This window comes from Elephas maximus, chromosome 18 (genome assembly GCF_024166365.1).
Source record: "Elephas maximus indicus isolate mEleMax1 chromosome 18, mEleMax1 primary haplotype, whole genome shotgun sequence".
Lineage (NCBI taxonomy): Eukaryota > Metazoa > Chordata > Mammalia > Proboscidea > Elephantidae > Elephas > Elephas maximus.
This window is the reverse complement of record NC_064836.1, coordinates 15,689,896-15,761,984: the sequence shown is the minus strand read 5'-3', so window position 1 is coordinate 15,761,984 and position 72,089 is coordinate 15,689,896. Positions and strand designations below refer to the sequence as shown.

The window sequence follows — 72,089 nt, the reverse complement described above, 5'->3', positions numbered from 1 at the left end:
TGGTTTTTTTGGTTTAAAGGGGTAGGAGGTGACCCTTCTGATTCCAAGTCCTCATGGGCTGGCTTTCCCTTGCACAGATATAAATACTCCCCCAAACAACAGACTTTGAAGCACCTGAGGGCTGTATAATGTATTCAGTTCCTTATCAGCCAAAGATGAGTTATTAAGGGTAATTGACACTGTCTTGGGCACTGATTCCATTTAATTGACCAATATTAAAAAAAAAAAGGTGCTGTCAAGTTTGTTTTTTTTTTAATTAGTTTTTATTGTGCTTTAAGTGAAAGTTTACAAATCAGGTCAGTCTCTCATAGAAAAAATATACAAAAAGGTATACAAAAAAAGTGTATACCTTGCTATACACACCTAATTGCTTGCCCTCTGATGAGCTAGCACAGTACTCTCCTCCACTCTCTCTCCTCTTGTCCATTCAGGTAGCTTCTGGCCCCTCTGCCCTCTCATCACCCCTCCAGACAGGAGATGCCAACATAGTCTTATGTGACCACTTGATCCAAGAAGCTTGTTCTTCACCAGTATCATTTTCTATCCCCTTTTCCAGCCCAATCCCTGTCTGAAGAGTTGGCTTTGGGAATGGTTCCTGCCCTGGGGTAACAGAAAGTCTGGGGTCCGTAGCCTCCAGGGTCCCTCCAGTCCCAGTCTGACCATTAAGTCTAGTCTTTTTATGAGAATTTGCTCTCTTGCTCCCTCAGGGTTTCTCTTTTGAGTTCCCTGTCAGGGCAGTCATCGGTTGTGGCCGGGTACCATTTAGCTCTTCTGGTCTCAGGCTGATGTACTCTCTGGTTTATGTGGGCCTTTTTGTCTCTTAGGCTCATAATTATTTTGTGTCTTTTGTGTTCTACATTCTTCCTTGTTCAAGGTGGGTCGAGACCAATTGATGCATCTTAGGTGGCCACTTGCTAGCACTTAAGACCCCAGATGTCACTCTCCAAAGTGGGATGCAGAATGTTTTCTTAATAGACTTTATTATGCCAATTGACTTAGATGTCCCCTGAAACCATGGTCCTCAAACCCTGCCCCTGCTACACTGGCCTTTGAAGTGTTCAGTTTATTAAGGAAACTTTGTTTTTGGTTTAGTCCATTTGTTTTGACCTCTCCTGTATTGTGTATTGTCTTTCTCTTCACCTAAAATGAAACTTATCTACTATCTAATTAGTGAATACTCCTCTCCCTCTCTCCGCCCTCCCCCCTCTCATAACCCTCAAAGAGTATTTTCTTCTCTGCTTGAACTGTTTCTCCAGTTGTTACAATAGTGGTCTTATACAATATTTGTCCTTTTGCAATTGACTGATTTCACTCTGCATAATGACTTCCAGATTTCTCCACGTTATGAAATGTTTCATGGATTCAACATTTCTTTATCTATGCGTAGTATTCCATTGCGTGAATATACCATAATTTATTTAACCATTCATCTGTTGATGGGCACCTTGGTTACTTCCAACTTTTTGCTATTGTAAACAGTGCTGCAATGAACATGGGTGTGCATATATCTGTTCGTGTAAAGGCTCTTATTTCTCTAGGATATATTCCAAGGAGTGGGATTGCTGGATCATATGGTAGTTCTATTTCTAGCTTTTTAAGAGAGCCTCAAATTGATTTCCAAAGTGGTTGTACCATTTTACATTCCCGCCAGCAGTGTATAAGTGTTCTAGTCTCTCCACAACCTCTCCAACATTGATTATTTTGTGTTTTTTGGATTAATGCCAGCCTTGTTGGAGTGAGATGGAATCTCATTGTAGTTTTGATTTGCATTTCTCTAATGGCTAATGATCGAGAGCATTTCCTCATGTATCTGTTAGCTGCCTGAATGTCTTCTTTAGTGAAGTGCCTGTTCATATCCTTTGCCCATTTTTTAATTGGGTTATTTGTCTTTTTGTGGTTGAGTTTTAGCAGAATCATGTAGATTTTAGAGATCAGGTGCTGGTCAGAAATGTCATAGCTGAAAACTTTTTCTCAGTCTATAAGTAATCTTTTTCCTCTTTTGGTGAAGTCTTTGGATGTGCATAGGTGTTTGATTTTTAGGAGCTCCCAGTTATCTGGTTTCTCTTTGGCATTTTTAGTAATGTTTTGTATACTGTTTATGCCATGTATTAGGGCTCCTAACATTGTCCCTATTTTTTCTTCCATAATCTTTATCATTTTAGACTTTATGTTTAGGTCTTTGATCCATTTTGAGTTCGTTTTTGTGCATGGTGTGAGGTATGGGTCCTGTTTCATTCTTTTGCAGATGGAAATCCAGTTATGCCAGCACCATTTGTTAAAAAGACTATCTTTTCCCCAATTGACTGACACTGGGCCTTTGTCAAATATCAGCTGCTCATATGTGGATGGATTTATGTCTGGATTCTCAATTCCGTTCCATTGGTCTGTGTCTGTTGTTGTACCAGTGCCAGGCTGTTTTGATGTCAAGTCTGTTTTGACTCATGGCAACCCCATGTATGTCAGAGTAAAATTGTGCTCCATATGACTTTTGAGGCTGTGACCTTCTGGAAGCAAATTGTCAGGACTTTTTTCTGAGGCACCTCTGGGTGGGTTCAAACTGCTAGACTTTTGGTTAGTATTGAGCACTTAACCATTTGTACCACCTAGGGACTCTTTGATCAATATTGTGTATCTCAAAGTAATAGTTAAAAAAAGAAAAGCTCTCTGGCTCAGCCCCCACCAGCAAAATTGTAATAATCCCAAGTTTGAAATCTCTGCTCGTCTTGGGGTGTCCTCATCTGCTTTGGAACTGCAGTCCGTCTGGCCAACTGGTAATATTCCCTGTTTGTAGGTCCCCACACCCACCAAGTAGTTCCTAGGCCCTGCCTTGGCACCCCCACCTCCTGGAAGGATCTTCTGCCATGAGACCAGAGTGTTTTGCCTGTGACAGGGATGCTGCTCCTGGCTCTGGGAAGTAAATTAGGAGACTGGGCTTAAAGAGGTGGGCCAGAGGGACTTTATCCTGATCATTAACTTCTTGATTTCTACAAGGAGAATATTTCAATGCATTACTTAAGTAGTTAAAAAATAATTGTAATAAAAGCAAAGTATTAAACAAACAACCAAAAAAAAAAAAAAAAAATGTCTTCACACAGGCAGCTGTGGGGGTGAGCTGGCTTTTGTACATCAAAGGGCCAATAGAGCAGATAGCTCAAACTAGACTTCCCTGTTCTTGAAAAGCCCTTGCTGACTCAGCACCAGGCTTCACTGCAGTGCTTGCCCTCTCTGCCTGCTCCTCCTCCTCTAACTCTTCCTCACTTTTGAAACTCTGTTATTTTTTATGCTGGTGGTTTAACCATCTCTTCCTTATTTCCCTCCGAACCATACCCTCAGGGTCTCACCTTCTATCTTCCTGCCGTTGATCAAGGTCTTTTCCTAAGCAAAGGTAATTCCTTCCTAAGACAGACTCCGGTGCCCGTTTTTCCAATAACAATATTTTTGGAAGGAGCTGTAGTGGCGCAGAGGTTCAGGGTTCAGATACTAATAGAAAGGTCAGTGGCTTGAGCCCACCAGTGACTGCGTAGGGGAAAGACCTGGCCATCTGCTCCTGTAAGGATTACAGCCTAGAAACCCTATGGGGCAATTCTACTTGGAATCCACTTGATGGCACACGACAACAGTATTTTTGGAGATCCACCTTGGCCTTCTCCGTGAGGCAACCCTGGAGCACTTTAAGGGAATCCAGAACGATGGGGATTAGGAAAGCATATATCACTAGTTACCAGGGGTTCTGTCTCCTGCTAGAAACTTTGTAAAGTTACTTTCCTGTATTCCCTGTCCCCTGATCACCGATCTGGGCAGGGCGAGTCCAAGTGGCATGGGTGCTGCACTTGCCGGCTGGCTGAGCCACTGCTACCAGCCAGGAAGCGCAGAGGTAGAGCAACAGGGGCAGAAGATAGGGGATGGGGAAGCACGTATCGCTGGTTCCTGGGTGCTCTGTCTCCTGCTGGGCCTTCTGCGAAGCTGCTTTCCCGTGCTCCCTGTCCGCCGATCTCCTACAGGAGTCCAAGATGGCAAATCCTTTCTACATTAGCTAATAGGGGACCTCTGCACATATCTCTCCTCACTCTGTTCTCAGCCAGTTTCTTATTCCATTCAATGTTTGACTGAGCTCTTTATCTCCTCATTTGACACTTTGGGTTTCAGGAGTGACATTTGTCTCTATTTTACTTAGTTTTTTGGGTCTTTGCTGTGGAGGGATGTTGTTGTGTGTCTGTCTATGGCGCCATGTTGGCCAGAAGTCCCAGCATAATCCCCTGTTTGGAGTATCTTTTTTCTTTTCACCAAAACTTCACCGTAGAATTCTGGCTGACAATTCCATTTTAGACTGGTCCTTAAAAAATGTTGGTGGTTGTACAATGGCATCCCAGAATAGATGCAGTTAGAGCACCTACATTTTGAAAATAGAAGTATGCTAAAGACTGGACTCAGATTTAGACCCTAACTGGAAAGGGGACAAAAGGAGCCCTGGTGGCCCAGTGGTTAAGCACTCAGTTGCTAACTATAAAGTCAGTGATTTGAACCCACCAGTTGCTCCGAGGGAGAAAGATATGGCAGTCTGCTTCCATAAAGATCACAGCTTAAAAACCCTATGAGGCAGTTCTACTCTGCTCTGTAGGGTCTCTATAAGTTGGAACTGACTCAAGGGCAACAGGTTTGATTTTTGTTTCGTGGGAGGGGCACATGGACGTGGGCCAGTGAGGGAGGCATCTCAGAGAGTGGCCTCTCAGAAGGAGACTGCTACCTTATGCTTCTACAACACCTTGCAGCCTCATCCCTCTGCATGACAGAGACATCTTGTGTGGGACATTCGCCAAACCTGGATGCCTTTGGGGATTCTGGCTCGGAATCTGTGCCCACAAAAAAAATCTGGCCCCGCACTTTTTTCTTTAGCTCTAAATTTTCAGAATTTGAATCCCTTATTTGGGTTATTCCATTGCCGTTGAGTCGATTGCGACTTATAGCCACCCTATAGGACAGAGGAGAACTGCCCCATAGAGTTTCCAAGGAGCGCCTGGTGGATTTGAACTGCTGACCTTCTGGTTGGCAGCTGTAACACTTAACCACTACACCACCAGGCCTGGACAATGAATGAGGAAGACCAAAGAAGAATTGATGCCTTCGAATTGTGGTGTTGGCGAAGAATATTGAATATACCATGGGCTTGGCCAAAAGAATGAATAAATCTGTTTTGGAAGAAGTGCAGCCAGAATGCTCCTTAGAGGCAAGGATGGCAAGACTGCATCTTACATACTTTGGACATGTTGTCAGGAGGGATCTGTCCCTGGAGAAGGACATCATGCTTGGCACGGTACAGGGTCAGCGGAAAAGAGGAAGACCCTCAATGAGGTGGATTGACACAGTGGCTGCAACAATGAGCTCAAGCATAACAACGATTGTAAGGATGGCTCAGGACCGGGCAGTGTTTCATTCTGTTGTGCATTGGGTTGCTATGACTCAGAACCGACTCGACAGCACCTAACAACAACAACAACAACATTTGGGTTATATTATGGAATAAATTGTGTCTCTTCCCCTTCCCCCAAATATGTGTTGAAACTCTAACCCCTATACCTGTGGATGTTGGGAACCCTGGTGACATAGTGGTTAAGTGCTACGGCTGCTAACCAAAAGGTCGGCAGTTTGGACTCACCAGACACTCCCTGGAAACTCTATGGTGCAGTTCTACTCTGTCCAATAGGGTTGCTATGAGTCAGAATCGACTCAACAGCAAAGGGTTTTGGTTTATACCTGTGAATGTGACCCTGTTTGGAAATAAGGTTTTTTGTTATGTGAATGAGGTCATACCTGAGAATAAACCAAAAAAACCAAAACAGTTGCCCTTGAGTCGAGTCTGACAGTTCTACTCTGTCCAACTCATAGTGACCCTATAGGATGGAGTAGAGCTTCCCCACAGGGTTTCCAAGGAGCGGCTAGTACAGTGGGCTCTAAATCTAATCACTTCTGAGTTACAGAAAGAGCAGATTACACGGACCCTCCCATCCTCCACACCCACTCCTTTTACCCATTTGCTCTCCACCCATCTCAGAGTTAAACCAACTTAACAGAAAACAGTGATACCAAGGTCTGCTCCCAGCAGTAAAAGATGCATTAGCCTCTGTAATGATCCACCTCCCCCAGCTCTCCTTCCTCCATCTGGACATTTACGAGACCATGAATCCGGTTACCCAGGCAGGCAGAAAGGCCAGTGCCTACTTGATGTTTGGCATGTCAAAAAAGGACCAAGCCTTTCTGTGAAATACCAGCTCTGACAAGCAACTCAACAAGTTGAGGGGGCTCCGAGTCTCCACTGAGATGAGACCTCTGCAGACCAGGGTGCCAGAGGCTGCAGGAGGAAAATCCCCTTGTTCACTTTCTCTGCCCAGACCATGGTGTGCTACAGAGTGTCACAAATCCTCACTCTTCACTGGCCAATAATAACACAAGGAGGGTTTTGAGATCACCCTTTTGGCCAAAATGGAAGCTTATTAGGGGAAGAGACACTGATAAACATTTATTCCGAAAAACAAATTTTATTTTTCTTAATAGGCATATTCCTGAAAACATTGTATTCAAGTTGAATATATGAAAATAAAATCCTTCTTTCTTCTTCAACTGAAGTGACATCCAACAATTTGGATTTAGATTTCTCTGCCTGGGAAGATGTTAAAAACAACAGTCAAATCCATGGCAGCAAACACTTTAGCATTTTGTGAAAGATTAGGTTAAATTATTTGAGGACTGATTCTCTCTCTCCCTCCCTCTCTTTTTTAGCTTTACAAAATCTTTATTAGTCCCTTAAGTCTCAGCTGGGTTTGGTTTTGGTTAGATGTAGTAAGTGGAAGGACTAGAGTGAAATGTGCTTAGCTATCATTTTCTCTGGAACTGGAAGTCAAGGTGATACATTTTTCCTCCTGTACCATCTTTTGCTCCAAGTGTGACTGCAGTGAAGCAGGTGCTCTACAAACGCCTGCTTAACCAGCCCACATGAAAGGAAGGGCCTTTTCCCTGTGAATGAGTTCTGCCCCTTCTTCCATGAAGCCTATCCATGTTTGCTGCTCTCCTCAAATCTCCTGACGCTCTGAGCCATACTGCCTCACCCTGCAACTGGAGTGAAGGGCCTTTTTTTGTGTGTGTGCTTTAAGTGAAAGTTTACAAATCAAGTCAGTCTCTCATACAAAAATTTATACACACCTTGCTATATATTCCTGATTGCTCTCCCCGTAATGAGACAGCACACTCCTTCTCTCGACTCTCTATTTTCATGTCCATTCGGCCACCTTCTGAACCCCTCTGCTCTCTCTTCTCTCCTCCAGACAGGAGATGCCAACATAGCCTCATGTGTCTACTTGATCCAGGATGCTCATTCTTCACCAGTATCATTTTCTATCCCATAGTCCAGTCCAATCCCTGTCTGAAGAGTTGGCTTTGGGAATCGTTCCTGTCTTGGGCTAACAGAAGTTCTGGGGACCATAACTTCTGGGGTCCTTCTAGTCTCGGTCAGACCATTAAGTCTGGTCTCTTTACGAGAATTTGGGGTCTGCATCCCACTGCTTTCCTGCTCTCTCAGAGGCTCTGCATTTTGCTCCCTGTCAGGGCAGTCATCGGTTGTAGCCGGACACCATCTAGCTCTTCTGGTCTCGGGCCAATGCACTGTCTGGTTTATGTGTTCCTTTCTGTCTCTTGGACTCATAATTACCTTGTGTCTTTGGTGTTCTTCATTCTCCTTTGCTCCAGGTGAGTTGAGACCCATTGATGTATCTTAGATGGCCACTTGCTAGCGTCTAAGACCCCAGAAGCCATTCTCTAAAGTGGGATGCAGAATGTTTTTTTAATAGATCGTATTATGCAAATTGACTTAGATGTCCCCTGAAACCATGGTCCCTAAACCCCCACCCCTGGTACACTGGCCTTCAAAGTATTCAGATTATTCAGGAAACTTCTTTGCTTTTAGTTTAGTCCAGTTGTGCTGACCTCACCTGTATTGTGTGTTGTCTTTCCCTTCACCTAAAGTAGTTCTTCTCTACTATCTAATTAGTGAATACACCTCTCCCACCCTCCTTCCCTCCCGCCTCTCATAACTATCAAAGGATATTTTCTTCTCTGTTTAAACTATTTCTCCAGTTATTATAATAGTGGTCTTATACAATATTTGTCCTTTTGCAACTGACTAATGTCACTCAGCACAATGCCTTCCATGTTCCTCCATGTTATGAAAGGTTTCACAGATTCATCACTGTTCTTTATCACTGTGTAGTATTCCATTGCGTGAATATGCCATAATTTATTTATCCATTCATCCCTTGATGGGCACCTTTATTGTTTCCACCTTTTTGCTATTGTCAACAGTGCGGCAATGAACATGGATGTGCGTATATCTGTTCGTGTAAAGGCTCTTATTTCTCTAGGATATATTCCAAGGAGTGGGATTGCTGGATCATATGGTAGTTCTATTTCTAGCTTTTTAAGGAAGCGCCAAATTGATTTCCAAAGTTGTTGTACCATTTGACATTCCCACAAGTAGTGTATAAGTGTTCCAATCTCTCCACAGCCTCTCCAACATTTATTATTTTGTGGTTTTTTTTGATTAATGCCAGCCTTGTTGGAGTGAGATGGAATCTCATTGTAGTTTTGATTTGCATTTAATAGCTAATGATCATGAGCATTTCCTCATGTATCTGTTAGCCACCCGAATGTCTTCTTTAGTGAAGTGCCTGTTCATATCCTTTGCCCATTTTTTAATTAGGTTATTTGTCTTTTTGTGGTTGAGTTTTTGCAGTATCATGTAGATTTTAGAGATCAGGAGCTGATCAGAAATGTCATAGCTAAAAGTTTTTCCCAGTCTATAGGTAATCTTTTTCCTCTTTTGGTGAAGTCTTTGGATGAGCGTAGGTGTTTGACTTTTAGGAGCTCCCAGTTATCTAGTTTTTCTTCTGCATTGTTAGTAATATTTTATATACTGTTTATGTCATGTATTAGGGCTCCCAACGTTGTCCCTATTTTTTCTTCCATGATTTTTATTGTTTTAGATTTTATATTTAGGTCTTTGATCCATTTTGAGCTGGTTTTTGTGCATGGTGTGAGGTATGGGTCTTGTTTCATTTTTTTGCAGATGGGTATCCAGTTATGCCAGCACCATTTGTTAAAAAGACTGTCTTTTCCCCTATTTAACTGATTTGGGGCCTTTGTCAAATATCAACTGCTCATATGCTGATGGATTTATGTCTAGATTCTCGATTCTGTTCCATTGGTCTATGTATCTGTTATTGTATCAGTACCAGGCTGTTTTGACTACTGTGGTGGTATAATAGGTTCTAAAATCAGGTAGAGTGAGGCCTCCCACTTTGTTCTTCTTTTGCAGTAATGCTTTACTTATCTGGGGCCTCTTTCCCTTCCATATGAAGTTGGTGATTTGTTTCTCCATCTCATTAAAGAATGTTGTTGGAATTTGGATCGGAATTGCATTAAATATATAGATTGCTTTTGGTAGAATAGACATTTTTATAATGTTAAGTCTTCCTATCTGTGAGCAAGGTACATATTTCCACTTATGTAAGTCTCTTTTGGTTTCTTGCAATAGTGTTTTGTAGTTTCCTTTGTATAGGTCTTTTACATCTCTCGTAAGATTTATTCCTAAGTATTTTATCTTCTTTAGGGCTACTGTAAATGGTATTGATTTGGTGGTTTCCTCTACGATGTTCGTTTTGTTGATGTAGAGAAATCCAACTGATTTTTTTTTCTTTGTAATGAATAGTCACTTTATTGAAGTGATAAATTAAAAACCATAGTTCTTCCTTAAGCTTCTCATTCAGCTTACAAATTTTATTCTGTTTATAAATCTAGCAAATATTTGCAGCTGCCTTTAAGGGGGCTTTGATTAATGTTTGGCCCCATTTACAAATTTGGCTATTAACTCCTTTTAAACATTTTAAATTGCATTTATAAATTTAATGTATCCGTTTTCACTTTTAAGTTTGTTAGTTGTCTGATTAACAAATCCTTTACCAGCTCTTAAGTAATTCTTGTAAATCAAATCAATTAAATTTGGTTTAAGAAATTTGGCATAAGAAATAAATATGGCAAATCTTAATTTCCCTTCAGTGTCCTAGTATTAGAATACAATTTTAATTTAAAATCACAAGTCTAAATCAACTACATATTTTAAATTAGAATCACAAATCCAATCTGTTAGACACTCTGATACATCAAATCTTCTTAAGCATTACATATTCTTAAAAAAAGAACAAATTCTGAATCGCAAATATATTAATAGTATAGGTCTGACTGACTTCATCTTTTCTATATGTAATTCTAAATACCCCCAGATAAGACACATTTTCTCATGAAGGCTACCATTGTGTCATTCTCGACAATTTAGGGATTGCCTTCCTAAGTGTATTTTGGGGCCATCTCTCAGTTGGATAAATTTTCTTAAGTGACAGAGAGGCCACTGACTGGGACACAGACTTGGTACCAGCTGATGGCCAACTGATTTTTATATGTTTATCTTGTATCCCAATACTCTGCTGAACTCTTCTATTAGTTTCAGTAGTTTTCTTGAGGATTCCTTAGGGTTTTCTATGTATAAGATCATGTTATCTGCAAATAGAGATACTTTTACTTCTTCCTTGCCAATCTGGATGCCCTTTATTTCTTTATCTAGCTTAATTGCTCTGGCTAGGACCTCCAGCACAATGTTGAATAAGGGTGGTGATAAAGGGCATCCTTGTCTGGTTCCCAGTCTCAAGGGGAATGCTTTCAGGCTCTCTCCATTTAGGATGATGTTGTCTGTTGCCCTTTATTATGGTGAGGAGTTTTCCTTCTATTCCTGTTTTGCTGAGAGTTTTTATCATGAATATGTGTTGAACTTTGTCAAATGCCTTTTCTGCATCAATTGATAAAATCATGTGGTTCCTGTCTTTAGTTTTATTTATATAATGGATTACATTAATTGTTTTTCTAATGTTGAACCATCCCTGCATACCTGGTATGAATCCAACTTGGTCAGGGTAAATTATTTTTTTGATATGTTGTTGAATTCTAATGGCTAGAATTTTGTTGAGGATTTTTGCATCCAAGTTCATGAGGGATGTATGTCTGTAATTTTCTTTTTCTGTGGAGTCTTTACCTAGTTTTGGTATCAGGGGTATGCTGGCTTCATAGAATGGTTTGGGAGTATCCCGTCCTTTTCTATGCTCTGAAATACTATTAGTAGTAGTGGTGTTAACTCTTCTCTGGAAGTTTGGTAGAACTCTGCAATGAAGCCGTCCGGGCCAGGGCTTTTTTTTGTTGGGAGTTTTTTGATTACCTTTTCAATCTTTTCTTTTGTTAGGGGTTCTATTTAGTTGTTCTACCTCTGTTTGTGTTCATTTAGGTAGGCAGTGTGTTTCTTGGGATTCATCCATTTCTTCTAGGTTTTCAAATTTGTTAGAGTACAATTTTTCATAGAAGTCTGATATGATTCTTTTAATTTCAGTTGGGTGTCCTGTACTATCGACCATCTCATTTCTTATTCTGGTTATTTGCTTCCTCGCCTGTTTTTCTTTTGTCACTTTGGCCAATGGTTTATCAGTTTTGTTAATTTTTTTCAAAGAACCAACTTTTGGTCTTGTTGACTCTTTCAATTGTTTTTCTGCTTTCTATTTCATTCAGTTCTATAATTTTTATTATTTGCTTTCTCTGGGTCCTGAGGGTTTCTTTTGTTGCTCTCTTTCCATTTGTTCAAGTTGTAGAGATAATTCTTTTAATTTGGCCCTTTCTTCTTTTTGTATGTGTGCATTTATTGATGTAAAATTGACCTCTGAGCACTGCTTTCGCTGTGTCCCAAAGGTTCTAATAGGAAGTGTTTTCATTCTCTTTGGATTCTATGGATTTCTTTATTCCATCCTTAATGTCTTCTATAACCCAGTCATTTTTGAGCAGGGTATTGTTCGGTTTCCATGTGTTCGATTTCTTTTCCCTACTTTTTCTGTTATTGATTTCCACTTTTTTGGCCTTATGGTCATGCTTTGTAATATTTTGATGTTTTGGATGCTGCTAAGGCTTGCTTTATGACCTAATACGTGGTGTATTCTAGAGAATGTTCCATGTGCACTAGAAAAGAAAGTATACTTTGCTGCTGCTGGGTGGAGTGTTCTATACACGTCTATGAGGTCAAGTTGGTTGATTGTAGCATTTAGATCTTCTGTGTCTTTATTGAGCTTCTTTCTGGATGTCCCGTCCTTCACCGAAAGTGGTGTGTTGAAGTCTCCTACTATTATTGTGGAGCTGTCTCTCTCACTTTTCAATGCTGATAGAGTTTGTTTTATGTATCTTGCAGCCCTGTCATTGGGTGCATAAATATTTATGGAGTGAAGGTTCTTTGAGGGCTGGGATTATATTTCTAACTCTTCTGTTTCGACGCCTTTATCTTCTCAGCAAATTTTGATTTTGGTCATGGATTTGTATTAAGCAAGTTCTCCAAGCAAGGCAAACTAATGCTCTTTCCTCTTTGAAAGGGTTCGCCTTACCTTACCAAAAACCCACTGCTGTAGATTTGATTCCGACTTACATCGATCCTATTGGACAGAGTAGAACTGTCCCCATAGGATTTCCAAGGCTGTAATCTTTACAGAAGCAGACTGCCACATCCTTCACCTGCAGAGCAGCAGGTGGGTTTGAACTGCCTACCTTCCAGTTAGCAGAGTAGCCAGGTGCTTAGCCAGTGTACCACCAGGACTCCTTCCCCTAGGTATGTAGCCAAAATAATTGACAAAATATACATATACATACACAAATGTCCTTAGCCACATTATTTATAAGAGCAAAAAGGTAGAAACAACCCAAATGTCCACCAAACTGAGGAATATATAAAGAAAATGTAGTATATCTATAAAATGGGATATTATTCAGCCACAAAAAGTAATGAAGTACTGATATGTGGTATAACTTTGATGAACCTGGAAAACATTATGGTAAATGAAAAAAGCCAGATACAAAATACCACACATTGTCTGATTCCATTTATATGAAATGTTCAGAATAGGCAAATCTGTAGAGACAGAAAGAAGGTAAATGGTTGCCAGAGGCTGGGGGAGGAGAAGGGGGTAGCGACTGCTAATAGGTATGAGGTTTCTTTTGGAGGTGATGAAAATATTCTGGAATTAGATAGTAGTGTTGGTTGTGCAACTTCTAAACTATACTAAAAAAACCACGAAATGCATACTTGAAAAGGTATGTGAATTATGTCTCAACAAAAATACATGTACATTTTAAAATTCTTTAATATTCATTGCCAAACAAAAAGGAATCAGTCATCCAGCTTAAATAAGCTTCCATTGGCCAGAGATGGGACGACATGAGCATCAATAATAACTACAAGTGACTGAAACACATCTGATGTGAAACACATCAGATGAGCTGGAGGGCACCGGGATCCAACTCATTCTTTTGAAAACTATTAGTAATGGAAAAACATCAGTCATTAACCTGTCTTTCCTGCACTAACTGTACCTAAGCAGAGGATTTATTTTATAGTATTATTTAAACTAATAAACAATAATGATCAAATTAGAATATAATCATTTTGCAGCCCTGATGAATTGATGCATCTAAAAAATAATTGTCAGTGGCTGCTAACGTTACAGAAAGAGAAGCAATCAGACATTATGTATCCCTGATGGAAGCACCCAATAATATCTATGAAGCATTCTTGCCGAAAAAAGTCTAACTAGAATCTGATCAGTGCTCAGTAAACAGAAGAACTTGTTGAACGATTTCACAGGGATGCAATTCTAAAAATCTGGCTTTGAGCAACTCTACAGGATAAACAATTTGGTTTCTTTGACAACAACAAAATCGCAAGGAACAAAAGGATAGAAGTGGAATTTATAAATAGCAAAGACTTAAGAGACATATTAACCAGTGTCAATGTATGAACCTTATTTGAATCTTGATTCAAACTAACTGTTAAAAGAAATTTAAGACATTAAAGTATTTTTACTAGACAATTGAAGAATTATCAATGCTAATCAGATATTTAATAATATCTATAAATCATTAATAATTTGGGGGTTATAAGGTTATATTTAGGAGTCCTTATCCTTTAGAAATACATCTGAAATACTGCAGATAAAATGACATGATGTTTGGTATTTGCTTCAAAATAATCTTGGGACAGAGGAGAAGCAGATGAAGATTTAGACAAAAAAAGATTGGCTATCTATTGACAAGTGTTAAAGCTGGGTAATGAAACTTGGGGTTTTCTTATGCTATTCTCTCTACTTTTTGTATATTATTGATATTTTCTTTGATAAAAATGTTAAAAAGAAAATGATTACCTCCAGGGAGTGGAAAAAATGGGGGTAATGTAGGAAGATTGCTTTTTTTGTTTTGTTTTTTCTGTAGCAACCACTGTAGACTCATTTGACTCTTTATACTACATGCATGTATAACTTTGATTTAAACAAGTCTATTTTAAAAATTAAAAAGTGAAGAGGGCCTATTGCAAATATAATAATTACTGTTGAAATTTCAGAAGAATTCTCATTAAAGTCAGAAACATATCAATGATGCTTTGCCCTTCATCATTGTACAAGAGTCCAGCCATTACAACAGGACAAGAAAAAGGAACAAGAGCTAAATATACTGAAGAAAAAAAGATACAAAATTATTGTTACTTACAGACGATATTGTATGCATAGATAATCCAAGATTATTTACAAATCATAAAAGTGTGCAGCAAAATCGCTATTTTTAAGAGCAAGATACCAATACCCAATTCGCTGCTAGAAAGTGTGGTAGAGCAAAAGTCTATGTGTAATAAATAGCAAAGTGTAAGGTACATAGGAACAAGTCTACCAAAAGATGGGAAGACATTAATGGAGAAAATTTATTGGAGGATGTAAAAATAGACCTGAATAAAATCATAAATACCTAGTTCTCCCCAAATGAATCTATAAATTCAATGCTATTCCAATCGAAAGTTCAGTATAATTTTTTTGTGGAACTAGACTAACTGGTACCAAAATTTATATGAAAGGTCCATTAATCGTAAAAATCATTTTGAAAATAAGAACAAGGTGGAGGGGTTTACTTTACAAAATATCAAGATTTGTTATAAAGCTATAGTATATAACATAGCAAAATAGAAAAATAAATCAAGGGAACAGAAAAGAGATCCCAGAAACAATTTTATACGTATTTTGGAACTTGGTATATGATATAGATGGCAACTGGGAAATAGTAGACTATTCAATAAATAGAGTAATTGGTTTGCCATTTGGAAAATAATGAAGTTATAGTCTCACCTCACATATACACAAAAATAAATTCTAGATGGATTAAAGACTTGTATGTTAAAAACAAAAGTTAAACCTATTAGAAGAAAACAGGGGGATACCTCTGTGAACAAAGACACAAAAAATAGGAATAATAAAAGAAAACATTGATTACATCAAAATTTAAATTTTTTATGTAACCATGACCCCATAAATAAAGCTAACAGGTAATTGCCAGACTAAGAAGATAATTGGAATATATCCATATACATAAAGAAGTCCTATAAGTAAATAAGAAAAACCACCTAACAAAAATTGCGCATAAGGGAGGGCGGAGCCAAGATGGCGGACTAGGCAGACGCTACCTCGGATCCCTCTTATAACAAAGACACGGAAAAACAAGTGAATCGATCACATACATAACAATCTATGAACCCTGAACAACAAACACAGATTTAGAGACGGAGAACTAACTAATACGGGGAAGCAGCGATTGTTTCCAGAGCCTGGAGCCAGCATACCAGTCAGGTATGGCACCAGCACAGAGAGCTGCTGCACCCCCCTGAACTAACCCCGGGAAGGGGACCAGCCGGTTCCGTGTGCGGCGTGGGACGCAGCCGGTAGGAGAAGTCTCCGGGAGGCAGTGACTGGTCTTGGAGCAGGAAGAGCAGCGTCCCAGCCGGAGAACCGTCCTGCCGGGATTTGGACTGGACGCAGGCGGCTTCATTAACATCCGAATAGCCTGAGCCAGAGGGAGAACTCTGATAGGGATCTGACTGCATTTTTTTTAGCGGATTTTCTGGAAAAACTAGTTTCCCAGTGATGGCTCGGAGACAACAATCCATATCAAACCACTTAAAGAAGCAGACCATGACAGCTTCTCCAACCCCCCAAACAAAAGAATCAAAATCTTTCCCAAATGAAGATACAATCCTGGAATTATCAGATACAGAATATAAAAAACTAATTTACAGAATGCTTAAAGATATCACAAATGAAATTAGGATAACTGCAGAAAAAGCCAAGGAACACACTGATAAAACTGTTGAAGAACTCAAAAAAATTATTCAAGAACATAGTGGAAAAATTAATAAGTTGCAAGAATCCATAGAGAGACAGCATGTAGAAATCCAAAAGATTAACAATAAAATTACAGAATTAGACAACGCACTAGGAAGTCAGAGGAGCAGACTCGAGCAATTAGAATGCAGACTGGGACATCCGGAGGACCAGGGAATCAACACCAACATAGCTGAAAAAAAATCAGATAAAAGAATTTAAAAAAATGAAGAAACCCTAAGAATCATGTGGGACTCTATCAAGAAGGATAACCTGCGGGTGAATGGAGTCCCAGAACAGGGAGGGGAGACAGAAAACACAGAGAAAATAGTTGAAGAACTCCTGACAGAAAACTTCCCTGACATCATGAAAAACGAAAGGATATCTATCCAAGATGCTCATCGAACCCCATTTAAGATTGATCCAAAAAGTAAAACACCAAGACATATTGTCATCAAACTCACCAAAACCAAAGATAAACAGAAAATTTTAAAAGCAGCCAGGGAGAAAAGAAAGGTTTCCTTCAAGGGAGAATCAATAAGAATAAGTTCAGACTACTCAGCAGAAACCATGCAGGCAAGAAGGGAATGGGACGACATATACAGAACACTGAAGGAGAAAAACTGCCAGCCAAGGATCATATATCCAGCAAAACTCTCTCTGAAATATGAAGGCGAAATTAAGATATTTACAGACAAACACAAGTTTAGAGAATTTACAAAAACCAAACCAAAGCTACAAGAAATACTAAAGGATATTGTTTGGTCAGAGAACCAATAATATCAGATATCAGCACAACACAAGGTCACAAAACAGAACGTCCTGATATCAACTCAAATAGGGAAATCACAAAAACAAACAAATTAAGATTAATTAAAAAAAAATATACACATAACAGGGAATCATGGAATACGTAAAAGATCACAATAATCAAAAAGAGGGACTAAATACAGGAGGCATTGAACTGCCATATGGAGACTGATACAAGGCGATATAGAACAATACAAGTTAGGTTTTTACTTAGAAAAATAGGGGTAAATAATAAGGTAACCACAAAAAGGTATAACAACTCTATAACTCAAGATAAAAGCCAAGAAAAACGTAACGACTCAACTAACATAAAGTCAAGCACTATGAAAATGAGGATCTCACAATTGACTAAGACAAACATCTCAGCACAAAAAAGTATGTGGAAAAATGAAATTGTCAACAACACACATAAAAAGGCATCAAAATGACAGCACTAAAAACTTATTTATCTATAATTACCCTGAATGTAAATGGACTAAATGCACCAATAAAGAGACAGAGAGTCACAGACTGGATAAAGAAACACGATCCTTCTATATGCTGCCTACAAGAGACACACCTTAGACTTAGAGACACAAACAAACTAAAACCCAAAGGATGGAAAAAAGTATATCAAGCAAACAATAAGCAAAAAAGAAGAGGAGTAGCAATATTAATTTCTGACAAAATAGACTTTAGACTTAAATCCACCACAAAGGATAAAGAAGGACACTATATAATGATAAAAGGGACAATTGATCAGGAAGACATAACCATATTAAATATATATGCACCCAATGACAGGGCTGCAAGATACATAAATCAAATTTTAACAGAACTGAAAAGTGAGATAGACTCCTCCACAATTATAGTAGGAGACTTCAACACACCACTTTCGGAGAAGGACAGGACATCCAGTAAGAAGCTCAATAGAGACACAGAAGATCTAATTACAACAATCAACCAACTTGACCTCATTGACTTATACAGAACTCTCCACCCAACTGCTGCAAAACATACTTTTTTTTCTAGCGCACATGGAACATTCTCTAGAATAGACCACATATTAGGTCATAAAACAAACCTTTGCAGAGTCCAAAACATCGAAATATTACAAAGCATCTTCTCAGACCACAAGGCAATAAAACTAGAGATCAATAACAGAAAAACTAGGGAAAAGAAATCAAATACTTGGAAAATGAACAATACCCTCCTGAAAAAAGACTGGGTTATAGAAGACATCAAGGAGGGAATAAGGAAATTCTTAGAAAGCAACGAGAATGAAAATACTTCCTATCAAAACCTCTGGGACACAGCAAAAGCAGTGCTCAGAGGCCAATTTATATCAATAAATGCACACATACAAAAAGAAGAAAGAGCCAAAATCAGAGAACTGTCCCTACAACTTGAACCAATAGAAACTGAGCAACAAAAGAATCCATCAGGCACCAGAAGAAAACAAATAATAAAAATTGGAGCTGAACTAAATGAATTAGGGAACAGAAAAACAATTGAAAGAATTAACAAAGCCAAAAGCTGGTTCTTTGAAAAAATTAACAAAATTGATAAATCATTGGCTAGACTGACTAAAGAAATACAGGAAAGGAAACAAATAACCCGAATAAGAAACGAGAAGGACCACATCACAACAGAACCAAATGAAATTAAAAGAATCATTTCAGATTATTACGAAAAATTGTACTCTAACAAATTTGAAAACCTAGAAGAAATGGATGAATTCCTGGAAAAACACTACCTACCTAAACTAACACATTCAGAAGTAGAACAACTAAACAGACCCATAACAAAAAAAGAGATTGAAACGGTAATCAAAAAACTCCCAACAAAAAAAAGCCCTGGCCCGGACGGCTTCACTGCAGAGTTCTACCAAACTTTCAGAGAAGAGTTAACACCACTACTTCTGAAGGTATTCCAAAGCATAGAAAATGACGGAATACTACCCAACTCATTCTATGAAGCCACCATCTCCCTGATACCAAAACAACCAGGTAAAGACATTACAAAAAAAGAAAATTATAGACCTATATCCCTCATGAACATTGATGCAAAAATCCTCAACAAAATTCTAGCCAATAGAATCCAACAACACATCAAAAAAATAATTCACCCTGATCAAGTGGGATTTATACCAGGTATGCAAGGCTGGTTTAATATCAGAAAAACCATTAATGTAATCCATCACATAAATAAAACAAAAGACAAAAACCACATGATCTTATCAATTGATGCAGAAAAGGCATTTGACAAAGTCCAACACCCATTCATGATAAAAACTCTTACCAAAATAGGAAATGAAGGAAAATTCCTCAACATAATAAAGGGCATCTATGCAAAGCCAACAGCCAATATCACTCTAAATGGAGAGAACCTGAAAGCATTTCCCTTGAGAACGGGAACCAGACAAGGATGCCATTTATCACCGCTCTTATTCAACATCGTGCTGGAAGTCCTAGCCAGGGCAATTAGGCTAGACAAAGAAATAAAAGGTATCCGGATTGGCAAGGAAGAAGTAAAGTTATCACTATTTGCAGATGACATGATTATATACACAGAAAACCCTAAGGAATCCTGCAGAAAACTACTGAAACTAATAGAAGAGTTTGGCAGAGTCTCAGGTTATAAAATAAACATACAAAAATCACTTGGATTCCTCTACATCAACAAAAAGAACACTGAAGAGGAAATAACCAAATCAATACCATTCACAGTAGCCCCCAAGAAGATAAGATACTTAGGAATAAATCTTACCAAGGATGTAAAAGACCTATACAAAGAAAACTACAAAGCTCTACTACAAGAAATTCAAAAGGACATACTTAAGTGGAAAAACATACCCTGCTCAAGGATAGGAAGACTTAACATAGTAAAAATGTCTATTCTACCAAAAGCCATCTATACATTTAACGCACTTCCGATCCAAATTCCAATGTCATATTTTAAGGGGATAGAGAAACAAATCACCAATTTCATATGGAAGGGAAAGAAGCCCCGGATAAGCAAAGCACTACTGAAAAAGAAGAAGAAAGTGGGAGGCCTCACTTTACCTGACTTCAGAACCCATTATACAGCCACAGTAGTCAAAACAGCCTGGTACTGGTACAACAACAGGCACATAGACCAATGGAACAGAATTGAGAACCCAGACATAGATCCATCCACGTATGAGCAGCTGATATTTGACAAAGGACCAGTGTCAATTAATTGGGGAAAAGATAGCCTTTTTAACAAATGGTGCTGGCATAACTGGATATCCATTTGCAAAAAAATGAAACAGGACCCATACCTCACACCATGCACAAAAACTAACTCCAAGTGGATCAAAGACCTAAACATAAAGACTAAAACGATAAAGATCATGGAAGAAAAAATTGGGACAACCCTAGGAGCCCTAATACAAGGCATAAACAGAATACAAAACATTACCAAAAACGATGAAGAGAAACCCGATAACTGGGAGCTCCTAAAAATCAAACACCTATGCTCATCTAAAGACTTCTCCAAAAGAGTAAAAAGACCACCTACAGATTGGGAAAGAATTTTCAGCTATGACATCTCCGACCAGCGCCTGATCTCTAAAATCTACATGATTCTGTCAAAACTCAACCACAAAAAGACAAACAACCCAATCAAGAAGTGGGCAAAGGATATGAACACACATTTCACTAAAGAAGATATTCAGGCAGCCAACAGATACATGAGAAAATGCTCTCGATCATTAGCCATTAGAGAAATGCAAATTAAAACTACGATGAGATTCCATCTCACACCAGCAAGGCTGGCATTAATCCAAAAAACACAAAATAATAAATGTTGGAGAGGCTGCGGAGAGATTGGAACTCTTATACACTGCTGGTGGGAATGTAAAATGGTACAACCACTTTGGAAATCTATCTGGCGTTATCTTAAACAGTTAGAAATAGAACTACCATACAACCCAGAAATCCCACTCCTGGGAATATACCCTAGAGATACAAGAGCCTTCATACAAACAGATATATGCACACCCATGTTTATTGCAGCTCTGTTTACAACAGCAAAAAGTTGGAAGCAACCAAGGTGTCCATCAACGGATGAATGGTTAAATAAATTGTGGTATATTCACACAATGGAATACTATGCATCGATAAAGAACAGTGACGAATCTGTGAAACATTTCATAACATGGAGGAACCTGGAAGGCATTATGCTGAGCGAAATTAGTCAGAGGCAAAAGGACAAATATTGTATAAGACCACTATTATAAAATCTTGAGAAATAGTAAACCTGAGAAGAACACATACTTTTGTGGTTACGAGGGGGGGAGGGAGGGAGGGTGGGAGAGGGTTTTTTATTGATTAATCAGTAGATGAGAACTGCTTTAGGTGAAGGGAAAGACAACACTCAATACATGGAAGGTCAGCTCAATTGGACTGGACCAAAAGCAAAGAAGTTTCCGGGATAGAATGAATGCCTCAAAGGTCAGCGGAGCAAGCGCGGGGGTCTGGGGAACATGGTTTGAGGGGACTTCTAAGTCAATTGGCAAAATAATTCTATTACGAAATCATTCTGCATCCCACTTTGAAATGTGGCGTCTGGGGTCTTAAATGCTAACAAGCGGCCATCTAAGATGCATCGATTGGTCTCAACCCACCTGGAGCAAAGGAAAATGAAGAACACCAAGGCCACACGACAACTAAGAGCCCAAGAGACAGAAAGGGCCACATGAACCAGAGACCTACATCATCCTGAGACCAGAAGAACTAGTTGGTGCCCGGCCACAATCGATGACTGCCCTGACAGGGAGCACAGCAGAGGACCCCTGAGGGAGCAGGAGATCAGTGGGATACAGACCCCAAATTCTCATAAAAAGACCAAACTTAATGGTCTGACTGAGACTAGAGGAATCCCGGCGGCCATGCTCCCCAGACCTTCCGTAGGCACAGGACAGGAACCATCCCCGAAGAAAACTCATCAGACATGAAAGGGACTGGTCAGCGGGTGGGAGAGAGACGCTGATGAAGAGTGAGCTAATTATATCAGGTGGACACTTGAGATTGTGTTGGCAACTCTTGTCTGGAGGGGGAATGGGAGGTTAGAGAGAGAGGGAAGCTGGCAAAATTGTCAAGAAAGGAAAGACTGAAAGGGCTGACTCAAGAGGGGGAGAGCAAGTGGGAGTAGGGAGTGAGATGTATGTAAACTTATATGTGACAGACTGATTGGATTTGTAAACGTTCACTTGAAGCTTAATAAAAGTTATAAAAAAAATTGCGCATAATAAAAATATGAGCAGCAATTCACAGAAGGGGAAATCTAAATAGCAAAAATATACAGAAAAGTACTCAATATAATCAGTGATCAGGGAAATGTAAAATAAAAGCAAAATGAGATGCTATTTCGCACCAATTGTTGCAAATTTAAAAGTCTGACTACAAGGATGTTGGAAAACTCTCAAATGTATGTGGTAGAATAATAAATTAGTACAACAAATTTAGAGAGCAACATGGTCCTATATAGTTGAAAATTCTAATATTGTATGATCCGCCAGTGAGAACTCCCATGAGTCTGTCAGTTTGTCATACTGTGGGGGCTTGCGTGTTGCTGTGATGCTGGAAGCTATGTCACTGGTATTCAGATACCAGCAGGGTCACCCATGGTGGACAAGTTTCAGCTGAGCTTCCAGACTAAGACGGACTAGGAAGAAGGACCCGGCAGTCTACTTCTGAAAAGAATTAGCCAGTGAAAACCTTATGAAAAGCAGGGAAACATTGTCTGATACAGTGACAGAAGATGAGCCCCCCAGGTTGGAAGGCACTCAAAAGATGACTGGGGGAGAGCTGCCTCCTCAGAGTAGAGTCGACCTTAATGACATGGATGGAGTCAAGCTTTTGAGACTTTCGTTTGCTGATATGTATATATATATACATAAATACTTAACGAATTTGCCAAGAAATGAATGATTGGAAGAAATAAAATGGAGACAAGTATACGCAGCCTTTCTGAGTTTTGCTGTGAAAGGGGAAGAGATTGTAATAGCCAGAAGTGGAGGTATAGTGTCTGAGAAGGGTTATTATTATTATTATTTTTAAGGTGGACAACACTAGAGCTTGTTTGCTGGTAGATGGGAATGATCCATAATAAAAACAAAAACAAAGCCACTGCCGTTGAGTTGATTCCGACTCACGGTGACCCTACAGGACAGAGTAGAACTGCCGCATAGAGTTTCCAAGGAGCGCCTGGCAGATTCGAACTGCCAAACTCTTGGGTAGCAGCCGTAGCACTTAATCACTATGGCACCAGGGTTTCTGAGCCACAATAGAGAGACTGAAAATGATGACCCAGGAGGAGCAAAACCCTTGAGAAGGTGGAAGCTTGGGCTGCAGAGCACAAAAGGAAGATGCCACAGAATTTCATGGGAGAAATGGTGAGTGTTTGAACGACAACAGTCCGGACCAAGTGGACGAGATGAATTGGTAGGCCGTTTAGGAGGTAGAACCTTCAAGAAGTGATCCGAATTGACGGGTGATTGGTGACATCTTAGAGGGGAGCACGCTTTGAATATACGGCAAGGTAAGAGGACTGCCTTTCTGAGCCTGGGACCATGTCATTATTTCTCCTAATGAACCTCTAATCTGTTCTAGGGGAAGTCCCAATAAACCACCTGTCGGTTTAGGGAAAATAGCAGGAATCCCACCACACAAAACCTTCTCTGCCGAGCTTCCTCTGGGTGGGATGAGCTTTACTTTTATTTGCACTCCCAGCACCCAGCGCCTCCCGCAATAGTGGGTGTCAGTCAGTTGGCTGTAATGTAAAAGCTGCCTCTGTACTGGAAAAGCGCACTGGGCTGGGGTCTAGTCCCGCTTGCGGACTCTGTGGTCTCCAGAGCAAATCATGTAGCGCCCGGCGAATGAAAGGCACTCAGGGTAGGCCAAGGGCTGGGGGCGCAAACACCGTCGTCCACCTGCCACCACCCTGAATTTCTCCTCTCCGTCGCCCCTGTCATCGAGCCACCAGCTCCTTCTACCCACCGCCTCTCTCCTGTCACACCATCCTTCCTCCCCACACATGCCCTCACCTTTTCTTCCTCCCTCTGGGACTCCAAGCCCCCTGCCAGTGTGGGCTGACTTTGCTGGGGGCACTGCCTCGCCCGCCTGGCCAACACTGCAGATTCTCGGACCCTTCGCTGGCTAACCGGCAGCCCCGGGGCGGGTGGTGCGCCCAACAGCGCTGCCAGAGGCAGGGTCCCCGCGTGGGTGGGAAGAATGTGACACCCACCCCCGCCACGGCCCGGGTGTGCACCTGTCTGGGGAGAGAGGTGTACGGTTCTAAGAGGTGTCAGCGTGGATGAGTTTATCTGTCTGAGGGTGAGTTAGTCCTGGATGGTGAGCGCTTCCTTTGGTCGCCCGCTTCTTTCCCTCCCATTAGTTGTCCCCGACCCCTTGGCCCCTCCCCCTACCGTCCCCGCTACCCCCCCCCCCCCGCCATCCACCAGCCACCCTTCTCCCCCCGGGCGGGAACCTGTGAGTCTCACCCCGCCCCCCTCTGCGGGAGCCAACCGCTGAGCCGAGGGGCCCCTGCTCTCGGGCTGGAAGCCGATAAAACCCGCGGGGCCCGGCCGCCGCTCGCGGGCCCGGGACGTGCAGGCTCAGCTGGGCTTCCCCAGGCCGTCCCGGACCGCGCCACCGCCGCCGGCGCGCAAAGGAGACAGGCAGGCTGAGGTGCATCCGCTTTCCGCTCCCAGGAAAGTTCGGAGAAGTGAATTTGGGGTGGATTTGAGGGTGGTGGCAGCTCCCCAAGCCTTCTTTCCCCTCCAGAGGCCTCACCTGTAGGGCCTCATCCTTTCTTCCCATCTTGACACCCTGCCTCCCGGACTCCTCCCTCTCTTCTCTCCTGGTTCCCCCTTATTCTCTCGGCCACATTTTCTCCTTTCTTATCTCATTCTCCCACCTCTCTATTCCTGTACCCTTAACTATTTCTACCTATTTTCAAGCCTTCTCCCTGTCATTCCCGCCCTTCTGTCTGTCCAGCTCACACCTTTACCTTGTAACTCCATCCCATCCGTCTGACCTCACCAACCTTCTTCCTCTTCTCCTCCCTGTGAAATCCCACCATGGATTCTGGGCCTCCTTGGGCTACTACCAGCTCCACCCTCGGGGGCACCAGCTCTGTCCCCAATGCCACAACACCCTGGCTGGGCCGGGATGAGGAGCTGGCTAAGGTGGAGATCGCAGTCCTAGCCACTGTCCTGGTGCTGGCAACAGGGGGTAATCTGGCCGTGCTGCTGACCCTGGGCCAGCCAGGCCGCAAGCGCTCCCGCATGCACCTGTTTGTGCTACACCTGGCCTTGACTGACCTGGGCGTGGCACTCTTCCAGGTGCTGCCCCAGCTGCTGTGGGACATTACCTACCGCTTTGAGGGCCCTGACCTCCTCTGCCGGGCCGTCAAGTACCTGCAAGTGCTCAGCATGTTCGCCTCCACCTACATGCTGCTGGCCATGACGCTGGACCGCTACCTAGCCGTCTGCCACCCCCTGCGCAGGCTGCAGCAGCCTAGCCAGTCCACCTACCCTCTCATCACTGTGCCCTGGTTGCTAGCCGGTGTCCTCAGCCTCCCTCAAGTCTTCATATTTTCCTTGAGGGAGGTGATCGAGGGCTCAGGGGTGCTGGACTGCTGGGCCGACTTCCGCTTCCCCTGGGGACTACGGGCCTACATCACCTGGACCACTCTGGCCATCTTTGTCCTACCTGTGGCTGTGCTCACAGCCTGCTATAGCCTCATCTGCCATGAGATCTGCAAGAACCTGAAAGTCAAGACGCAGGCCTGGAGGATGGAAGGAGAGGACCGGAGGACTTGGGACAGGCCATCCCAGTCAGCCCCAGCTGCAGCCATGCGGGGGCTGCCATCCCGGGTCAGCAGCATCAGCACCATCTCCCGGGCCAAGATCCGAACCGTGAAGATGACCTTTGTCATTGTGCTGGCCTACATCGCCTGCTGGGCACCCTTCTTTAGCGTCCAGATGTGGTCCGTGTGGGACGAGAATGCACCTGATGAAGGCAAGTGCGTGGCCTGGGTGGAAGGGGACAAGGTGGAGAAGAGCAGAGAAGGGAGGGTGGGAGGATTAGAATGGGGGCTGCAAATCCAGCGCCTCCCAGGGCCAGGTAGGTAGCAAGTGGATGAAGCAGGTAAGAAAGATAGTGCTCGTCCCATGTGAAAAGGTGCAGCTACAACTCCCATCTAGCTAACTAATGCCACGTGAGTCTCTTTTGTGTAAAATCTCTTGATTTTAAAATCTTGATAACTAATTTAAAAATTTTAAAATACTATGTGGCCCTAACAAAATATGAGCATAGGCAGATTTGGCCAACCAACCACCAATTTGCTAGATGGGCTTTATTTATTTATTATTATATTTATTTATTTTGCCGGATGATCTTTAGAGCTGTAGACCAGTAGAGCTGAAAGGGATCCTCAAATAATCCAGTCCAGGAGGGCAATTCGTGACCTACCAAATGTCTCTCACAGCACTCTTTCCTCCGGTACCTGGGCATGACTTTGGGCTCCTCAATAGCCTCTTCCAAGTAATTAGAGTTGGCACATGACACCCCTGAAACTTCAACTTCAACCCTATCTTAGCTCCCTCAAAACAACAAAAAAAAAAAACCAAACCTGTTGCCATTGAGTCGATTCCAACTCACAGCAACCCTACCAGTGCTGCTGTAACAGGAATACCACAAGTAAATGGTTTTAAAGAACAGAAACTTGTTTTCTCACAGTTCAGGAGGCTGAAGCCCGAAGTCAGGGCACCAGTCCTGGGGGAAGGTGCTCGCCGTCTGTCAACTCTGGGGAAGGTCCTTGTCTCAGCTTCTGCAGCCCTGGCTTTCCTTGCAGGTATCCAGGTGGCATCTGTCTTTCCTCCATTGTGCTTGCTTCTGAGTCTAATCTGCTCTTTTTATTTCTTAGATGTGATTAGATTTGGGGCACACCCTACACGGAAATTGCATCATTAACGTAACAAAGAAAACCATATTCCCATATGGGATTACATCCAGAGGCACAGGAGTTAGGATTCCAACACATTTCGGGGGGACAAAATGCAACCCATAATAAACCCCTTCATTCTGCTGATGAGGAAACCGAGGCTCAGAGAAGAAACATGACTTGCCCAAGGCCACGTAGCTAGGGCGTGGTAAAGTGAAGAGTGTAACCCAGGTCTTCCGTCTCACATCTCTGCCCTGCCCCTGCCCCTGGCTCGAGAAGTGGGGAGGACAGTCCTCCCTCCTAGGTGAAAAACAAAACTCGACCCCCCAAGAGGACTGGGTTCCAGCTAGCACATGGGGGACTTGTTCTGGCCACTTTTCTGGGGTGCGATTGGTGGTCGCATCCTGAGCTTTAGGCCTGCCTGTGGCCTGGCCTTCCGGGGAAGCTTGTTCTCAGGAAGGCAGGGGCTGTGTCAGGGCAGCCCGAGTGTGGAAGCATGAGCTTCTAAGGCTTCTTCCTGCTGCCCTAAGCAGGAGTGGAGTGTGGGGACAAGTGTGTGCCAACCTGTCTGGGTGGCTGTGCATGGGGGGAACTGTGTGCACAGCTCAGGTTGTATCATGGGTACAGCCCGGAACTATGCCCTATACAGTTTCTCTGGAAACTTCCTGAGAAGTTTCTTCACTGACTAGCAGAGCCAGGCTGACAGTTCCCAGCAGCTCGTAGAGTATGCTTTTGTTCCTAACCTCATTTGCTCATCCTAGAAACACTGAAGCCAACATCTTGCTTCTCTGGAGAGGTGAGATTACCGGAAGGCTGTTCATGAAGTTTACACAACCCTGCAAAAGAAGTGCAAAAATCATGCCAAACGGCCACAATACCTTCTTAACCACCTTTTCTACCTCAGTCTGGAGGAAGGCCTATTTGCAATGAACATATTCATTCTAATCAACTGTAGGGCCCTTGGCTCTGGCCAGGAATAGGGAGACAGTTTTCCTAGTGCTAACCACATTCAGCCCTCATGCTAATTAGGGGTGGCCTTCTGTATTTTACATCTGAGGAAACTGAGGCTCAGGGAGGTGAAGACACTGGTCCAAAGTGTCACTGCTAGTAAGTGACAGAGCTGGGACTTGAACCGAGGCCTTTATAGGCCAAGCTTTATTCGCAGCATGTTTTACTGCTAACAATCGCAAACTCAGCTGATGGCACCAGGGGTGAGGTGGTTACGCCCCCTCTTTTAGATGAGCCAATGAGAAGATGGGGATGCTGTCACTCAGCTGGTGGCGCTTTTCCTGCTTGTCTGCTGTGTGCATCATCATGACCCTGTCCTCCAGCACCTCCCCCGGGTGAAGGGATTTACCACTTACCAAGGGCCTCTGCGTAAGGAGGGCGGGAACCGAGTGTCAGCTTGTGGACAGTGTGCTCCCTTAGAAAAATGAAAGCCCTTGGGAGCCTTTTTTTGTTGGGCTGAGATTCATTATTTAAAATTTATTTTTGCAGTACACACAGTTCTCAGCATGCTGGCCTCCTGGCCTCCTGTCCTGAGGCTGGGGTGACACCCTGCCTGTCTCACTACCCCTGTCCTGCCCAGAGCTGTGAACTGAGTTACAGCCATGGCTGTCTGTGGCTGGGCTTCGTGGACCTGCCCTTAAGGGCTGAGAGTGGAGCGCTGAGCTTCTGCGGCTGCTGGTGCTTCCTCTGTGGCACATCTCCAGCCGCTGCATGGGGTCTGGCTCAGATGGGGGCCCAACCAAACACATGCTTCCAAATGTGGGAACTGGTGGAACCCATCTGTCACTGGCCTAAACTGGGCACTAAATATACATCAATGGAGCAAAAGGGGTTAATGCTTATACCAAAGTAACCCCAAGTCTTCTGCAGCCCCTGCGCATTACGTTAACTGGGAAGCAGGGCAGAACCTCAGGCATGCTGAAGGAGGCTGTTTCCTGTTGAAGCTGGTCCCTCTTCCACTTAGAGGTGCTCCTCCCTCACCTTCACTTCTGAGCTGCCCATCCAGGCCCAGGTGCCTTCTAGCAAATGATCTTACCTGTGTCTTCCCTTCCTTTGGGCCATGAGTGGCCACACCTGTGAACACATCACTGAGCAGTGTGCGCAAGGGACCCGTGAATCTGAAGCTTTCACAGTGCTTTACAGAGTGGGCATGCAGGCTTTGCCTTTGACTTTGCTGGCTGGGTGCAAACCACAGTAGGGTGCAAGATCCCCACCTTAGTGCTGGAAGACCTAGGTCAAGCGGTGGTTCTTACTAACTGTGTGGTAAAAATTGAAAGTTTACCACTAAGATTCCTTCCAGCCCTGACATTGCATTCAATGATTCTACAGCCTCCACACTGAAAAGCTAGGTAACCCTGCATGCCTCCACACTGAAAAGCCAGGTAACCCTGTGTGACCCTTGACATAGCTGTAATCATGGTGTATCCAGGAGGAGGCTGGGAGCCATTTCAGCAGCTTGACTGTTGGCATAAGGAGTTTCATTTGGTTTTTGGAAAGAATATTATACCTGGAAGGAATCTTTTCAGTCTTGGTACTCTCACATTTTGACTGCCCAAGAGAGGAATTAGTTTTTCCCTGTAGTAAAGTGCATTCCCCGGGTACAGGCTCCCGAGGACCCAGAGGTGCTGGGGACCGGAACAGGATGCTTGGATACCCTGTACCTGGAAGCTGCTCCTTTGCTGTAGCTGGTGATGAATGCGTGGGTCCCTGGAGGCCACTCCGTCTCCACTGACTGCCCTACCAGGTCCCCAGCCTAGGGTCTTGCTCAGAGTTGGGACTCACAGGCTCAAATGACTAAATGACTGAAGGAGTGGTACTGCCCAGAGAGTTTAAGGACGGCAGTATCCAAAAGGATCTATGACATAAACAGGGATGGGGATAAAAGGGATCTGAGCCTGATCCCATGGTCTAGAATCATGTTTATAGAAGTTGCCTTATCCTAAGTCTACATTCGTAAGGGTATTCAGGGTCTAGGTTTGAGAACAAAGAGTTTCTCCTATTTGGGCTGGTCCTATCTCTGACTTGGAACAAACTCCAGCTCCTACCCTTATCCTATAGTTACAAAGAAAAAATATCAGTGAGATACGACTTTGCAATCTGGAGTCTCAGGTTCAAATCCCAGCTGTGCTACTACGTAATTATAGGACCCCAAGTAAATCCCTTCTCTCTGGGACTCAGTCTTGTCTTCTGTTCAGTGGGGGCCTGCACTCTTTCTCCCAGTCCCTTCTGGCTCTGCGATTGTAAGGCGTCCCATGCTTCTCTCGGCAGATTCGACCAACGTGGCTTTCACCATCTCCATGCTGTTGGGGAACCTCAGCAGCTGCTGCAACCCCTGGATCTACCTGGGCTTCAATAGCCGCGTACTGCCACGCCCCCTGCACCAGCTGACCTGCTCGGAGGGTCCCCAGCCCCAGATGAGCCGGCAGCTCTCCAGCGGGAGCCTCTCAAGCCGCCGCACCACCCTGCTTGCCCGCTCCAGCTGCCCGCCCACCCTCAGCCTCAGCCTCCGTGGGAGGCCTGGGCCTGAAGAGTCACTGAAGGACCTGGAGCAGGAGGGCGGGGAGACCATCACTGAGACGGGTATCTTCTAGGGCCGACTCCCTGGAGTCTGGTCCTGCCCACGGGGTTAGCAGAGGTTCTCTGCCCAACTCAGAAAGAGCTGTGAGGGCTGGGAGGGGGAGGGTTGGGTGAGTGGGAACCCAGTTTGGGCAGGGTATTGGTGTCCAGCTGCCCCTGGGCTCAGAGCTGCCCTCGTTAGCTCCCAATCTCAGATGCTGGCAGTAGAGAAGGATCAAACTGCCTGTGTCCCTGATCAGGGTATCTGTGAACACACAGGTGGCAGGTGTGGTGGAGGACCCAGATCTGGGGAAACCCTAGGATGGTACTGCCTGGGGCCTACAAGTGATGGGAAACCCATTCGAGCTTAATTAGCCCAGCCCAGAGAGAGAAGTGAAAAACTGAGGAGGCCCCACTTGGGACCTGGATATGTGTATGAATAGGTATAGGCATGCATATATATATATATATATATTTTGGTGGAGGGAGGATTGTTTAGTGAAGTGAATGGGTATGTGGGCTTTGCCTGCCTACTCTCACCTGTCTACTGAAGGGAGATGGTCTAATGGAGGTGCAGGGTTAGTACAACACGTGGTACCTAGTAAAACTCTGCAAAAGCTAGCTCTTCTACCCATACCAGCTCCCTTTGCAGGGTGGGAGGTAGGGAGAAAGTATTGCACACCCTTAGTATATACACTGGGGTGAGGGTGGGAAGGGGTCTCAGAGGCATCAGGGATTGGTTACTTCCCCACCCCACCTCCCAGTGATCCAGATTGCACCTTCCTCTGGACTGCACAGAGGAGATGTCCTTTGGGAAACAGCGACTTGATCATGGCTCTGGATTTCCTTGAGGCTCTTCAGAGCTTCCATTATGAATCATATGGATGCTGCGATCAAGTCAGGAGCCCAAGGATTTGAATCACAGCTCTGCCTGTAGATATCTGTATGACCTTGGGCAAGTTACCTCCCCTCTCTGAGCTGCAGTCTCCTCAACTGTAAAACAGAGATGACCTCTAGGGTCTTTTCCAGCTCTAATCCTCCAAACATAAGACCAGAAGTGATGTTACAGTAGAGAAAGACAAAGGACGCTCTAACCAACCAATGCTTTAACCAATTGTTGGATTTTTTTCATGACAATGACACTTACACCCTTGGACATAATTCTGGTGTCTGTGGGTCCTGCCTTGGCCATGCTGTCCACTTCTGCCCTTGATTCTATGATGTCGAATCCTTCTCCAAGGCTGGGAGGGCAAGGATGGATCTTGGGCCTTGCCCTGTTCTTCCTCATTACCTCCAGTGGGATTTATGCGATGGAAGAAACCACGCCCCCCTTAGCCCCCCATTCTGGCTGTAATATAGGAGACAGCCTTGACGACAGGAAGAGCACCAGCTGAGAAGTCAGGAGACCTGGGTTCTGGTTCTGCCACCACCACCGACCAATATCATTAAAATGCTGGCTAACCTTCACTATCTTGGCTTTACGGGTCTAACAGGATCGTGGATGTAAAAGCAGTTTATAAATCCATGAGCTCTATACTAAGTAAACCCAGTTGTTGTCGAGTCAGCCCCAACTCATGGCAACCTCATGTGTGTCAGGGTAGAGTTGTGCTCCAGTGGGTTTTCAATGGCTGACTTTTTGGAAGTAGATCCTCAGGCCTTTCTTCTAAAGTATCTCTGGGTAGACTTGAACTGTCAACCTTTCGGTCAGCAACTGAGCACGTTAACCACTTGCACAACCCGACAACTGCATACTAATATAAGGGATTAGTAATCTAATTAAGAACTGCTGCGAGAAGCTGTAGAAACAGGTTCATTCTGTGCCCCCGTACCTGCGGAAGATTTAGGAAGTGCTTGTGGCTTTGCAGATCCTTCTTTAAGAGGCCGCTCAGCTCTGAGAAATCTCCTTAGGCTTCCTTAAAGGAGAAGAGCCCAAGCTGAGTGTTACAAGTGAGCTCAGAGCCCAATGCTGTTCAGTGCTAGAGAACTGGAGAGAGGGACAAAGGCCTCTAATGGGGCCAAGGCTCAAGGCAGGCTGGAGGACCCACGGCCCTCTCTTCACTGGGCTCTGGGGCCTGTGTCAGCCTCTGATGTCAATCTCTTCCTCCCTGTCTATCTGCCCCTGTGGAGCTGGGCTTGGGAGCCACCCAGACCAACTTGAGCTGTTGAATATGCTCCTTCCCCTGCTTATGTAAGGCCCTCCTTTCTTCAGACCACAGTTTGGAGCCCTGATGCCTATAGGAGGTGCTGAGTGAATCTTGTTCATTGTGATAACTGGGAGATAAAAGGGATAACAGCCTTGGACCCCAAAGACCTGGGCTTGAGTCCAGGTCCCACCTCTTTTCTACTCGTATGAAGTAGGGCCAGTTGTCCAATCTCTTTGAGCAACAGTTTTCTCATTTGTTAAATAAAAAGAACATTACTTGCCTTCTTGGGAAGAATTTGTAAGACTCTGTAGACTATAGAATGTTCTACTGATGTTAAAAAACCAAAGCCAAACCCACTACCATTGAGTTGATTCCAATTCATAGCAACCCTATAGGACAGATTAGAACTGTCCCATAGGGGTTCCAAGGTAGTGATCTTTATGGAAGCAGACTGCCACATCTTTCTCCTGTGGAGCAGCTGTTAGGTTCGAACCACTGACCTTTTGGTTAGCAGTAGAGCACTTTAACAACTGCACCACCAGGGCTTCCTACTGATGTTAGAGAAGATAGTGATAGCCTGTCTACAGATTGCAGCTGACAGGTGACTTCCAGGGCACTGGGCCCCGGAGAGTTTACAGTTCCAAGTGGAAGAAAAGGAGCCTGGGAATCAAGGTTCGCCAAAGCACCTTCTGTGTCTACTCTTTGCTTCCTATGTTCTATATCATGTTTTCAGTTCTGCATCACATGAGGGGAATTTACTCATGGTGAAGACTTTAGGGCCCTCACTGTTTCTCCCAGGGAGAAGTTGCACTTGATTTCCAGAAAGCTGGAGTTGTCCCATGATGAGGCTGTTGGGGGGCAACTAGGCACTGGGCTGGAGGCTTCGGGAGCCTATTCCAGGAGGCCCCAGAAGGGAACAGCATGGTCTTGGCTGGGTGTATGGTGTCAGCTTTTACAGTACCTGTGGGACTCTCTCATGGATAGTCTGGGCCAGCAGGAGCGCCTTGGATGAGGTTCTGGAAGGCAGGCAGCTGTGGCAAGCAAGAAGAAGGTTCTGTTTTTGTTCTCCGGGGCCAATCCCATTTCTGTGAGGTAAGCCCAGGAGACAGTACAATGTAGCCTCTGGGCTCGGCAATTTATCAAATGTTTAAGCTATTCTGTGGCCTCTGTGAAATACGGTACACAAGCCCCTTAAGCCTGTGCGGAAGCTGGGGGAGAAGGGGTGGGCAGGCAGAGGCTGGTAGGTAGGAGGGGTTAGTCTGCAACTGTGGGGATTTCTCAGGATGGCTTTTGATGCTGCTTGATATAGGCTGGTCATTTCCTAGGTGACTGTGTTTTGTGTGAAAATGGGTCTTTTCTTTGTCAAGGACTATAGACTGGGCCCAGGTAATAGCAGCTCACTCCTGGGTCAGGAACCCAGAGATGTGGTTGAAATCCGACCAATAAAACTCCTAATATCTAGGAAATTTCTGGACATCTTTGTTTCCTACGGGCCCTGATAATGGGATGTGCCAGATAAAATAATGTGATCTCCTTGAGCAGGGGTAGGGGTGAAGGGAAGGGGGGAGGGATGGTGACCTCCCTAGCACCCCTTCACTTAGCTGAAGCCGAGAGGAGTGTCCTGCAGTTTGCTCCAGAGTCACAAGGCGGCAGTGTGGAGCTGAAAGCGCCTAAACTGTGAACCTGGCCAGGCTTGAAGGATAACTCCTGCCTAAGACTCAGGTTGAGGCCCCTTTTCCAGCCAAATATAACTGAGACCCAATCTAACAGTCCCCCCAGCCCCATCCATTAGCCTCTCCTGGAGGGTCTGAAGCAGTAATGACCCACAGGGGCAGGCTGAGAAACCCACCCACCCTCTCAGCTTTAATGCCATACCTCTTTCCTGGGCTACTAACCAAAAGGTTGGTGGTTGGAACAGGGACCTTGGAAGAAAGGCCTGGTGATCCACTTCCAAAAGGTCAGAGCCATGAAAACCCCATAAAGCTAAGTTCTATGCTAACACACATGGTGCCGCCACGAGTCATAGTCGACTTGATGACAACTGGTTTTTAACTTTCTCCTAAAGTTCTAAAGGGTCTTAGATCCTCATTTGCCCCAGCTCTCCTGGGATACCAGGATATACACTCCTTTCTCCGTAAGCCCAAGGGGGATGTATTTTGCAAGAGCAGAAAACAAGAGGTTTCTATTGCAGGGTGAGAGACTCAGTGTAGAAATTCCTTCACAAGGCAGACACATAAGTGAGTGTTTGCGGGAGCTAGTGGAATCACTTTTGAGTGGGGGGGGGGGGATCTTCAAAAACGAGACGTGCTGGAGTTACTTTAACGTGTTCTGGTTTAGAGGCTGGGACATGGGTTAGGAGGTCCCTGGCAAGCCCTTCTGAGCCCAGTAGTCTGCCCTGATGCCAGGAGCAAACAACGCCTTTTACCCTCGTGGGTGTGGGTGGCCAATAAGATAGTGTCCCTCATAGAATTTGCTGCAGGTCCATGGTGGACATTTGGATGCTTGCTCCTTTAGAATAAGAAGTCACTGAAGACAGCTCATAGATAGTCTGGTCTCCTGTCGAGTCCCAGTTCATTGTTGGCTCATAAGTAACAGATGAGATGCCAATGACATATAATATGGAGGAATGTTGACTCCACTGAACAGGAAACTGTGCTCCTCAAAGGGTGATTACTCATATAGGCAACTATTTGTGTGGATTTAAGCAGCTGACCCTCTAAGCTCACAGAAGTATCACGAATAAAAAGTCATTTTATTTCTAGCAACATGACTAACAATGACTTTGAAAATCAGTTAAAATTGTTAGCTGGCTCCAATGATCGGTTTATTGGCCCAGACTGCTCAGAAGGATATCTGACAAGTCATCCTCTGTCAAATCTCTGTAATCCACTTGGTGGCGTCACACTTTCACTCTGTTCTTGAACAGCACCCTCCATGAATGCTTTCCCCTCACTAGCAATCAGGGCGGGGGCTAAGGATGTGAACTCAGCAATGTATTTATTTGAAAGATTAATCTGCTATAAAAAGTCATACCTCTGAAGCCAGATGTGGCTTCAAAGAGCCTCATAGTTTGTTATCGACCTTAATCAGATGGTTTGTGGCATCCTTCAGTTGCGATCTCTGCACTCTCTGATACCAGCTGCCAGCCTCGGATTATCAGCACTGACCCTGAGCCACACAGACGTCCCCCACTCTTCCTTCAGGCCCCAACTCAGGCCTCTTCCCTTTCCTTCTGTCTCTTTTCGCATGGATGGGTTTTTCCACCCTCCTTTCTAAGTTGACATTGGGGACCCCCCTCTGGCATGTTCTGTGTGATTAACTCCACCAGATCCTAGCGTTCTTCCTCCCAGACCTGCTCATCACTGCTCTGTGTAAGTTCCCCTTTGTCGGTTGCAGTGCTATCCATGTTCTTCAGCTCTTTCTTGTCCCCATAACTAGGTTGTACATGCCTTGACCCCACCAACCCCCAAAGACCAAGTCTCCTTTTTGTTTATCCCTCCTCCCTTCAGTCTGAAGAATGTAATCAATGTCACTGAACTGCACAGGTAGAAATCATTGACTTGGTGTGTGTTTTGCTGTGTATACTTTCAACAATAACAACAACAAAAAGTTTTGTTGTACCTCCTCTCCACTCCCAGGGCCCAGCCCAGAATCCTGCAGAGAGCAGGCACTCTGTTAGTGTTACTGACCCCCGAGTTGTCCCCTCTCCTGGTGTGGGAACAGTCTCGGCAGTGTCCCTGTGTGGTCACTCTTGGGTACCTGGCAATCTGCTTAAGCCTTTTCAGCAACTCTTGAATTTTTTCTTTTTAAAAAGAGATCAATAAGAAGTAGAGTTTCATTTCCAAATGTAAGCGCAGTGTTGTTGTTTTTTATTATTCCTCATCCTTCTCTCTAACCAATAATCTCTTTTCCCCATTAAAAACCACTTTCTAAGGAAGGAACAACAAACCAGAAACCAGTTAATGCCAAGTCGACTCTGACTCATACTGGTCCCATGTGTGTTGGAGTAGAATTGTACTCCATAGGGTTTTCAGAGGCTGATTTTTTTGGGGGGGTAGATAGCCAGGCCTTTCTTCTGAGGCATCTCTGGGTGGATTTGAACCACCAACCTTTTGGTTAGTAATTGAGCGCCTAACCATTTGTGCCACCAAGGGGCTCCTGAGGACCAATGATGGTAGCTAACAGATGAAGGGACATGCACATCCATGAAATTTTCCATCCCAAGAAATCCAAACCAGAACCATTGCTTCAGATCATCCTGGGGAAGGGGAACGCAGGAAGATGAAAGCTCTCAGCACTGGGGCGAGGGAGACTCTCTGCGGCCAGCAGGGGGAGCACCGTTAATACACAGTCTCTCAGACTCCTGAGGCCACTGAGCTGCCATTTGCATTTGGTTAAGAGCATTCCTTGGAGGAAGACTCATTAACAACGTGCGTTATGCAGATGACACAACCTTGCTTGCTGAAAGTCAAGAGGACTTGAAGCACTTACTGATAAAGATCAAAGATCACTACCTTCAGTATGGATTACACCTCAACATAAAGAAAACAAAAATCCTCACAACTGGACCAATGAGCACCATCATGATAAACAGAGAAAAGATTGAAGTTGTCAAGGATTCCGTTTTACTTGGATCCACAATCAACACCCATGGAAGCAGCAGTCAAGAAATCAAAAGACACATTGCATTGGGCAAATCTGCTGCAAAGATGTCACCTTGAAGACTAAAGGTACGCCTGACCCAAGCCATGGTATTTTCAATCGCATCATATGTATGTGAAAGCTGGACAATGAATAAGGAAGACCGAAGAAGCGTTGGCGCCTTTGAATTGTGGTGTTGGCGAAGAATATGGAATATACCATGGACTGCCAAAAGAATGAACAAATCTGTCTTGGAAGAAGTACAACCAGAATGTTCCTTAGAGGCAAGGATGGTGAGACTGTGTCTTACATACTTTGGACATGTTGTCTGGAGAGATCAGTCCCTGGAGAAGGACATCATGCTTGGCAGAGTACGGGGTCAATGGAAAAGAGGAAAACTCTCAAAGAGGTGGACTGACACAGTGGCTGCAGCAATGGGGTCAAGCATAACAAGGATTGTAAGGATGGCTCAGGACCGGGCAGTGTTTCATTCTGTCGTGCGTGGGGTCACTATGAGTCGGAACTGACTCGATGGCGCCTAACAACAACAAGAGCATTCCTAGTATTTCAGTTTTTGCATGTTTGTTTTGTTAGCTATTGTGGACAATTTTTTGTGTGTGTGTGTCTTAATTAGATGTTGGAAAAAATATTTATTTATCTAGTCGCTGGTTACTGCATGTTATCATTTTAAAACATTTTAAGTTAATTCTCTGAGATTTTCTAGGGATTGCATTATGTTTGCAAACAATGACGAATTTTATCTTCCTTTCCAAGAGTTGGAGCCCTGGTGGCACAATGGTTAAGAGCTTGGCCGCTAACCAAAAGGTTGGCAGTTGTAACCCACCAGCCGATCCTTAGAAACCCTATGGGGCAGTTCTACTCTGTCCTATAGGGACACTAGGAGTCAGAATCAACTCGATGGTAATGGGTTTTTATTCCAATAGTTATGTTGTTGTCATTAGTTGCCATCGAGTCAATTCTGACTCATGGAGACCCCATGTGACAGAGTGGAACTGCCCCCATAGAGTTTTCTTGGCTGTGACATTTATGGAAGCAGATCACCAGACCTTTTTTTCCTAAGCACCACTGGGTGAGTTCAAAGCGTCAACTTTTAGGTTTGCAGTTGAGTGCAAATTGTTTGTGCCACCCAGGGACTTTTCCCATAGTTAACAACTCTTGTTTTTGCTGTTTTATTGCACTAATTAGAGCTTCTAGAGCAATGTTATACAATAAAGGAGATGGCAGGTTTGCAGTCATTCTTACTTCGTTCCTGATTTAATAAGACTGTGTCTAGGGTCTTACAGTTAAATAACATGCTGTCGGCTGATTTGAGATAGCAATTCTTAACCAAGCTAAGAAAGTATCCTTCTATTCCTAATTGGTTAAAAAACTAGTAATGGGTATTGGATTTTATTGGATTGAATTCTGGAAGATTTTTCTTGGCATAACCGATTGTGATGCTGGTTGGTATTTACCAGGACTCTATTTGTCACCTTCGCTCATAAGAAACAGCCGTTTCAAGGGTTGATTGATAGTGGGTTCTCTAAATGGACTGTTTAAAGTTCTGAGGGTGGACCGGGACTACTCAGCAAGATATCACACTGAAGAAAGGGACAACACACAGGGTTAGGCCAGAGCAAAAGAGGAACTGGTGATGGCCGTTTTATTTAAAACTTTTAAGGAAGTTGTTTGTTGTCAGTAACTAAAGAGCTCAAAGAGAAGCCATTAACTATAAGATTGCTAAGCTGAACTCGACTCCAGCTTTTCCTACTGATTCACGTTTTTTTTTTTGTTTGTTTCACTTTTTATGGAGAGGGACTTCGCTTTCTCTACTAAAGTGCTTGAATGTTTTCATTACCTGGAAGTTCTTCCTAGCATTTGATCTGAATCCTTGTTGCTGGAGTATAGGCCTGTCTCCCCACTATGCCTTGCTAAAAGAAATTGGAACCCTCTCCTACAAATAAGCGCAAGCGTTCATGCAGAAATGGACCCTATTTGAAAACCTAGAATTTACACGTTCACTTGAGTGTATTCCACCGGCTGAGAGGCAGCAGGGTTCACAAAAGCCCAGAAATTGGTCTTTTGGCCTTTCGGATTGACATTGACATAATCTGTGCCTTCCTTTAAATTCTCATAGTCCAGGGCGAATTCATTTTTCAGGTCTCTGGGCACTGAAAAATCCACTTGTGCGTAATTTATATCCTTGGGAGCCTGGGGAAAAAAGCAGAGAAATGTGAGTCAAGAGCTTCACCATGCGTGGAAGAGGTAGGACCCCAGAACTGAAGTCTCACTCGAAGAGGCTCCCCCAAGCCGGAACAGGTTATCTAATAAGCAAGGTAAGCACAATGCTTACCTTGCTTACCAGATCATCTGTAGTGAACACTTTCACATTTTTTCACCGCAACAAAGATTCTGCTTCTAGGTATGGCTGCTATCTGTCTCTCTCCTGACCCCACAGCACCTTCCTACAGAATTTACGATCTTTGACAGGGCCAGGTGACCCAGTAAGTGTGGGCTTACTTGGGCTTACTTACTAATCTGTACTGAACAATTTCACTAATCTGTACTGAACAAAAATCCATGCGAAATTGTTCACTACAGATTAGTAAGTAAGCACAAGGAAGCCCATGTTTATTGGATAATCCACCCTTGCCCCCAAGGCTTGGGAGGAAAGAACCTGGATTCCAGGTAGCTGAACTCCCAGGTCTGAGGGCAGGGGCAGGGCAACAAGATAGATGGTCAATGACTTTGTTCCACCTGTCTGCAGGAAATGGGCTTAAGGATGCACAGGTAAGGGGCAGTGGGAAAAGAAGATGTTGAGATTCAATCCAAGTGATGTCAGGACTCAGAACAGACTTTGGCCCAGGGACTGGGGTATGGGGAGAAGAGAGGAAGTGTTCCATTAGGTCTTTTTTTTTTTTTTTTTTAATTTTGTTTATATTGTTGCTGTTCAGAATTACACAGCAAAACATACAGCAACTCAGTAGTTTCTACCTGTACCATTTAGTGACATGGATTACATTCTTCAGTTGTCTAACGATTCTCACCCTCCTTCTGAGTTGTTCCTCCTTCCTTAACATAAACTCCTTGCCCCCTCAGATTTCTATCTAATCTTTCCAGTTGCTGTTGTCAATTTGACCCCATATAAATAGTTTTTAAAAGAGCACAGTGCTCAAGGCAGACCATTTTTACTAGTTAAGCTAAACTATTGTTCGGTTTTAAGAAGACTTCAGGGGATATTTTTGGTTTAAGTTTTAAAGATTATCTCAGGGCAATAGTTCCAAGGGTTCGTCCAGCCTCCATAGCTCCACAAAGTCTGAAGTCCATGAGAATTTGAAATTCAGTTCTGCACTTTCCCCCTTTTTTAATCAGGATTTTTCTATGAAATCTTTGATCAAAATATTCAGTAATGGTAGCCAGTCACCATCCAGTTCTTCTGATCTCATGGCAAAAGAGGCAATTGTTTTTATGGAGGCAATTAGCCACACATTCCATTTCTTCCTCCTATTCCTGACTCTCCTTCTTCTCTGTTGCTCCAGGCAAATAGAGACCAATATTTGTAATTTGGATGGCCACTTGCCAGCTTTTAAGACCCCAGGCACTACACAAAGAACTAGGAGGTAGAACAGAAGCACTAAACACATTATTAGGCTGATTAACTGGGATATCCCATGAAACCAATGACCCTAAACCTCCAAACCAAGGAACCAAATCCCATGAGGTGCTTGGTTGTACATAAGCACCATTAGCTCTTTCATTTAATTTTTTTAAATTTTTGTATAATGTTTGCATCTTTTTTTAAATCATGTAATTTTTATAGCTCACTCAGTTTCACTTCGTTTGGATGATCTATGTGACGCGGGCTATGGGTCTGACCACCTTCACGTCAGGATGCTGTAAAAGCTCACGACACCCCTCCTTCCCTTCCCCATCTCCTTAGCTGGGGTGGCCTGAGCTCTCAGTTGTTACCATAGGGCTCCACAGAGCTCTGTCCTCAGACGGCATATGGAGGCCTGTTACCTGGTAGGTGGAAGGCGAGCTGTCCGAGCTGTCCGAGCTGTCTGAGGATGTGTCACTGTCATCTAGGGAGAAATGGAAACAGTTTCTCTGCCAGAGAAAGCCGGGAGGTTTTAAGAGAGGCGTAAGACAAAGAGGCAGAACCAACAGTGCAAAGAGGAGTGGGGGAGAGAGATACACAGCCCCTAAAAGAAAAAGAAGGAGAAGCAAATAGAGAAAGGGTAATGGGAAGAGGGCCTCAAAAAGTAGCCAGAAAAATGCCCAGAAATGCAGATATCATTGCTTCCTCCATCTCCAGCTAAAATCAGTAAAAATGAAAACAAAAGCTAGCCTTGATGATGCTAGGGAAGACGCATCATGCAGAAGGAGGAGTAAGCAATGTCGTCCTGAGGCAGTGCGGCCCAGTGCAAACTGCTTTGGCCTCAGAGGTGACAGGCACAGGTCCTAGTCCAAGCCTCTCACTAACTCTGTGGGACCCTAAGCTGTTCACATCCCTTTTTGTGACCAAATTTTTGTCACTCTTGTTTTTTGTAAAACAAGTGGGTTGGATGATTGTCTCTGAGACCCCTGCCAGCCAGCCAGTCCCTGATTCTGCCAGGTTCTGGTGAAGCTTTTGGGGCAGCGGTCAGTGTGAGGCCAGTGTCTCTCCCATTCTGCTGAAACACTGAATTCATGTGAGCAGCCCATCTTTGTGTTCCCACATGCACTGCAGCCTTATCTCAGGGCCAAGGAAGCCCAACAACCAGATTCCTCCAACTGAGAAGCTAAAATTAGAAGGACAGAGCAAACGCAAATCTATCAGGGACAAACTGATGGAAAAATGTTGTAACTGGGAGGGAATAGGAGTGTCCATGGGGAGTGGGGAGCGTCTGTGGGGTAGCAGCTTTGCTTCAGAAGCATCTCATTGCCACCTTGTCATTGGTGATCTGGCCTGGTCTCCCCAGCCCTGAGATAGAAAATAAGAGGGTGGTGGTCCTGTCAGTACACGTGTAGGAGGGGCATAGAGATTCAGACCACCAGCAAGAAAATGAAACGCCCAGATACCATGCAGACCCAAGACCATGCATCTCATGAAAGTGCAGCCAAACCAGCTCCTGGAACTAGCCAATGGCACTAGCCAGATGGTAAAATGCCCAGTGGACAGGCTAGAGTCAGACAGAGGCAGCTGAAATCTTGGTTCCACCATTAACTTGCAGAATGGAAGGAAAGATGCCATAGCATTACAGAAAAAGGAGCGGAGACAGTCCCTGAGACCCCCCACACCCTACAATCATTCTTGCTTGACCACACCTGTGATAGAACTTAAAAAAAAAAAGAGTAACCATGGAATCCACTCTGACTCATGGCGACCCCATGTGTGTCAGAGTAGAACTGTGCTCCAGAGGGTTTTCAAGGCTGTGATCTTTCAGAAGTAGATCACCAGGCCTTTCTTCCCGGGTATCTCAGGATACCAACCTCTCAGTTAGTATCCCAGTACTTACCCATTTGTGCCATCCACTCAGCCATTATACCCACACAAACCCTATGCCATCTGACCCAAAAGAAAGAACAAATGATATTCTGAAAAAGGTGGCCAGTGAGGTTTTACTGACGTGGGGTGTGAGGAGTCCCCAGAGTAGAGGTCCGGGTGGGCAGGCAGGATCCTGGTTGCTAGAAAAGTCTCCTGGGCCCATACAGAGCAAAGTGAGCTTCATGACCCACCCCGCCCCTGGATTACTCACGCCTGTCATGGAGATCAGACACAGGGGTACGTCTCTCTGCCAGAGTTCCCTTCATCTCCTTGGCAGCAGGTGGGTGATGGTGGTCAGGGCTGAGCGGAGGGGCCGGGAGCTTGGCTGCTTTCAGTAATCGTTCATTTTCCTTGGCTGAAGGAGAGAGGGCAGGGGTCAAAAGTGAGAGCTCCCTGGGTTAGGCATGTCCTTTCTTGGATCAAGTGCCTTCTGAATACTGCTCTCATGAGGGCAAAATCGTTAGAGCGATCTCTTCAAATCTCATCACTCCTCTACCCAAAACCCTGTAGCAACTCCTCCCCTCACTTGGCGTAGAAGCCAGAGCCTGGCCTGCTTGGCCCTCTGTGACCACACTCCTCGCTCAGCTCTGGCCTGTCTCCTCTCAGCCTGCCCCTCAGCTCCAGCTTCTTCCTGCCATGTGCCAAACACTCTCTTGCCCTAGGGCCTTCCCAGGAGTGGCTCACCTCCTCACTTCCTACAGGTTTACACTCAAATGTCAGCACTGCAGAGATGCTGGCCACCCCTCAACTCACATCTCTCTTCCTTGTTTCATTTTTTCTCCCTAGTGTTTACCTACTGTGTCTAATACATCATGTGTTTTAATTATTTCGCTAGTTCCCCTTTTCCCCCACCAACTTTAAGTCCTATGAGGGCAGGAATTTTTATTTTGTTCCCTGCTGTATCGCCAGGGCCTAGATGGTGCCTTAGGTGTTAAATATCTCTTAAATGAATGAATGAACAAATGATACAGAAGTCTAGACGTCCTTTACTGGATAGATCCTCAAAACACCAGCCTGCCTAATTCCCTGCCTGAGAGCAAGGTAATGCCTAATCCATCAAAGCAGCTTTCTTTTATTTTTCCTAATTGCAATGGCTTCCCAGGACAGAGCTTCTCTACCTTAATTGTAAATCAGTTCGAGAACATAAGCTAATCTTTAACCATTTTTCCTCTGTTGCAATTCAAAGCCATTTCTTCATGTTCCATCCTTTGGTGGCAATAAAGAAGGTTAATTAGGCCCACGTTAAATAAGCCCTTCCTCACCAGGGCTACCGAGGCCTGGCTCTTGGCAAGTGGTCTGGTTAGTAGAAGGACCCAACCAGAGAGAGTTTGGGTAAAAGGAGAAGTCTGAGTGGGGAGGTGGGCTGCCACATTGGAGGTTTGAGGAAGGGTGATCTGGCTGGTGAGTCCTTAGGTAGGTTTTCAAGTGATATGTGGGGGCTCCAAAGTGGACTCGTCCTGCTGCAGGCTCAGGAATGGCCTCTGAGGGTGACTGGGGAGAGGGGACGCTGAGACATTCACCTGTGTGCCTGCTGAGCAGGTAATTGATGGCTGTGAGGAGGCAGGTCTGTAGGAAGATGGACACTACTGCAATCACTAAGCCATGCCAGACCTCCATGTTTCTGTTGAGAAAGCAGAGGGTCAAGGTCAGTCGGAATCAACTCGACGGCAATGGGTTAATACAGCTGCAAGCCCATCCCTACACCCAGCCAGAGGCAGACATCCACCTTGCCATGTATCTCAGGGCAGGTCCCTTCGCCTCTCTGAGCAATAAGGCTGGGGGAGCCAGGGAGAGTGGTGTGTGCACTTGGAAGCCAGCTATCCCAATTAGCCCTAATTGGAACTGCAATTGGAAACGTGTTCCCAGCCCCGCTCCAGCTCTTCCTAGGCCCACTTACTCGGCCAGCATGTTGAGCTTCTCTCTGGGCAGTTTCAGGTCGTGTGAAGGGGGCTTAGGCTCTTCCAGGGGCAGTGGGAAGGGACCTAGAAGGAACCACCCCGGGAGCCTGGTCTCCAGTTAGTGCCTCCAGCAGGTTCCTCCAGAAGACCTGTAGGAGGCAAGGCAGCCGGTCAGGACTCCTGGACCCTAAGCTCTAATGCCCCTGGGCAAACTCAGTGATTGGGCACCATTTGCTTTCCTCTGTCTAGATTTCAGATTTTGAATCTGCAAAATGGCAGTAATAATAATAATAATAATTAACAGCCAGTGGGTACTCCGGAGTCCTGGGTAGTGCAGATGGTTCTGGGCTGGGCTGTTAACTGAAAGGTTGGAGGTTCAAGTGCACCCACAGGCACCTTAGAAAAAAGACCTGGTCATCTACTTCCAGAAAATCAGCCACTGAAAACCCTACGGAGCACAGTTCTACCCTGACACATGGGGTCACCATGAGTCAGAGTCAACTTAATGGCAACAGGTCAACTAGCAGTGGGCACTCACTCTGTGCCAACCAGAGTGTTGAGCCCCTGAAACACCCTCCATCTTATCTATTTCACACAAGTTAGATGTAATTAAAAGAGAATTAAAAAAAAAAATTGCCATCAAGTTGATTCCGACTCATGACAACCCCATGTGTGTCAGAGTAGAGCTGTGCTCCACAGGGTGTTTAGTCGCTGATTTTTCCAAAGTTGATCACCAGGCATTTCTTTCTAGGTGTCTCGGGGTGGACTTGAACCTCCAAACTTTGGGTTAGCAGCTGAGCACACTAACCATTTGTACCACCCAGGGACTGTTGTCGTTGCGTGCCATCAGTCAATTCCTATATGACAGAGTAGAACTACCCTATAGGGTTTCCTAGGCTGTAATCTTTACGGGAGCAGGTTGCCAGGTCTTTTCTTCTTCAGAGCAGCAGGTGGGTTCGAACCACTGATGACCTTTTGGTTAGCAGCTGAGCACTTAACGATTTTGCCACCAGGGCTGCTTACCCAGGGACTAAAACCAAAAAACCAACTCCCTGCTGTGAAGTCGATTCTGACTCATAGTGACCGTATAGGACAGAATAGACTGCGCCATAGAGTTTTCAAGGCTGTGACCTTTTGGAAGCACATTGCCAAGTCTTACTTCCAAGGGACTGCTGGGTGAGTTTGAACCGCCAAACTTTCAGTTAGTAGTCTCTCAACCATTTGCGCCACCCGGCGATTCCTAGAAAATTCAGTATCCTCAGATGATGAGCAAACTCCAGAAAGAAAGCTGAGTCAAAAGTGACTTGTGCACAAAATAAAAATTCTAAAGCTAGGAAGCTGGAAATAAAACACAAAAATGGTCAAGATGAAGCAAAAGGGAGATTTTGCAGGAAAAACAATGATCTTGAAGGACTTGGTGCCTTACCTGAAAAAAAAAAGTACATAAATATATTTAAAATGCCCAGCTCTTGTCTAATTTTGCATTAAAAAAAAAAAAAACATTGCCTTTGAGTTGATTCCAACTCATAGGGACCCTATAGGGCAGAGTAGAGCTGCCCCAGAGGGTTTCCAAGGCAGTAACCTTTACAGAAGCAGACTGCCGCCACATCTTTTCATCTTCACTGGTGGGTTCAAACTGCTGACCTCTCGGTATACCCTCCCAAAATAAATTTCATTACAGATCCTAATTTCTCAAGCTCTCAGCTGGGCTTCAATACCCCTGGTGAGTATTGAAAAAGAAAGTTGGGCTTTACCAAAGATGCTTTTTTCCATCACAAAAGGCATGTAAGTCGTGGAAATGGACTAGAAGCTGGGCGAGTTAGTCTGGGAAATCAGCAATATCCCATCTATGAAGGAGCACTCGTGCTTTAGTCATGGTTACCTCATTTGTCCCTAATCACAACAATTATTCCCTTTCTCCTTTGAAGGGCACGAGCAGTACGCTGCCAAGTCAGTGTTCTCCTGACCCCACACTCAAAGCTTTTAATTTTTTAAGGCTCCCCTTACTCTTTATTTATGAAAAATTTCACAGCTAATAGTTATTCATAGTCCAACCAAACCCATTGCTATTACTTAGATTCTGACTCAGAGTGACCCTATAGGACACAGTAGAGCTGCCCCATAGGGTTTCCAAGGCTGAAATCCTTACCGAAGCAGATTGCCACATCTTTCTCCAGTGGGCCTGCTGGTGGGTTTAAACCATCAACATTTCAGTTAAGCAGCCAAGCACTTAGCCACTGCGCCACCAGGAATCCTTATATTCACAGTAGAAGAATAAAAAATGTGGATAGTCACCCCAAATCTTATTCCATATTCTTCCAGAAAATTTTTATACATTTTCTTAAATATGTGTATTCTGTACGTGCATGTGTGTAAATACGTGTATGTATGCATATGCAATCATTTTAAATATGCCTGCCCAAGCCCGTTGCCATCGAATCAAACATGGGATCATGCTAATCAGTAGCTTTCCCTCTTCACTTCATGTATCATAATCGTGTCCCCAAATCAGAAAAGCCTTCATTAAAATGCCACAATCCAGAGGCCCAAAGGTCAAATTCAGGGCCTAGACGATTTGTTATTATTATTATTTTTTAATATATATTTTATTGTACTTTAGATGAAGGTTTACAGAACAAAATAGCTTCTCATTAAACAGTTAGTACACATATTGTTTTATGACATTGATTAACAACCCCACGACATGTCAACACTCTCCCTTCTTGACCCTGGGTTCCCTGTTACCAGCTTTCCTGTCCCCTCCTGCCTTCTCGTCCTTGCCCCTGGTCTGGTGTGCTCCTTTAGTCTCATTTTGTATTACGGGCCCGTCCAATATTTGGATGAAGGGTGAGCCTCAGGAGTGGCTTCATTACTGAACTTAAATGGTGTCCAGGGGCTGTACTCTCAGCGTTTTTCCAGTCTCTGTCAGTCAGTAAGTCTGGTCTTTTCTGAAAGTTAGAATATTGTTCTACATTTTTCTCCAGCTCTGTCTGGGACCTACTATTGTGATTCCTGTCAGAGCAGTCAGTGGTGGTAATAGGGCATCATCTAGTTGTACTGGACTCAGTCTGGTGGAGGCCATGGTAGATGTGGTCCATTAGTCCTTTGGATTAATCTTTTCCCTTGTATCTTTAATTTTCTTCATTCTTCCTTGTTGCCGAAGGGGTGAGACCAGGAAGTATCTTAAATGGCTGCTCACAGGCTTTTAATACCCAAGATGCTACTCACCAAAGTAGAATGTAGAACATTTTTTTTATAAAGAAAGTTGTGCCAATCGAAACCAAGGTACGGATCAACGGATGAATGGATAAATAAATAATGGTATATTCACACAATGGAATACTACACATCAATAAAGAACAACAATGAATCAATGAAACATCTCATAACATGGAGGAATCTGGAAGGCATTCTGCTGAGTGAAATTAGTTGCAAAGGGACAAATATTGTATGAGACCACTATTTATAAGAATTCAAGAAATAGTTCAAACACAGAAGAAACTATTCTTTGACGGTTATGAGCATGGAGAGGGAGGGAGGAAGGGAGACGGATACTCACTACTTAGATAGTAGACAAGAACTATTTTAGGTGAAGGGAAAGACAACACACAATATAGGAGAAGTCAGCACAACAGACTAAACCAAAAGCTAAGAAGTTTCCTGAATACAACTGAATTCTTCAAAGGCCAGAGTGGGGTCGGGGATCTGGGGACCACGGTTTCAGGGGACATCTAGGTCAATTGACATAACAAAATATACTAAGAAAACATTCTGCATCCCACTTTGGTGAGTGGCATCCGGGCCTTAAACGCTAGCAAGCGGCCATCTAAGATGCATCAATGGGTCTCAGCCCACCTGGAGCAAAGAGTGAGCTTCTTGGCACATGAGACTATGTGGGCAGCTCCTGTCTGGAGGCGAGATAAGAAGGCGGAGGGGAACAGGAGCTGCTGAATGGACAGGGGGAGTAGAGGGTGGAGAGGAGGAGTATATTGTCTCATTAGGGGGAGAATAACTGGAGTACATAGCAAGGCGTATATAAATTTTTGTATAAGAGACTGGCTGGATTTGTAGAGTTTCACTTAAAGCACAATTAAAAAAAAAAACTAAGTTGTGCCAATTCAGTTAGATGTTCCCCGAGACCATGGTCCCCTCAGCCCTCAGCCCAACAATTCGGTCCCTCAGGGAGTTTGGATGTGTCTATGGAGCTTCCATGACCTCGCCTTGTACAAGTTGTGCAAGGCGGTTAGATGATTTTTGTTTGACTGTGTGCTTTAAAGATTTGAATTCAGATGCCCAAAGACACAACAAAAGGAGCCCTGATGGTACAATGGTTAAGCACTCAGCTGCTAACTGAAAGGCAGGCAGTTCTAACACACCAGCCGCTCTGCAAGAGAAGAGACCTGGTGATTTGCTGCTATAAAGATTACAGCCTAGAGAACCCTATGGGACAGTTCTACTCTTTCCTCCAGGATCACTATAAGTCAGAATTGACTCGATTGCACCCAACAACGATGTACTCTTCAGTTCCTGACTGACCCCTGAAGGCATTTAAGCTTGCCAACCCATGTTTTACAGCATCATTTTAAATTACTACTGTTCCACTTTATGGAAACCTGGTGGTGTAGTGGTTAAGAGGTACGGCTGCTAACCAAAAGGTCAGCAGTTCTAATCCACCAGGCACTCCTGGGAAACTGTATGGGGCAGTTCTACTCTGTTCCACAGGGTCGCTACGAGTTGGAATTGACTCGATGGCAGTGGGTTTGGTTTGGGTTCCACTTTATCAGTGTTTCTCAGTAGTATCTGACATTTGGGGCCAGGCAATTCCTGAGATCAAAGAAGAATCGATGCCTTTGAATTATGATGCTGTCGAAGAATATTGAATATATCATGCACTGTCAGAAGAATGAACAAGTCTGTCTTGGAAAAAGTACAGCCAGAGTGCTCCTTGAAAACGAGGATGGCAAGTTGTCATCTCATGTACTTTGGACATGTTATCAGGAGAGACCAGTCCCTGGAGAAGACATCACGCTTGGTAAAGTAGAGGGTTATCGAAAAAGAGGAAGACCCTCAACGAGATGGATTGACACAGTGGCTGCAACAGTGGGCTCAAACATAACAACAGTCGTGAAAATGGCACGGGATTAGACATGTTTCCTTCTGTTGTACGTGTGGTCACTATGAGTCAAAATGGACTCCACGGCACCGAACAACGACAATTCCTGTTGTCCGGGACCATTTTGCACATTGCAGATCATATGCCATCCAATGTAACAGGTCAATGTAACAACCAAAATGACCAAAAAATGACCCCAGACATTTCCAAATGCCCGAGACAGGCAGTTTTGCCCCAATTTGAGAATCACTGTGTTAAGTAAATGTTCCATTATTTTAAAACCACTATCTTATTTTTGCTCTTTGTATACAAAGCCACGTTGCCTACACTTCCATCATTTTAATATATTACGAATATTTCACCAGCCAATTACAGCAGCTGTGTCAAATGAAGCAGCATACAGCACAGTTTAGCCTCTGGGCTCTGAAGTTGAACAGACCCAAATATGGATCCAAGTTCTGCCCCTTCTAGCTGTGAATTATTTAACTTCACAATGCCTCGGTTTCTGTCTCCGTAAAATGGGGATAATGATAGCACCTACCTCACAGAGCAGTGCCTACCCCACTCGTGCGGGCCCGGTGGGTTATGCTGCCTGTAAAGTCCTTTATCCAATGCCAGGCTCATCGGAAGCAATCAATAAGTACTCTATTAGGGATTATTAACCCTAAAACACTCCACCAAGATGTTGACTGGAGTAGAGCTATTAAAAATTGAGTTGGTCTATTTTAGGAAACTTAGGCTTTGGTTTTGAGCACAGTTTGGAGATAAGATCCAGGACAGGATGAGGTATGAAAATTTTGACAGATGTCATTACTTGCGCGGCTAACTGGCCCCTAACCGCAACGAGCAGACTGTTCCTTGGGCTCTAACTGCAGATTGCTGATCAGACTGTCGGCAGAAACATCTGCTGATTTGCACACACGCAGCCCCATACCAAGCAATGAGCAATTTAAGGTAATTATGTTGTGAAAAGGACAGCTGGACCAAGTGAGAGTTTGGTATGCCTCATTCCACCGTTAAGACAGAGACTGTCCTGACCTCTTCCATGGCGCGAATTTTGACACCCAGCCCCACACTAAGCAGTGCCTTCCAGGCGCCACTAATCACACTTCATCAGACTGCTAAGAGCATTTGTTCTGTCTGCTGCAGAACTGGCTGGAACTCCCGCCCCTGTACTTAGGGCTGGATGCCATTTTATTACATTTCCCTGTTGCACTGATAGAGGACCCTGCGGCAAGCTGTAAAGACAGCTTTTCCGGTGATGCGCGTTTTATTTGGGCATATTCACTCTAGAAGGAGAGGTTTGAAAGATCATGATAGAAGATGATTTATATGAAAATCACACGAATTAAAATAATGGCAATTAATGTTGTTAGCCTGACTTCATCAATTTTTTTTAATTAAATAGCTTTAAAATTTTTTGCAGGCTTTATTATTTTATTTTGAAATTAATAAGTTGAGCTATAGTACAATCGAAAGCATTACCAGAGTTATCTCCTCAAAAACTGTGTTCAGATGGTTTTAGAAATGAATTCTTCCAAACTTTTAAGGAACACAAAATTCTTATACTATGTAAACTGTTTCAGGGCATAGAAAAAGACGGAAAACTCTCCTAATACAGGGAACAAACAAACAGAGGCTCATCTCACTTATGAATACAGAGGTAAACATCTGATAATATCAAGAAGTTACTCCAGGGATGCCAGCAAATCAATTGGAAACCACCCTTGAGTATTTGCCACGTGCTTTGAACTCCTCAATGTACCAGAACAGACGCTATCTCCATTTCATGGCCTGGGAAGCTAAGGTTGGAGAGGCTGAGCAATTCGCCCTGGTCCCCAGCTGAGAGAATCAGCTTTCAAACTCAAGCCCATCTGACTCAAAATCCTAACTCTCAGTCATTAACTGGGAACTGCCTTTTATATCATCATAGGGTCACTTTGAGTCAGAACCGACTCGATGGCGGCGGGTTTGGGTTTTTTTTGGTTTTGGCCTTTTATATAATATGAATATGTCATCGACAGATCAAATTTAAAAGACCCCAATCTCAGTAAAGTGCCAAAAAGCATTTGATAAAATTGAATACCCATTCCTGATTTTGTAAATGTTAATGAAATAAAAATATGAGGATTTCTTAATATAATAAAGAATATCCATCCTATCCAATAATAGATATTTACAAATGGTAACATATATTAGCAATTATTTGAAAAGAACACTAGTGTCTGCTGTCACCATTTGAAAAAATGAATTCCAGAAGTTTCAACCTGTGCAACAATAATAAAGATACTGAGTATTTATTGAAAATGTTCTCTGTGGCAGACATTTTTACATTTATGAACTCATTAGATTCTCACAGCCTCCCTAGGAGATAGGTACTATTATCCTTTCCCTTTTACAGAAAACAAAACTCAGAGAGGTTAAATAGCTTGTTCAAAACAACAAAAAGAGGTAACTGGGCTTTGTGCCTGGGCAGGCTGGTGCCCGAGCTGCTACATCAAAGGATAGTCTTTGACAAGGAGAAGTCAAATTCATCCTTATTTACAAAACATGTGATTTTATACCTAGAAATCCCGAAAGAATCAATTGAGAAGCTAATGGAATTAACGAGACTTCTCAGTAAAGTCCTGGGGCCACGATAATATTCTAAAATTACTAGCTGTTCTATTGGCGTAGCAATGGCCAGTTAGAAAATACAGCAGGGAAAAAATATCATAAGCCCAGCAACCAGAGCAATGGGAGTATCTAAGAATCACCTTAATTATAAGAAAGTCATTTTGAAGAAAATAATAGACCTTTATTGGGAAAGAGGGAAAAGATTTAACATAATGGAAAGACAGGGTGTGTTTCAGATTGCGAAGCTTAAATACTGAAACCAAATCGATTTGTAATTAACTTACTGGTTCAGTATAATTCCAGTCAAAATTACAGGAGAATTTGCTTATAACTCAAAATTATTCCGAAGTTTACCTGGGGAAAAAAATAATATCAAGAAAAGCTGAAACATGTTTGAAAAGGAATTGTACTGAGTTGGGTCCCTTAAGAGTGGTGTAGACGTCAACAAATATGCTAGTGTGTATAATAAATACACCAGAAAGGTGGTTCTCAAAGCAGAGAGGGGGAAGAAAAGGTTATTTAACAAATATTCACACAGGACAATGGGTTAGCTACTTGTAGGAAAAAGAAAATAGCTTAGACCCAGACACTGTATAACAAAATAAATTCCAAAGGGGTTGGGCAGATAAATAGTGGAAAAAAAAAAAATTAAACCATTTAAATTAGAAGAAATAGAATTGAATACTTATATATTTATTAATATTTATTAAATCCTGAGAAGAAAGAAAACTTTCCCAGCTTAAATGCAAAGGAAAAAAATCACAAAGGAATACATGAAAAGATAGAGTTGACTATAATGTTAAAAATTCTTATCTTAAAATAAAACAAGATTTAAAGGCAAATAAACAAAAAAAAAAACTGGAGAAAGTATGTGCAGGATATAATTTTAATAGGGTTTACATCTTTTACATAAATTATCAAGAAAAACACTAAGACCTCCAAATGGTAAACAACAGATAAAGGACGTGGAAGTGACCCTTCACAAGTAATGCGGAGTGGGCCCAAAGCTACTATTGCAAAGGAGATCTATACAGGGGGGATTGTGAAAACGAAAAATGAGAAACAATCTAAATAAAAAACAAAAATGAAATAAATTAGGGTTAAGGCAAAGGATTGAATATTACACAGCCATTTAACATTATGCTTAGGAAGAAGTAACCTAGCGAAAGGATTTGGTTTTATGAAAAAGTAGAATGCAGTTATATTTAGCTACGTACAATACAGTCACAACTTTGTAAAAAAACATAAAAAGAATGAAAATTGTGAAGAAAGAAAACTCTGGGTTATTAAACTTTTTATCTAACATATTAGTTTAAATAATAACCCACCCAAATCAATTAATTCAGTTCGCCAAATCCAGAATAGTTTGTTGACAATATTTTTGTATGTTAAATACGGATTTACTCATAAATTTATCCAAAAAATTGGGTGATATTATTCAAATGCACCTTGCTCAAAAGGGGGAATGAAAGAAAATACTGTATACCTGTATATAGACAGTCCCCGGCTTACGACATACTCAAGTTATGACGAACTACACTTACAACTGTTTTTTTTTTTTTTGGTATATCTTATGGTGGCACAATGGTTAAGGTGCTCAACTGCTAATTGAAAGATCGGTGGTTCAAAATCGCCAGCAGCCCCATGGGAGAAAGATGTGGCAGTCTGCTTCTGTAGAGGTTTATAGTCTTGGAAACCCTATGGGGTCACTAAGAGTCAGAATCGAGTTGATGAGAGTGGGTTTACTGTTAGCAATGCATACTACATACAATACCGTAGTGTGTGATTTGCTGATGTTATCATTTCCAGATGTTCACTTGCAGATGTTCAATGTTGTGATTTACTGTTCAAACCACTGCCGTATACAGGCTATGGCGATAATATTGAAAACTGAAAAAATCATGCGGTATTCAACGTGCATCTGAACAGATTTATGACAGAGTTGTTGAAATGAAACTCAAACTTAAGTCAGGGCTACTTGTACCTAAATATTAACAAAACTGGGTGCTGGGATTGTAATATTTTATTTAACTTTTTATACTTCCTGTTATTTTTTAAAGTTTTCTGCAACTAATATGCATTATTTTTCCAATCAGGAAAAAAATATTTTAAGAGTATTGAGCCAAGTCCAGAATTTCTGAGTGAGTTAAATGAACATGAAACCACATTAGGCAGATAAAGAAAGACTAAGTCATTTGGATAATTTGTCTACATCAATTATACTTCACCAACTGAACATTTGATATCATGTTAATAGAACATTGGAAATCCTGGTGGTATAGTGGTTAAGTGCTATGGCTGCTAACCAAAAGGCTGGCAATTCAAATCCATCAGGTGCTCCTTGGAAACTCTATGGGGCAGTTCTACTCTGTCCTATAGGGTTGCTATGAGTCGGAATCGATTCGATGGCAATGGGTTTGTTTTTTTTTGGTAATAGAATATTTAGATAATCAGCTAAATGTCTGGCTTCAATAAATCAAATTTATCGTCTGTGTACATGGTGCTCTCTGAACTACTCTGGTGGAAAGGAAGAAGGGCTGCATTTTCAAGGGATCACATTGAACTTGGGAGATCAAGACCTTACTATGAGAAATATCAGAAAACAACACTAGAGGTGCCATAGGTGAGACATGGTGAATTGTCAGAAGCAGTGCTATCAATAATGTGATATTTCAAAGGAAAAAGAGATCCCCTCACAATAAAACATTCAGGTAGGAGTCTCTAAATGGGAATTATTTAAAGAACAGGCAATGGATGGACAGAGAGCCGGGGAATAGAAAACCAGATGAAGTGTCTGCCATACCTGGCTGTAGGAGATAGCTTAAGAGGAATAGATTGTCTCAGCCAAAGCTCTATATATTTGACCCTATGTAAGTGAGTTAATGTCTAAGGAGGCTGAATACATTGTAAAGCCACCACACAAGGAAGGGTTGGAAAATGGTGAGAAGCCGAAGCTTAGCGGCCAGGTGGGCTGGGGTTGGAATTTCAGCTCTGGACTTCTTTGTGAGTTGTTTCACTTCTCTGGGCTTCAGTGGTTTGTCTGCAAATTGGGGATGGCACCTGTTTCTTTTTTTTTTTTTTTTTTTTTCACCCACTCATACATGTTATGTGCTTACTAAGTGGCAGTATCATGCAAAACATTTTACATAAACTATCGTATTTAATTCTCAGAATAACAACCTTGTGAGGCAGGTACTATTGTCCTCTCTATTGTACATATGAAGAGACCAGGGCCTAATCTTCACGGAGGGAACAGAATTGAAACCCAGGCCTTTTGGTGCTGGGGCCTTTCCTGTACTGCACTCAGCATTTAAAATGTGTGCCTGGCATACATACATGATCAGCAGGGGTTGATCTTCAGACCAGAACAACGTATTCAACCCTAAATCAGCTTAACTACATAAACAAAATCATGTCCTTAGGGCCCTGTAAAAAAACTGGGCACACTCACACTTTCTGATGGGATGTATAAGCAACCCAGTGCACAAAACCATGTGGCCCTGGGAAGTACCTGTACCTAAGACTGTCAACATGTCCGTGCACCAGGAGATAACCAAAAAAAAAAACCACTGCCATCAAATCGATTCTGACTCATACCGACCCTATAGGACAGAGTAGAACTGCCCCGTAGAATTTCCAAGGAGCGCCTGGTGGATTCAAACTGCTGATCTTTTGGTTAACAGCCGTAGCTCTTAACCACTATGCCAGGTCAAAATACCTGACCTGGAGAAGGAACGAGTGGATCTGCCCAATACCAGGCGGAGGGGGAGGACAGAGGATTAGGATGTCACCTTTGTCCTGGGTTTCAGGGAAATCTTCTCTGGACTTCCTTCAGCTCTGTTCACCATGGCAAGGCCTCATCCCAGGTGGTTAGGATGCATCTGGAATATGAAATATGAACTTAGATCAGCATTCCAGCTCCACAACTTTATAAAATCAGTCACTGTGGGCAAGTCACTTTCTCTTTTGGATCCTCAGTTTTACTGTCTATAAAATGACAGGAATGAGCTAAAAAAAACTTCGTTCTGACATTTGGTTGTTCTAGAATTCTATGTGTCTATAAAAATGGACATAAGAGTTGACACTCCAACAGAAATAGCAACTTCAAGTCCCAACCAAGCAGACCACATCTCCAGCACACTTATTCCTGGGCACAGGCACTGTCGATGTGTTAGGAGGAAAACAAATCATCCAAAATTTCTAATTAGTCATTTTGGGGAAAACACTTTTGCAAGAAATTACTAGGGATGAATACATCTTCAGTGCAACTTAGTTCCAAGGCTAAATACGCAAGAAACACAAAGGACTGTGGGCAATGTGGATTCCTTTTGCTAGTTCCCACAAAACTCCAGGTGAATTGGAAGAGGTCAAATTATTCTCCCGTTCCATAGATTGGTCATCTAAATTCCAGAGAAACTAAACACCGTCCAGAGATTACGCTCAGTCTGTGAGTACTTTGGTGGCTAGGGCCATGTCTTATTCATAGATATTTTATACTCCACAATTCTCAGTGCAATGCTTGACCCCAGGATTCGTTTCATGATCTGCTGTTGCCTTCTTGAAATTCTTAATAACCTTTGAACAAGGGGCCTTGCATTTTCATTTTGCACTGGGCCCTGCAATTATGTAGCTGCTCCTGCTCAGGGCATTAGTTCGAGCAGAATTGCCAAAACTCACACAATGAGGTCAATACGCGGAACAAGAAGTGGGGTCAGTCCATCAACAAGTGTCCCTTGAGCATCTAATCTACCCTCCTACACACTGCACCCTTGGAGCTCCCTCCTAGGCCACACAGAGACGATGGGGAGATGCCTGGTCTAAGTTCACAACCCCACACCAAATTTCTCCAGAAGAGTTTTCTTTCTCTGTTTCACCTTTTGACCTTGGCCAGAGAAACTATTAATAGTACCTACATCTTTAGGGTTGTTGTGAAGATTAAACACATTAATCTATGTAAACTTCTTGCTTGCTGAAAGTGAAGAGGACTTGAAGCACTTACTGATGAAGATCAAAGACCACAGCCTTCAGTATGGATTATACCTCAACATAAAGAAAACAAAAATCCTCACAACTGGACCAACAAGCAACACCATTATAAATGGAGAAAAGATTGAAGTTTTTAAGGATTTCATCTTGCTTGGATTTACAATCAACACCCACAGAAGCAGCAGTCAAGAAATCAGATGATGCATCGCATTGGGCAAATTTGCTGCAAAAGGCTTCTTTGAAGTGTTCACAAGCAAAGATGTCACCTCGAGGACTAAGGTGCGCCTGACCCAAGCCATGGTGTTTTCAATCGCCTCACAAACATGTGAAAGCTGAACATGAATAAAGAAGGCCAGAAAAGAACTGATGCCTTTGAATTATGGTTTTGACAAAGAATATTGAATATACTATGGACTGCCAGAAGAACGAACGAATTTGTCTTGGAGGAAGTACAGCCAGAATGCTTCTTAGAAGTGAGGGTGGAGGGACTTCACCTCACATGCTTTGGACATGTTATCACGAGGGACCAGTCCCTGGAGAAGGACATCATGCCTGGTAAACAGAGAGTCCGCAAAAAAGAGGAAGACTCTCAATGAGATGGATTGACATGGTGGCTGCAGCAATGGACTCAAACATGGCAACGATTGTGAGGATGGTACACAACCAGGCAGTGTTTTGTTACATTTTCGTAGGGTCACTATGACTCGAATCTGACTTGACAACAAACACATAAAGCTCTTAGAACAGTTCCTGCATATTTGTTGCTGTTGTTGGGTGCCATCGAGTCAATTTTTGACTCATAGCAACCCTATGTGACAGAGTAGTAAAACCCATAGGGTTTTTTAGGCTGTGATCTTTACAGAAGCAGATTATCAGGTCTTTCTCCTGCAGAGCCCCTAGGTGTGTTCAAACCAGCAGCCAACCTTTCGGTAGTAGCCAAGACCTTAAACGTTTCACTACCAGGGCTCCTTCCTGAAACAAAGTAAGTCCTGTATAAGAGTCAAGAATTATCGTTTATTGTTGTTGGTTTTTCTTTGCCCCAATGTTTGTGTGGCTTTTCTGTTTGACAGCATGCGTTTCTGATTGCCATTCATAACCTTTTGAAGCTCCCAGACTGGCCCCTTCCCCTCTACACATGACAGCCCTTTGCAGCTCAGAACGAATCTCAAGGAAAACACTCCTGGGGGAAAATACTCTCTGGGATCTCATTCCCAATTGACTTAAAAAGAATAACTAATAATGGTTACCACTGGTGGAGCACCTTGCTGTACATTGTCTGTAATCCTCATAGTCATCCCGAAAGGTGGATGCTTTTATACCCATTTTATAGGGAAGAAAACCAAGGCTCACAAAGATTTAGCAACTGGAAGTAGCAGAGTGGGAATGAACACAGCTCTGCTGGATCCAATGTCTACGCACCTTCCAGCTGACTCCCTAATAGGCGCAGATGCTGCTGCCGACAGATCTCAGGTCTCAGGAGCGAGAGACTAACATCCATAAAGTGCAAACTGCTGAATCTCGGGCTTACTCCAAGACAACTAACTGCACAGTGAATTCCACACCCTGGAATCACAACACTTAAACTGAGAATCTCTTACCACTTGTACATATATGTACACAAACACACACACACACACACCTCAAACTGATTTAAAATAGTAACCCTTCCCCCCCCCCCCCCAGAGAGTACTTACCCCAGGACCATCAGCAAGGTCGGGTCCCACCTTGCTTCAGTGATGTCCTGGTGGAAACCTCTCCCTGCCGCCTCTCCCAGCCCTACCTGGAATCTTCTCGGCCGCTGGAGGTCAGTGGCAAATGTTTCATCATTTCCAGCAGGGCAGGGACACTGCAGCACAGAAGATAGCAATCTAGCAGAGGAGAACGACAGATAACGCCTCCTAGCTCTCTGGTCCCACTCGGCCGCGCTCCCTGGTGCAGTTTGTGAGATAGAGGAGATTAGACGGTCTCTTTCTCTCCATATGTGCACATATTTAAATACCACAAATACACATACAGCCTGGTAGAGCAGAAAGAGCACTGGAGGAAGGGTCAGAGACCTGGGTTCAAGCCCCACCTCTGGCACTAATTTGCCGCACGAGCTCGCACAGATCACCTCCCCATGCGGGCCTCGAGTTCTTCCCCTATGAAATGAAGAAGTGGGCCCCTTCCAGCTCGGCTCGGCTCTGCATCTGTATGTGATGCGGCTGTAGACCAACAGTGTGTCTGGGACGTGTCGCAACTGCTGAGAAAAACTTTCCAAGACAGTTTCTTTGCTGTTAAACATCGAATGAGGCCAAGGGAAAATGGCTGTCACAGTTTGTATCATAGTGCCAGGAGGGAAGGACAGCGGTCTTCAGGCCCCTGGGATCGCAGGCTGCAATCTCGAGGTCTGAACTTTGAGGGGAAGAAGAACAGCAAGAGGATAAAATGACACAAATATGAAACAGACAGACAGCAGGGCTTTATGGGCCTCTGTGATGTTGCCCCCACCCAGAACCGGTTGGGCCCTGGAGAATAATGGATTCACAGTCAGGCGTATTCAGGTTTGAATCTTGGCTCCGCTATTTGGTAGCTGTGTAACTTGGGAAAAATTGCAATCCCCGTAATCCTTAGTTTTCTCATCTGTAAAACTGGGTTAGTAAAAAACACCTAATTTTTAAAAAAATCTCATAAGGTTGCTTAAGGTTAGATAATATAAACAAACACACAAGCACTTAACAGAGGACGCTTTCAGTGGTAAACAGCAAATGGCAACTATTAACATTTTTATTCTCTAAATGTAAGTCAGAAAGCCATTCCACTCAAAGTTTTATGAGCCAGCGATGCCCACTGTGAAATCGTAGCTGCAGTTTCCTTCGGATCGTTTACGTTAACTCAAGATTTTAGGACAGCCCCGGAGCGCTGGCAGGGCCACGTCCTACCTGGGGTCTCTACACCCTCCAGGTCCCCCACCAGCGTTAATATACGCACTTCTCTTTGATGCTGATTCCACCGCAGTCTAAAGAATTAACTCTCGTCACAGTTAACCTACAAGTCCCTGGATGGGTACAAACTGTTCAAATGCTCAGCTGCTAACTCAAAGTTTGGAAGTTCAAGTCTATCCAGAGGAGTCTTGGAAGAAAGATCTGGCAATCTACTTAAAAAACATCAGTCAATGAAAAAGCCCTTTGGAGCGCAGTTCTACTCTGACACACGTGGAGTTACCCTGAGCCAGAGTCGACCCAACAGCGACTGGTTATGGTCAATACACAGAATCGGGCCAAGATTCTTGACTTGCTAGGTCTATTTCTCCATTACCTGAATCTGGTGGCGAAGGTCATGTGACATTCACACTGCTCTAGTCTTCCATGTGGACCACTGTTAGACCAGAACCTTCCACAACGCTATGCCAAGGGTCACAGTACCATGCAGTTGTGAAGGCTCTTTGAACAATGGCATATTTTGGATTCTCCATGTGTCATTTTAGAGATTCTCATTTGAGTGAGGACTCGGATGGGGCATCTTTAATACATGTCAGGTCCGGTGAGGCCTTTATTTAATAGTTACACTTTCAGATACTTTAGTACTAAAATGGTGTTGCAATGTGCTATGCTTCCCTCTTTGTAAGCTTAGGGGAGGGGTCAGAGTTCAGTGGAAAGTCCACACGACCTGAACCTGAACAACCTAGAAATCTAAGGCTTTGACCTCTCTGGGCCACATACGTAATTATAAGGAGCTGTAGCACCCCTTCTGCTCTACAATTCTGTGATGTGTATAGGACGTCATCCACATCCCTTCTCTAAACAGCAAAGTGAGAATTACTGAGGGTCCATGTCTTACCTTCTCTGTAGCCCAGCAGCCAAAACTCTGCCTGGCACCTAGTAGGCACTCAACAAGTGTTTGCGGCATGGGTAACTGAGTAAGTGGATGAAAGGACTTGGTTGTACACACATGGTGTATCGAGCCTCTCACGTACTCTAACTAATCGCAAGCACTTGCTGAAGATGATTTGCTCACAGAAGCCCTTAACCTGCTCCTGCCCGGAAGCCACGGGGAATGAATCCACTCTAGTGCTTCTCACCGCCCAGGTCTGGGTCCACTTTGAGCTGCCAATTCCCAGTGATGATGGCCCTCCTCTCTGCCCTCAGCTGACAGACTCCGGCCCTAAGAGTAGGATGTGAGGGAAGATCAAAAGAGTGATAAATGAAGTTGGACCATCAACAGGAAGCTACTGCTGATAGTTTATCATCTGGTGGGGAAGGAGTCACTGATGGGGGCAGATAACACACTTTCACCTCCTGTCTCCCTTTTAGGAGGCAACAGCCTGAGGCAATAGTCTCCTTTCTAAGCCTCTTTCTCTTGAACAGTGATCTCAGTATGTGTGGGACACTGGTCTCACAGGGAACACAGCTTCTCACTGCAGGAGAATCAATTTGCTCTCTCCTTTTTTAAGGGGGAAAATGTGGGTCAACAGGATTGGGGAATTTTTCAAAACAAAAACAAAACACAAAAACTCTACCCACTATTCAATCACCTCAATACATATTTGCATAATACCTTGTCTATATAGTTAAGGCTTTTTTTCTTCTTCTGGTTTTCCACATTATAGCAAATCAGCCTTTAAAACCCACAGTTCTGGTTAAATCACCGTCTGCTGAAAACTCTCCAGAGGCTTCCCACTGCACTTAGGATGAAATTCAAGATCCTGCCCAAGGCCTACAAGGCTCCCCACTGCCAGCAACTGCCTTCCCTTTTAGCTTCGTCCTGAGCTACTTTGCTTGCTTTTCTCTTGTCATAGTCTAGCCGCGTCCCTTCCCACCCCAGGGTGTTTTCATATGAGGGTCCCTCTATCCCAAAATATTTTTCATATTTCTAGTGGCTCCCTAATATCTTACCTTGGAGCCCTCGTGGTCAGTAGTTCCAATCCACCAGCCACTCCTTGAAAACCCTGTGGGGCATTCTACTCTGTCCAACAGGGTCTCTATGAGTCAGAATCAACTCCAAGGCAATGGGTTTTTGGTTTTGGTTTTTTTTGTTTTTGGTTTGTTGTTTGTTTCGTTATAACCCTAAATTCCAAACCATTCACCTGGTTAGTCATTCAGTTGTTTCCTGTGCTTTACTACTGTAGACAACGTGTTGATAAATACTTTTGCACATACTAATTTTTTTTTTTTCTCTTTCAGATTATTTTCTTAGGATAAAGATCCAAGAGTGGATATTTACGTCTAAAGAAAAGTTGTCTTTTTGGTTCTCATATCATATAGACCTTCTGCTTTCAGACTATCTGTTCCATTTTATGGCACCATTAGCAGTGTTTGAGAGTGTCTATTTCACTTCGACCTGGATAGCAATGATTTTCATTTTTCAGTAACTGGATGTGTTTTATTTTTTTTTCATACCTGTTTATTATTAGTCATAAAAATTTACTATTTGTTAAGCACCAGCAACTTACCAATTGCTTAATATATTGCTTATAAAGCAGATATTACAGATGCTATTTTAATATATTTGCATTTAAAGTGTTACTGATGAGAAAGAACTTACTTCTGCTACTTTGGTGTTTGTTTTCTATATGCTTATACCTTTTTATCCCTCAATTCCTCTATTACTGCCTTCTTTGGTGATTAATTTATTATTATTTTTTAGTACACTGTTTTGATCCCCATCTGTCTTGATTAGCTAGTGTCACTATAACAGAAATACCACAAGGGGATGGCCTTAACAAACAGAAATTTATTCTTTCACAGTCTATGAGGCTAGAAGTCTGAATTCAGGTTGCCAGCTCCAGGGGAAGTCTTTCTCTCTCTGTCGGCTCTGGAGAAAGGTCCTTGTCACCAATCTTCCCTGGTCAAGGAGCTTCTCAGCACAGGGACCCAAGATCCAAAGGATGCACTCCACTCCTGGCACTTCTTTCTAGGTGGTATGAGGTCCTTCTCCTCTCTACTGGATTCTCTCTTTCATATCTCAAAAGGGATTGACTCAAAATACAACCTAATCCTGTAGATGGAGTCCTGCCTTGTCAACGTAAGTGCCTCTAATTCTGTCTCATTAACATCATAGAGGTTAGGATTTATAACACATGGGATAATCACATCAGAGCACAAAATGGTGGACAACCACACAATACTGGGAATTGTGCTTTAGCCAAGTTGACACACATTTTTGAGGGACACAGTTCAGTCTATAACACCATCTTATTTATTTTTCTGTATACTTTTAATTTTTTTCTTATATGTTACCCTGGGAATTGCAATTAACATCTTAACTTTTTAACACTCAAGTTTTAATTAATACTTGCATAGTTTCAATTTTTAAAAAATTGCTGTTGAGTAAAGTCTGACTCATAGCAACCCTATAGAACAGAGTTGAACTGCCCCATAGAGTTTCCAAGGAGTGCCTGGTGGATTTGAACTGCCAGCCTTTTGGTTAGCAGCCATAGCACTTAACCACTACACCACCAGGGTTTTAGTTTCAATAGTATACAAAAACTCAGCTTCTTTATAGCTTTATCTCCCTCCTTTATGTTGTTATTACCACAAGTTACATCCTTATGCATTATATACCCACAAACATAGATTTATAACTATTGTTCTTGCATTTTTAAAAATCATATAAGGGAAAAAGAAGTTTCACAAACAAACAATAAAACACAATAGTATTGATTTTTATACTTCCTATATAACTTACCTTTATCATTGCCGTTTATTTTCTTCTTATGGCTTCAAGCTACTGCTTAGTGTCTTTGCATTTCAGTCAGGATGACTTCTGTCAATATTTCTTGTAGGACGGGTCTACTAGCAGCAAACTCCCACAGTTTTTATTTATCTCAGAATGTCTTAATTTCTCCTTCCTTTTTAAAACTTTTTTTTTATTTTGTTGTTGCTGTTGAGATTATACACAACAAAACATACACCAATTCAGCAATTTCTACATGTACAATTTAGTGACATTGATTACATTCTGCAAGTTGCAAAACCATTCTCATCTTCCTTCTCTGAGTTGTTCCTCCTTCATTAACATAAATTCACTGCCCTCTATGGTTCCAATCTAATCTTTTGAGTCGCTGTAGTCAACTTGATCCCATATAGATTGTTCTTAAAAGGGCATAATGCTCAAGGCAGACATATTTCACTAGTTAAGATAAACTGTTATTGGGTTTTAAGAAGATTTCAGGGGATATTTTTGGTTTACGATTTAAACGTTATCTCTGGGCAATAGTTTCAGGGGTTTATCCAGCCTCCATGGTTCCAGAAGTTCTGGAGTCCATGAGAACTTGAAATCCTGTTCTGCATTTTCTGCTTTTTGATCAAGATTCTTCTATAGAATCTTTGATCAAAATGTTCAGAAATGGTAGCTGGGCACCATCCACTTCTTCTCTCATGGCAAAGGAGACAGTTGTTCATAGAGGCAATTAGCCATATGTCTTAGTTACCTAGTGCTGCTATAACAGAAATATCACAAGTGAATATTTGGATAGTCTCTTAACAAAGAGAAATTTATTCTCTCACCATCTAAGATGGTAGAAATCCGAATTCAGGGTGCCAGCTCCAGGGGAAGCCTTTCTCTCTCTGTTCATTCTGGGGAAAAGTCCTCATCATCAACCTTCCACTGATCTAGGAGCTTCTCCATGCAGAAACCCAGGTCCAAAGGATGTGCTTTGCTCCTGGCATCGCTTTCATGAGGTCTCCCTGTCTTTCTGTTTGCTTCTCTCTTTTGTATCTGAAAACAGACTGGCTTAGGACACAACCTAATCTTGTGGATTGAGTCCTGCCTCATCAACATACTGGCCCCTAATCTCACCTCCCCCCACGTGTCTGTCAGTTTGTCATACTGTGGGGGCTTGCATGTTGCTGTGATGCTGGAAGCTATGTCACTGGTATTCAGATACAAGCAGGGTCACCCATGGAGGACAGGTTTCTGCTGAGCTTCCAGACTAAGACAGACTAGGAAGAAGGACCCGGCAGCCTACTTCTGAAAAGAATTAGCCAGTGATAATCTTATGAATAGCCACAGAACATTGTCTGATATAGTGCTAGAAGATGAGCCCCCCAGGTTGGAAGGCACTCAAAAGATGACTGGGGAAGAGCTGCCTCCTCAAAGTAGAGTCAACCTTAATGACGTGGATGGAGTAAAGATTTTGGGACCTTCATTTGCTGATGTGGCACAACTCAAAATGAGAAAATACAGCTGCAAACATCCATTAATAATCAGAACCTGGAATGTACGAAGTATGAATCTAGAAAAATTGGGAACCATCAAAAATGAAATGGAATGCATAAATATGGATATCCTAGGCATTGGTGAGCTGAAATGCCGGCCATTTTGAATCGGACAATCATATAGCCCACTATGCTGGGAATGACAACTTGAAGAGGAATGATGTTGCATTCATCGTCAAAAAGAACATTTCAAGATATATCCTGAAGTACATCGCTGTCAGTGATAGGATAATATCCATACGCCTCCAAGGAAGACCAGTTAATACGACTATTATTCAAACTCATGCACCAACCACTAGGACCAAAGATGAAGAAATAGAAGATTTTTATCAACGGCTGCAGTCTGAAATTGATTGAACAAGCAATCAGGATGCATTGATAATTACTGGTGATTGGAAAGCAAAAGTTGGAAATAAAGAAGAGGGATCGGTAGTTGGAAAATATGGCCTTGTTGCTGATAGAAACAATGCCAGAGATCGAATGATAGAATTTTGCAAGACCAACAACTTCTTCATTGCAAATACCTTCTTTCACCAACATAAATGGCAACTATACACATGGACTTCGCCAGATGGAACACACAGGAATCAAACTGACTACGTCTGCGGAAAGAGATGGTGGAAAAGCTCAATATCATCAGTCAGAACAAGGCAGGGGGCCGACTGTGGCACAGACCATCAATTGCTCATATGCAAGTTCAAGCTGAAACTGAAGAAAATCAGAGCAAGTCCACGAGAGACAAAATATGACCTTGAGTATATCCCACCTGAATTTAGAGACCATCTGAAGAATAGATTTGATGCATTGAACACTAGTGACTGAAGACCAGACGAGTTGCGGAATGACATCAAGGACATCATGCATGCAGAAAGCAAAAGGTCACTGAAAAGACAGGAAAGAAAGAAAAGACCAAGACGGATGTCAGAGGAGACTCTGAAACGTGCTCACGGGCGTTGAGCAGCATTGGTGAAAAACATGGCTCCAGGAACTGACAGAATATCAATTGAGATGTTTCAACAAAGGGATGTAGTGCTGGAGGTTCTCACTAGTCTATGCCAAGAAACGTGGAAGACAGCATCCTGGCCAGCTGACTGGAAGAGATCCATAATTATGCTTATTCCCAATAAAGGCGATCCAACCGAATGGGGAAATTATAGAACAATATCATTAATATCACATGCAAGCAAAATTTTAAAAATTTCAAAATTCAAAGCCTAGATTGTTTTGAAGAGACTGTTGGTGGAATTTATGGACATCAAAGACAATTCTGGTGAGGACATAGAAGGAAGTGATGAAAACTGTTACATTGGAGACAGCACAGATGGCGAGAAGCAGGAGCAGAGAAACTTCAGAGGCAGAGCCAGGAGACCAGAGTGAGACAGCCCTGGAGTCCGCCCACTGATGGAGAGAATTGAGTGCCTTCCGGCTGAAGTTTACTAGTGGAATGGTGTCATGGGTTGAATTGTGTCCCCCCAAAAATATGTGTCAACGTGGTTAGGCCATAATTCTCAGTATTGTGTGGTTGTCCTCCATTTTGTGATTGTAATTTTATGTCAAGAGGATTAAGGTGGGATTGTAACACCACCCTTACTCAGGTCACCTCCCTGATCCAATATAAAGGAAGTTTCCCTAGGGTGTGGCCTGCACCACCTTTTATCTCTTCAGAGATAAAAGGAAAGAAAAGCAAACAGAGAGTTGGGGACCTCATATCACCAATAAAGCAGCACTGGGAGCAAATAAAAAAAAAAAAATTTTTTTTTTTTATTTGGGAGCACAGTGTGTCCTTGGATCCAGGGTCTCTGCACCTGAGAAGCTCCTCGACCAGGGGAAGATTGAGGACAAAGACCTTCCTGCAGAGCCGACAGTGAGAGAAAGCCTTCCCCTGGAGCCAACACCCTGAATTCGGACTTTTAGCCCACTTTACTGTGAGAAAATAAGCTTCTCTTGGTTAAAGCCATCCACTTGTGGCATTTCTTTTATAGGAGCACTTGGAGCTTTGGAACACTTGCCCCAGCAAGGTAGACATTGGGCCAAGAGGCCAAGGAACCAGGAACAAGAAGCTGAAGTCAAGGAAAACAAGAAGCAGAGTTGCCTCAGTCTCAAAGGGTGGAGTCGTCAGTCAGTGGACTAAGAGAATGGGGCTGCAAAAAGCAGAGGGAGCAGAGTTGCTGTTCCAGTGGGCCTGGAAGGTGAGCTGAAGCCCAGGGCCTAGGGGCCTCCTCACAGAATCCAGAGAGTAGCCAACACCCTGAGTCTGGAGGGCAGGGCCATTGCCTAAACGGTCTCAGGGAACAGAGGATTATTTTCAAGCCTTGAGAGTTAATGTAATGTGTTCTACTGACTTGATTGGTGTCTGTTATGCCTCCTTTCCCTCCAATTTCTCCAGTTTGTAATGGAAATATCTAGCTTGTGCCAGTTTTACCATTGTACTTTGGAAGCAGATAACTTGTATTTTAGATTTCACAGATAAGGAGGAATTTTTTGGATATCGGACTTGGAATTGATTTAAGACTTTTGCTATGATATGATGAGGTGAATGCATTTTACATTGGCAAGGACATGATTTTTTGTGGGCTAAATGGAAGAATGTCATGGATTAAATCTTGTCCCCCCCAAAATATTTGTCAATTTGGCTAGACCATGAGTCCCAGTATTTTGTGATTGTCTACCATTTTGTCATCTGATGTGATCTTCCTATGTGTTGTAAATGCTACCTCTATGATGTTAATGAGGTGAGATTGTTATTGTTGTTGTTGTTAGGTGCCCTCGAGTTGGCTCCGAGTCATAACAACCCTACGCACAACAGAACAAAACACTGCCAGGTCCTGCACCATCCTTAACAGTCGCTGTTATGCTTGAGCTCATTGTTGCAGCCACTGCGTCAGTCCACCTCGTTGAGGATCTTCCTCTTTTCTGCTGACCCTGTACTCTGCCAAGCATGATGTCCTTCTCCAGGGACTGATCCCTCCTGACAACATGTCCAAAGTATGTAAGACGCAATCTCACCATCCTTGCCTCTAAGGAGCATTCTGGTTGCACTTCATCCAATACAGATTTGTTCGTTCTTTTGGCACTCCACAGTATGTTCAATATTCTTCGCCAACACCACAAGTCAGAGGCGTTAATTCTTCTTCAGTCTTCCTTATTCATTGTTCAGCTTTCACATGCATATGATGCCATTGAAAATACCATGGCTTGGGTCAGCCGCACCTTAATCTTCAAGGTGACATCTTTGCTTTTCAACACTTTAAAGAGGTCCTTTGCAGCAGATTTACCCAATGCAATGCGTAGTTTGATTTCTTGGCTGCTGCTTCCATGGCTGTTGATTGTGGATCCAAGTAAAATGAAGTCCTTGAAAACTTCAATCTTTTCTCTGTTTGTCATGATGTTGCTCATTGGTCCAGTTGTGAGGACTTTTGTTTTCTTTATGTTGAGGTGCAATCCATACTGAAGACTGTGGTCTTTGATTTTCATTAGTAAGTGCTTCAAGTCCTCTTCACTTTCAGAAAGAAAGGTTGTGTCATCTGCATAATGCAGATTGTTAATAAGTCTTCCTCCAATCCTGATGCCCCGTTCTTCTTCATATAGTCCAGCTTTTCAGATTATTTGCTCAGCATACAGATTGAATAGGTATGGTGGAAGGATACAACCATGACACACACCTTTCCTGACTTAAAACCAATAAGTATCCCCTTGTTCTGTCTGAGCAATTGCCTCTTGATCTATGTAAAGGTATCCTCATGAGCACAATTAAGTCTTCCGGACTTCCCATTCTTCACAATGTTATTCATAATTTGTTATGATCCACACAGTCGAATGCCTTTGCATAGTCAATAAAACACAGGTAAACATCCATCTGATATTCTCTGCTTTCAGCCAGGATCAATCTGACATCAGCAACGATATCCTTGGTTCCACATCCTCTTCTGAAACCACCCTAAATTTCTGGCAGTTCCCTGTCGATACACTGCTGCAGTGATTTTGAATGATCTCCAGCAAAATTTTGCTTGCATGTGATATTAATGATATCGTTCTATAATTTCCACATTCAGTTGGATCGCCTTTATTGGGAATAAGCATAATCGTTCCTCTTCAAGTTGTCATTCCCAGCATAGTGGGCTATATGATTGTCCGATTCAAAATGGCCGGCATTTCAGCTCACCAATGCCTAGGATATCCATATTTATGCATTCCATTTCATTTTTGATGGTTCCCAATTTTTCTAGATTCATACTTCGTACATTCCAGGTTCTGATTATTAATGGATGTTTGCAGCTGTATTTTCTCATTTTGAGTTGTGCCACATCAGCAAATGAAGGTCCCAAAATCTTTACTCCATCCACGTCATTAAGGTTGACTCTACTTTGAGGAGGCAGCTCTTCCCCAGTCATCTTTTGAGTGCCTTCCAACCTGGGGGGCTCATCTTCTAGCACTATATCAGACAATGTTCTGTGGCTATTCATAAGATTATCACTGGCTAATTCTTTTCAGAAGTAGGCTGCCGGGTCCTTCTTCCTAGTCTGTCTTAGTCTGGAAGCTCAGCAGAAACCTGTCCTCCATGGGTGACCCTGCTTGTATCTGAATACCAGTGACATAGCTTCCAGCATCACAGCAACACGCAAGCCCCCACAGTATGACAAACTGACAGACACATGGGGGTAGGCTTTTACTCTTAGGCACTTTAAAATTCTTCCAGCCTTTATCCGTTCATAGTTTCAAAAGAGCTTCCAAATTTTATGTACCTGTCAGAGCAGCACCCTACTCCTGGTACTAAATTCTGTCTCAGTTATCTTGTGCTGCTATAACAGAAATACCACATGTGAATGGCTTTAACAAAGAGAAATTTATTCTCTCACAGTTTGTTGTTGTTAGGTACCATTGAGTCAGGTCTGACTCATAGCAACCCTGTGTATAATAGAATGAAACACTGCCTCATCCTGTGCCATCCTTACTATCATTGTTATGCTTGAGCCCATTGTTGCAGCCATTGCGTCAATCCACCTCATTGACAGTCTTCCTCTTCTTCAGCGGCCAAGCATGATGTCCTTCTCCAGGGACTGATCCCTCTCAATAACATGTTCAAAGTATGTGAAACATAATCTTGCCACCTTTGCTTCTAAGGAGTATTCTGGCTTTACTTCTTCCAAGACAGGTTTGTTAGTTTTTTTGACCCAATCCAGTGCCGTCGAGTCAATTCCTACTCATAGCGACCCTATAGGACAGAGTAGAACCGCCCCACAGAGTTTCCAAGGAGCACCTGGCGGATTCGAACTGCCGACCCTTTGGTTAGCAGGAATAGCACATAACCACTATGCAACCAGGGTTTCAAGTTTTTTTGACAGTCCATAGTATATTTATTATTCTTTCCCAATACCATAATTCAAAGGCATTTATTCTTCTTCAGCCTTCTTTATTCATTGCCCAGCTTTTGCATGCATATGAGGCAATTGAAAAGACCATGGCTTGGATCAGGCACACCTTAGTCTTCAAAGTGACATCTTTCTTTTAAACAATGTAAATAGATCTTTTGCAGTAGATTTCCCCAATGTAACACACTGTTTGATTTCTTGACTGCTGCTTCAGTGGGTGTTCACTGTGGAGCGAAGTAAAATGAAATCCTTGATAACTTCAAACTTTTCTGTTTATCATGATGTTGCTTATTGAGCCAGTTGTGAGGATTTTTGTTTTCATTATGTTGAGGTGTAATCCATACTGAAGGCTGTAGTCTTTGATCTTCATCAATAACTACTTCAAGTCCTCCTGACTTTCAGTAAGCAATGTTGCATCATTTGCATAACACAGGCTGTTAATGAGCCTTCTTCCAATCCCATTCTTCAAAATATAATGCAGGTTTTCAGATTATTTGCTCAGCATACAGATTAAATAAGTATAGTGAAAGGATACAACCCTGATACACACTTTTCCTGACTTTAAACCACGTCTCACAGTCTAGGATGCTAGAAGTCCAAATTTAGGGTGCCAGCTCCAGGGGGAGGCTTTCTCTCTCTGTTGGCTCTGGGAGAAGGCCTTTGTCATCAATCTTTCCCTGGTCTAGAAGCTTCCCCACAGAGAAGCCCTGGGTCTAAAGGACGTGCTCTGCTCCCAGTGCTGCTTTCTTGGTGGTATGAGGTCCCTGTGTCTCTCTGCTAACTTCTCTCTTTTGTATCTCAAAAGAGATTGATTTAGGACACAACTTAATCTTGTACATTGAGTCCTGCCTCTTTAACGTAACAGCCTTTAATCTCACCTAGTTAATTTTCCTATGTGTTGTAAATGCTACCTCTATGATTTTTTAGTTAACATCATAGAGGTAGCATTTACA

At 43.2% G+C, this 72,089-nt stretch overlaps 2 protein-coding genes across 6 annotated transcripts; one reads left to right on the top strand and one right to left on the bottom strand.

Annotated features, from left to right (window-relative positions):
• Positions 1-25,212: 25,212 nt before the first annotated feature.
• On the top strand, positions 25,213-30,679 carry AVPR1B (arginine vasopressin receptor 1B). The gene is made up of 2 exons (XM_049858309.1): positions 25,213-26,155; positions 30,357-30,679. The coding sequence occupies exons 1-2, from the start codon at positions 25,213-25,215 to the stop codon at positions 30,677-30,679; spliced, it is 1,266 nt and encodes a 421-aa protein (XP_049714266.1).
• Positions 30,680-39,253: 8,574 nt separating this feature from the next.
• RHEX (regulator of hemoglobinization and erythroid cell expansion) lies at positions 39,254-59,481 on the bottom strand. 5 transcript variants are annotated; one of them, XM_049858290.1, is made up of 7 exons: positions 59,264-59,481; positions 56,375-56,464; positions 44,854-45,003; positions 44,477-44,577; positions 43,168-43,311; positions 41,450-41,511; positions 39,254-39,640 (listed from the first exon to the last, which is right to left on the bottom strand). In XM_049858290.1, the coding sequence occupies exons 3-7, from the start codon at positions 44,862-44,864 to the stop codon at positions 39,440-39,442; spliced, it is 519 nt and encodes a 172-aa protein (XP_049714247.1). In that variant the 5' UTR covers positions 44,865-45,003; positions 56,375-56,464; positions 59,264-59,481; the 3' UTR covers positions 39,254-39,439. The 5 variants fall into 5 exon arrangements, with proteins under 5 accessions (XP_049714247.1, XP_049714248.1, XP_049714249.1 ...); XM_049858291.1 differs by having other exon boundaries at positions 59,350-59,481; XM_049858292.1 differs by lacking the exon at positions 59,264-59,481 and adding an exon at positions 58,989-59,123.
• Positions 59,482-72,089: the final 12,608 nt, after the last annotated feature.

Coding starts and splice junctions, on each gene's coding strand:
- RHEX (XM_049858290.1), bottom strand. Junction 41,512..43,167: donor GTCTGATCTCCATGACAGGC/GTGAGTAATCCA, acceptor ATTTCTCCCTAG/ATGACAGTGACACATCCTCA. Junction 39,641..41,449: donor GCTCGCCTTCCACCTACCAG/GTAACAGGCCTC, acceptor TTTTTTCCCCAG/GCTCCCAAGGATATAAATTA.
- AVPR1B (XM_049858309.1), top strand. CDS start 25,213: ATGGATTCTGGGCCTCCTTGGGCTACTACCAGCTCCACCCTCGGGGGC. Junction 26,156..30,356: donor CGAGAATGCACCTGATGAAG/GCAAGTGCGTGG, acceptor TTCTCTCGGCAG/ATTCGACCAACGTGGCTTTC.